A 72,089-nucleotide genomic window follows, 5' to 3' on the forward strand; every position below is an offset into this window, starting at 1 on the left:
TTCTAGTTTGCTACTCTAGAAGCTTTAAGGGGTTTTCCCTTGGGTGAGATCCAGAATCCTCTCTCTTGGTTGAGCTGAGTTATCTCACTCCCAATGGGAGAGCTCCTTCATTCTGTATTGCCTGGTATATGTTTTTCTATGAATACCTTCTTGATTTCTGGTTTGCTTTGATTTATATAAAAGAGTTTCTTTGTTAAAATAAAGTACATATCCCTGCTTGCTAACACTTGGTTTGCCAATTGACCATTAGTTTCAAAGATGGTCCCAAATTTATTTATAATCCAAATATAAGAACCTCTCTGAATAAGTGTCCTCACATATACCTTCAATAGTCACATTTACAAGTGGATAGGAAGAGGTGTGTGTGTGTGTGTGTGTGTGTGTGTGTGTGTGTGTTTGTGGGTCTGTGTGTGTTACTATTCAAGAGTTTAGATGTGTGGGAAGAGGCAGGACTCCCTTTCCTCTGTCATTTGTTGTGACCATATCAACTTCATTTCTTTTCCTTCTTCACACCTTCAGAAACAAGATCAGTAAACCCTTTTATCTTCTCAGGGACTGTATTTTAACTATCTCTCTCAGCACCTATCAGAGGGCTATGGAAATAGTAAATACTTAATAATCATGTTTGTGTGCATGTATATGTGTGTATGTGTGTGTTTATCTTGTATAGTATTTTGGTTTTCACTGTCTTGTTTTGTTCACAGAGCAAACAAAACCAAATAACATTTTAAAAATCCTTTAAAATTATTCTTACTGTACTGAAGCTATTGCTTCCAAGTGTGAGATAGTTCTTTTTCTCTATTTTGTCTCCACCATATACCAGTCCCTTCCCTTTTCTTACCTTCCTTTCTCTTCCCTTTCCTTCCCTGCACTGCCCTGCCCTTCCCTTCCCTTTTTTTTCTAGAAAAGAGTTGAGTTTTATTTGGTAATCCTTAGAGAGTCATTGAAAACATTTGTAAATAACATAACCAGCTCTATTTTCAAGGAAGATTGTAGCACAGTATAGTACAGTAGTATACAAAAGCAGCACATATCAATAAATGTTCATGGAGAGTGATGTTTGAGGCTTGAGGTGTTCCTGTCAATTGAACATATTATTGAAGTGATAAGACTTGAACTTGTATTTTGCTGTGCTCCCCTACTAACTCAGAATTTAAAGCTTCTACTCCAGGCAAAATAGGTTGAGTCCGAATTTATAGATATACACTCATAGTTTGTTAATAAAAATTTTGATTTTTAAAAAATTGTCATAGATTCCTCAAAGAACTGGTCATGTCCACAAAATTGCCTTAAAAAGGTAAATTTTGACTAGAGCTCTTGTGTTAGCCAGTGCTTTAGGATAGGCAGGTGTCACAGTACAGGCTAATTCTTTTCAGTGGAAAAGGATTACTTCAGAAAGGAAAAGATACCCCAGATCTTTGTTGGAATATCAGTGAAGTCTGGCCATACCATATTAGGTTCAAAGTTCTTTAGGAAGCTATTTTCCAGTGAAAGAAGGGTAGAGGTAGGAGGAAACTTGAAGAAGGATACTCTATGGGAAAGTCAGCAGTCTCTTCCCTTCTCTGCCCTGCCCTGCCCTTCCCCATCAAGACACAAAAGAACTACTCCCAGGCTTTGACTAATTGAACTCCCTCTATGATTTCTGATGATGGTAGAACTCAATGATGACACATGAGTCATCCCCCCATATTTAAATTTAAGCAACTTATCCTTGTTTAGCCCTTTACCTTTGTTCATTCATTCTTTCTCTTTACTCCTATGTTTGTGGAAACTTTAAAGTTTCCTTGAATGTTTGGTCTTTTCATGAGGAATGCTTGAAAGTCCTCTATTTTGTTAGTTTCATATTTTCCTCCTGTAGCATTATATTCAGTTTTGCTGGGTAAATGATTCTTGGATGCAAGCCCATATATTTTACCTCTTGAAATATCATGTTCCAAATTATCTGCTCCTTTACAATGTGGCTAATAAATTGTATGTGATCCAGACTTTGGTTCCACAGTATTCAATTTTTTTCTGATTCCTTGCATTATGTTTTTATTTTACCTATGAGCTCTGGATTTTGGCTGTTGTATTCTCTTCAATATGTTTTCCAAGCCAGTTATTTTTTGCTATAACATATTTTCTTTATATCTCTGTCTATTGACTTTTTAAATATATATGTATGTGTATGTATGTGTATATACATATATGTACACACACACACACACACACACACACATATATATATGTGTGTGTATATGTATTTCTTGTTACCTTATGGAGCCATCGGTTTCTATTTGGTCCATTCTAATTTTTAGAAAATGTGTTGCCTGGGCAAAATTTTGTACCTCTTATGCCAAAGTATTGATTCCCTTTCCAATTTTCTTTCATAGCTCTCATTTCCTTTCCAATTTTCTCCCTAAGCTTTCTTATTCCATTTATAAAAATATTTTACCTCTTTTAAACTCTTCCATCTATTCTAGGAACCTTAGTTGAGTTTATGCTCAAGCTGCATTTTAATCTTAGGCATTTGCTGGTAGATACTTCAGAGTCATTCTCTTCCATGTTTGTGTCTTGAGCATCCTTGCCACCAACATTTTGCTGCTCATTTTTCCAGCCTACTTCCAAACTTTGGATTTAATGTTAGGGCTGGGCTAAGTGGCATTTGTGAAGGAAATGTCTGTGCTGGTCCTACTGCTGTTTTCCTTAGGTATTGTGGGTTGTGTTCTTTCAGAATCTCAAGGACTGGCTGGGGCCCTGCAAGCTTTTAATACTTTTAATGTGGTCTGACCTATGGCAAAGTCTGATTGCTGCTTCATCTAATCCCATTGAAGTTATGCAAGTTCCTAACTTGAATTTGAGTCTGAGCAATATCTCTCAGTCAACTGGAAAGCTCTTTTGTCTCAAGAATGGCAGAATTGTAATTACTCATTTGGTTTGGGGTCTCTGCTCTGGTTATTAATTTGTAGGCTGGGCTCGACATTCAAAATGAGACCCTGCATTGCATCTGAGGTCTGAGCCACAACACTGCTGCTACTGTTGGTTGCTAAATGTCCTGCTTTTTCTGTATATCACCTAGGGCCTCCCTATCCAGAACACCACTGCTGTGTGCAGGTTCTTTACTCCACACTGGATTTGCAACCAGGGACTGGGTAATTATCAACAAACCTTCCAGTTAACATATGTTCCCCTGGCACTGTACTGGTGTGGGTCTGGGAGTGCCCTGTATGTTTCTGAGGTCTCCTCTTGCTCTGGTATGTGGGCTCTCCTTAGATACTGGACTACTCCAGATGCAGCAGGCTCTTCACCCTACCCCATCACCAATGTCTGCAGACTTCCCTATCTCTCTATGTTGAATTGACCTGGACAGAGGACTCGTTGTTACTTTGTTACCTTTCTTTATCAAGATTCAATTTGGTTCAATTTCTAGATCTGCTAGAAGGAGTTTATAGACAGAAGCTCCCTGAATTACTTACTATCACTTGGTAATGTTGGTTCCAACTCCCGTCATAGCCTTTCTATATTAATATTAGTATCTTATTTACTCTTCCTAGAACAAGCCTTGCAAAGTAGCAGTGGAGAAAGTGTTTATGCAGTATATGCCAAGTAAATGATGAGACCAATTCACTGGGTATTTCTAGGTAGAGGACTGAATGGTTAGTGAAGCATGACCTGAGGCCAGTTAGACACAATAACTGTTTTTAAATATTTGAAAAGCTGCCAACTAAATGGATGAATTAGACAATATTTTGGCCCTACCCCCAGAATATATAATGAGGAATGATGGATATGAGCCGTGAAAAACCACGTTTAACCTTAATGTCAGATAAAAAAATGAAAAGAGAACTATCTGAAAGTAGAGTAGGCTATGTTAATAAGTTAATAGATTATCCATCACTGAAGATGTATAAGCAAAAGTTGGGATGATCAGGTTTGGGGTAAACAGAAAGGATTCTTATTCATGTGTTTGTTGGAAGAGATGGTCTCTGAGATATTTTTCAACTCTGATATTGCATGATTCTTTGAAAATCCCAGCAGGAAGTAATAGTGAATTCCGAAGTTGAAAGAGGCCTAAGGTTATTGAGTTTAATTCTTATCAGAAGAAGGGAACTCTTTTTACATCATTTCTGAAAAGTGTTTATTCAGCCACTGCTTGAAAATCTCCAGTTGTGTAGAACTCACTACCCCATGAGACAGTGAAGGAATCTTACTTGGATTTCACAAGGCATAAAGCTTTAAGGCAAAGAGTGAATCCCTGATTTGAGACATTAGCAAACTGTTTTAGTATGGAGCTCTCCCTGGGTATTTATGAAATGATATAAAATATGCCTCTAAGTAAAGCTGGCCCTGTGCGTAACATTAATATATGAAAAGGACAATAATCCTGTTATATAACATAATCTTCTGTTGTTTCCTGCACTGTCTGAGAGATAAAGTTTCCATTCTAAGGAATGTAGTGATTAACACTACTATTCCAGGAGACTAAAATGGAGTGGTAGAGGTCATAATGCCCTCATTTCACAGACTGAGAAACTGAAGCTCAGAAAGAGGAAGAGACTTATATAATTTCATATAGTTAGTACCAAAACTGCAATTGACACATAGCTTTGTTGAATCACAGTCCAACATTCTTTCCAACATACAACATGGCCTCTACATGTATACGCCAATCATGCATTACCAGATTACCTGTTATCATGAGGCACAATTGATTAGGCTTGAATTCAAATTCATTACAGAAAAAGTAATTTGTCACAATATTCAGCCCTAAGTTTAGTTCAGCTGAGGAAGGAGTAGAGAATCAAATCAAATCAATTTTTTTCAAGTTATATTTGAAAAGGTTTAAAAAGTGCTAAATCACTTTATAATGTTAATCATGGAAATGACTTCAAAATAAACAAAATTTTTAAAGTAAATATAATGAATCACCCTAATGCTTTTAAGTTAAGAACTGGAATTGGGGAATCAGTGGTAATTTTTAACCCCTGCTTCAATCTCTATGGTGCATCTGTTCTCATTCTCCCCAAATAACTATTAAATAAATTATCCTCAATTAAATTAATTTCAAAACTCCATAACACAATAATTAATGAAAATACATTTCTGTATTCAATGAAAACAAAATCCATCTTGTTAATATTGAACATGACTGATAGTTTAAAAATAGCTTAAAATGCTCCTAGAAAAACCCATTCTTGTCAAGATGATTTAATTTTTAAATAACACAACACATGTCTAATTAGCTAATGAATCTAGGTTAAATGAAGGAAAACAATTTAACCGCTGCCTTTTAGACCATGAAAATGACCTATGTTTGCACAAATGTAATATTTAATAACAGTGATTTGCATTGACCATTAGATCATATGACTGTTGAAGTAAGGTCAGTATTTGTGAACATTCAAGAGAATATTAGTTAGAACCTCTATTATTTTCCACTTTATTTTCTCAATGTGACAGATGGAAAGGTCAAGTCTCAAGAATTCCTCTTTTTAAAAATATTACTCCTCCTTTGTTTTATTTGGATAATTGAGAAATCACCATTGGTAACAGAAAGAAGAGACACTTCCATTCCTATAATATCAAGGCCTCTCCTTTTAGATCCTAGGAACTGAGCATGGGACATTTAGTTTTTCTCCTACAATTGTATTTCCTACATAGCAAGGCCCTTTACCTTTGTCTATATAAGCTCTTTTTATTCCTAGAGATGTAATGTAGCATAATAGAAAGAGTATAAGACCTCGGATAAGTGGGGGAGGGGCAACTTAGAATCTCCATTAACACTTATTGCTTATGGGACCATGGTCAAATCACTTTAAATTCTCTGAGCCTCAGTTTCCTCATTATAACAAGGAAATCACAATACTAGCACTACCTGCTTCCCAGGCTGAGGTGATGAAATGTAAGCCTCAAAGTACTTTAGAAATATGAACTATTAATGACTACAATACCGTAAATGCAAAGAACAACAACAAGAAAAATGAAATTGAATACTGTGTAATTATGGCCAAATCTGTCCTGGAAGAAGAGATGAGAAAATGGATCTTCCTCCCTTTTTCAAAGGAGTGGGAGACTTTGAGTAACATTGCATGTAAAACATTTGCCATTTTTAATTAACTTATTTGGTTTTGTCTTTCATTTTATTCTTTGTTACAAGGATTTCTTGCTCAGAAGAAACAAGGAAGGATATATAAAGAGAAATAAAGGTGAAGCAAAAACCAGAAAACTATTATCCATAAAATTATTTTAAATAGAAATGTGAATTATTGTAAATTATCCCTTTGCTCCTTTCTCCTTATACCTTCCAGAATGCCCTTTATCCTCTCTCTCTATCTAAATCCTATCCATCCTATCAGGGCCTAGCTCAAACTCAATCGTTTACATTGCTTTCATAGAATCCCAGACAACTAAAGTAGGAAGAGCTTTATTGGTAATCTAATCCAACTCATCTATGAAAGAAATCTTCATATAATATTCCCAACAATTCATTGTTCAGCTTCTGCTTAAAGATTTCCAAAGGGGGAGAGTTACCACCTTTCCTAGCAACTCATTCCATATTAAACAGCTCTGATTGGCAGCAAGCTCCTCCTGAAATTAAGCCTAATTTTGCAACTTTTAGCCATAACTCATGCTGCTATCTTCTGGTACCAAATATAACAAATCTATTCTCTCTTCTACATAATATTGTTTCAAATACTTTAAGGGCAAGTCATGTTTCTTCCCTCAACCCCCCAACAATTCTCTACTTTAGACCAAACATTTCTAATTCCTTCAACCACTCCCCAGGTGGGATAGACTTAAAGTCTGTCAACATTCTATTTGCTTTCCTTTCAATACTCTGGTTTGCCAGTGCTCTTCTTAACCTGTGGTGCTTAGAATTGAACGCAGTACTCCAGATGAGGTTTGGTGAGGACAGAGAATGCTGAGAAGCTGTATGACTATGAAGTCCAAGACAACGCTAGCTTTTTTGATTGACATATCAAAGAGCTGAAATATTGGCTTTGTACTTCACTAAAACCCCCAGATCTTTTTTCAGAACAACTGCTATATTGCCATGCTGCCTTCCCCAACACTAACAGACTTATGGATTTTAGTTTTAAATCACTGTGTGAGACTGTATTTGTCACTATTGAATTCTATCTTGTTACTTCAGTGTAATAACTCTAATCTGTTGGGGTTGTTTTGAATTCCTACTCTGCTGTCCATGTGTTAGTTGTCCCACACAGACTTGTGTCATTTGTAAACTTGATGAATATGTCACCTGCACCTTTATAAAAGTAACTGATAAAAAAAATAAACAGGAAAAGGCCAAGTGCAAATCCAAGAGAAGCTCCACTCAACATCTTGACCACATTAAAAATAAACCATTGGCAAATACTTTTTTTGATTTACTTCAGGATACCTCTATGACTACTTTGGTCCACACTAATCTCTTAGTTCTCTGAATCTGAACTGCATTTACTGTCATTATCATAAAATTTTATAATTAATGTTTTTTTAATCAGTCCACATGAATTAGTCTAGCTTTTACGTCTAGAATGTAAGGCTTTTGAGGACCCTCTAACAATAATGCTACTTGCCACTACTGTGGCTGTGTAAGGCCAATAACACCAGCACACAGGAGGGCTACTAGCACAAGTTCTTTGATCTGCCTTTCTAAGGAAAGCAACTTTAATGGGTTAACAATCTTACTTTAATTAAACATACATTTATTATTTACTTAGTTCAGGGGAAAAAGTCAGCACCCTGAACTTCAGAGAAAATACAAACATAAATTACAAGCAGAAATTATATAAACAGAGCAAAATAACACAAATCAACAGACAGGCTTCTGGGCATCTGACCAAGACATTACGTACACAGTTCCCCGAGAGGGAAGCACCAACACCTGGGTTTTTCAAAGTCAGGGGACTCTCTAATAGCTACCCAGAAACTCATCTGATCGAATCACACAACACTCTTCCAGTGAGTGAGCCCCAAAGCAAAATGCTAACCTCTAAGTATATATACCCTTCCTCAGGATCGGAGGGCATCACAACCATGTGACTCAAACCCATATGATACAGGCTTTCCCATGACTTAAGCAGGTGATCAAAGACTCTGGAATTCAATCAACGATTCTTGATTCAAACAAAGGGACTTGATTCCCTTAGTGTTCCATAACAAAAGACAACAAAAAGTCTCACTTTATTTGCCATTACACACCCATGAGTAATTTCATTACCTCTCTCCTTCTCACACTAAGGATTGGAAGTTTTGTACACAGAACAGGTTTACCCTACATTGATTTATTGACTATTTCTCAAGGGAATGTCATGACTTCTACACTTCCTTGGAATGGATGTCTCTCCTCAATTGAGTTCAGTTCAATTTAATCCTGTTCAGTTCAATTAAGTAAATATTCTCTACTCTTTTTCCCCCCTCTGGATCTCATTCCTCACATTTACTCTTTTATTTATACATTTACTTCTTTCATGTCATGGAAGCTTACAGATTGGCCAGGCTAAGATAGGGAGAAGATTAAGAAGAAGGGTGGATTTTGTGGGAAAAAAACATGACTTATCTTTGTATGTATTTAGTTTGATAGGCTAACCAGAAATCAGATTGGAAATATGTAACTGAGCTGATTAATTTAAGCCTAAGCCTTGAGGTACTAAAGTGACCTTTTAATCAGTTAAGAGTATGGCTCAGCTATCTATAGATAATAATAATCATAACTATAATAATAAAAGTTGATATAGAATACCTATTATATTGTGTTGGGTGGACAGCCTATGGAACTAGGAACCCATATAGAACTATCATCCCATATACTTTGAATGGGCACTGTGTATTTGCAATTAATTTTCCCAGTAACAAATAGGAGGACAGCAGGTTTTTCAAGGAAATTGTACAGCACCTTAATGATCCAAACTTTCCCTGAAACAAAAGCATGTGTTCTTAATAACAACTTTCGTCTGGCTATGTTGTGTGGTTGGAAGTTATGAAATAGATCATTTTCCAAAGAATCAAAATTGAGAGTCATTCAAACATCAAAGGAGAAATGTATAATACATTTTGAAGTGAAACGACAAAATTAAATTCAGGAGTACAGATGCCATAGGGCCATCCAATGGTTCAAGTTCATTATTAAATAAATTTTCTCATAGTAGAAAGGAAAGGATACCTTAAAAGGATGTAACATAGGGTCAAGTTCATTGCCGCACCTCCATACATACATATGTGCATGCATACTCACATACATATACACATGTGTGCTCACATACGTACATACATGCATGCATGCATACATACATACATACATACATACATACATACATACATAATGTCCTCATGGACTGGCCTTTTTGTAAGTTAGGTGACCAAGAATTTACATCTTGAAAATTAATTCCTTGGAATAAATCAAGCCTTAGCATCAACTTCTCCGTCTTTTAGTGAGAAAACCAATCCAGTTTATGTAGCTCCATCTAGGGCCTTAGGAAAAATTAATTCAGCTTATTTTTCTAGGTCTTAATAATTATTGTTCCTATCACAACAAATATTTGTATGGCTTAATTCTTTTTTTGACAGATCAGGTCATTTGTTTTCGGATGGCAGTTTTTTTTTTTCTTCTTCCCCATCATCTCAAACTTTTTTTTAAACATCTGTAACACGGACTACATGATTTCTAAGCTTTCCTCTACCTCTAACATGTTATTTTAATCCTTGCATAAGACACTTCTATGTGATACAATGAATATAGACTTGCCTTAGGAGATTTCTCACTTTTATGATTTGTTTTTCTACCCAGAAAATTTGGAAACCTCATTAAATGACATTATCCAGGATATGGTCACCAACTCCCCTTGCAAGTACACGATTCACAAAGGTCAAAGAAGTAAATTCCCCCACCCCCACCCCCCCAGGTCAAGGAAAACAAAGGGAAACTCATAACAAAACTCACTGGAAATAATAACATCCAACAAGAAGTAATTATTTTCCAGAGACTTACATAGTACCAATTATTTACAGTCTGGTCTCAGAGTTTTTTGACTCTTACATTTCTTCCTGCAGATTTTCACAGCTCTAAGTAGCCCTCTTCAAGAGAAAATATTTGTTTGTCAAAGATACTATCCTGACAAAGGGGAGAAAAAACTTCCAGAATTTCTCTGACATAGTAAGAGACTCAGTTCTCTCTGTGTGCATTTGAAATTCAGTACCAGAGAAAGGACCATCTCATTTTGACTCTTTCTCTTTCACTTCCGTTTCCATTGCTATCTACCTCAGTCCTTCAACTCTCTCACTTCCTTTTGTCAGGAACAGACCTAATTTCAGTTGATCTCTGAACCATCTTCAAACCATTTTCTTTTTTTTGTTGTTTGTTTTTTAATTTATTGTTTTATTTTTAGTTTATAACACTCAATTCCACCAGTTTTTGAGTTCCAAATTTTCTCCCCCTTCTCCTCCCCACTTCCTCCCAAGACAGCATGTAATCTGATATAGGTTCTACATATACCTTCACATTAAACTTGTTTTCAAAATAGTCAGATTGTAAAGAAGAATTATAACTAATATAATGAGCCATGAGAAAGAAGAAACAAAACCAGAAAAGAAAAAAAAAGAAAATAAAAAAGGGGAGAGCAAATAGTTTGCCTCAATCTGCATTCAGACTCCATCATTCTTTCTCTGGAGGTGGACAGCTCTTTCCATCATGAGTTCTTTGGAACTCTCTTAGAACTTGGCATTGCTGAAAAGAGCCAAGTCAATCAAAGCTATTTTTCACAAATACCGTGTGTCTGTAATTGTGCATAATGTTCTCCTGTTCAAACCATTTTCTGTCATCAGCTCTAGGCATGAACATAGTATCTCCAAAACGTGACAAAAATATCCTGGTCTTTTCTAAATTGTCCTGCAAAACCCTGAGAGCCCCTCTAGACTCAATTGAGTAGAATTAGTCAAACTACCTGGGGTCACTTGCTGAAATTCATAGAGGGGGATTTGCATGGGAAAATACATACTCTTTAGGAATTATTGCCTAGCTGGAGAATGGAGGAAAGAGAAAATAGCTAAGTCTCCACTACCCAAATGTTTCCTTTTGCCTCCTACTCTCCCCACTTACAACATCCTTACCACATACTTAGTGGCATTTCGTGCACATTGAAAAAAATATACATTTCATGCATCTCACTATATCCACGAGCACCTGTGACTAAAGGCAAGAATTTGGGTTTATTTTTAAATACACCTGCAGATTTTTCTTTATCTTGACCCGTCTCACCTTCAGTTGACAAAATCTAACTGTGATAATTTGCTCTATTTGGGTATCCCTAAGCATTTGCCCTTTTTACTTCCTGCTGATTGACTCTTTTCTATTTTGTCTTTAACGTCCCATTTTGCATTGTGTTTTAATTCTGAATCTTCCTTAAGTCCTTCTGGAAGCTAGAGGAATGCAAATCTTAAGCAAAGAAATCATAAAAATCCGTGAGAACACATAAGAATTTGAGCTCTGTCATAAAATACTAGTCTCTAAAGACCACATTCCAAAATCCCAAAATGCTAGTCTAAAGATGGCATTCCAAAATCACAAAATAGCAGAACTGAAAGAGACTTTAGAAATCATACCATCACAGATTTTGATCTGAAATTTACCTTGTTCCAATCTGCTCATTTTATAGATGAGGAAACTGAGGAGGGCCAAAGTTCTAGGGAGCTTGCCCAAAGTTACAGTTAGTAAGAGGGAGAGCTGCCCTCCCGAACTCAGGGGCAATGACTTTACTTTGGCATTTTAACCTCAGCCTTTTTGTAATATATGACTCTTTTTGCAGATAATAAAACTAGCCTAAAGAGGTTAAATGATGCACCTAATGTCACACTACTAATAAGTGGCAAAGTCTACATTTGAATTCAGGTCATCTGACTCCAACTCTAGCACCATTTTTACTTTCACCAAATTACCTAAACTTACCAATTATGAAAGTTCATACTCTTCCCATGTAGCTTCTGGGAATGCAAAGGAAAAGAGGATGCACTGGATTGGGTGATCATTCCTCCTTCTCAGCCAAATTAGTTGTCTGTTGCCTTTGGGCTTCTGGGGAATAGCAAAGGCAGTAGCTTGGACAGTGTAGGAAGGAGAATTAACAAGAAATTCCAGGGTGATTAGAGAGATTCTGGCTAATTCTGAACACCTAATTTCACTTCTGAATCCATGCCAAGAGTCAGGGTATTTTGTCTGCACAGGGCAAGGTTTATTTCAAGAGAAGACATACAAGCTCATTCTTGATGAGCTATACTTTAGCTCATCTTTCTTAAGCACAGAGAAAAAGGGAAGAGAAGGCTGACCCAATATACATAAGATAAAACTTCCTGACACTTAGAGCTATGCCAATATGGAATGAGAATCTGCAAGGTATAGTTAGCTTCCCATCACTGAAGTCTTCAAGAAGAGGCTAGATGAAAACTTGGGATCAATATTATAGATGGGATTGACTTTTAGTTATGGATTGAACTGGATGACCCCTGAGATTCCCTCTAAATTTGAGGTCCTAGGTTTATATTGACTTATGGATAAAGATGAGATGCAAGATGGCATGATAGCTAGAAGGCTAGCCTTAAAAGTCAGGAAAACTTAGTTCAAAGTCCTGTCTCTGACAAATACAAGTTGTACAAATGTAGGCAAGTCACATAATTCCACATTGCTACCTGGAATTGGTTCAATTGCTGGTTACTGCCAGTGCAAGTTGGATGGGGGAGGAGGGAGAACGAACAAAGGAAGGGAGATAATGAGGAGAAAAGGAGACAGAGAGAGAGAGAGAGAGAGAGAGAGAGAGAGAGAGAGAGAGAGAGTGAGAGAGAGAGATGTAGCAATGGTTGTAAGCCAAAATTTCCTTAGTTTTACATTGAAGATAAACTGAGTAGTTTAGGTGAATTTCTAGCTTGCTTAGAGTGAGATGTATCTCTGGTAAGTTCTCAATTCAACTTTTCTATAGAACTTTATCATATCTTCCATCTCTCTCCCTAGGGCTCCTCCCCCCTTTTCATTCTGGACTTGATTTGATTGTCATCCTACCTCCTGCTCTTACTCCTCCATCTCCATGACAACAAATTTTCAGTGTCTTCCACCTAGGGCTAAGCTCCAGTTCACATTTCTAGTGCTTCACTTTGTGCCCTCTATGAATGTGTGCCCCGTGGAGGATAATCAGGAAGACAAAACTGGTGAGGAGTATTGAAATGGAGACATTCTCCCACCTCACTGAGTTTGAGATAATAGTATTGCAAATTGCAAAAGAAAGGAAATGAAAATATCCCTCTACTTGTTAATTTTACCTAGAGTCAGCTTTGATTCAGGTATATGTTCTGTGGCTTGCACAACTTAAATGATTTTATTTTTTGGCCAAAAGGATTTTAAATTTGGATACTTTATCCATTAGCACTTTGTTGAAAGCCCTATCCCCCACCAACCCTACCAGTGCCTCATCATCCTGTAGAAGTAACAATAATTTTCAAAGGTTATGCTAGTGGAAGGAAATCTCTGGGAGGTATTATCCCAATGGAAAAAATTTGAAAGTGGTGCCAACAATAGACTGTCCATCATCTGAAATCTAGCCTGGTTAAGTGTAGGGAGGATCATCTCAAGACGGATGGCAAGTTGATACTGTATTATTTTACTCAAAGCAACTCACGTATCAATCAATCCATTAATTAACTGACTAGTATGTGTCAGACACTGTGTTAGGAAACAGGTGTACAAAGAAAAAAAAAGTGAAACAGTCCTTGCCCTCTACTAGAAATGCTGTAGGGGGAGATAGCATGTACATCTATATAAATATACATAATGGAGCAATTTGGGGAACAAGGCACTATGGGCTGTGGGGTTTGGGTTAGAGGAGTAGAAGGAAGTGCTAAAGCTAAGTCTTGTTGGAAACTAGTAATTCCAATCAACGAACAAGCTTATGTTAAGTGCCTACCTTGCAGTAGGCACTAGAACTATAGATACAAAGACTAAGTATCAATAATGGAGAAAAAAAAAAACAGTGGCATGGAAATAAAAAAAACAGTTTGACTGCTCCATTATGTCTATAAATGGGAATAATTCACAATGAGATTGTAAAAGATAGATTGGAGTCAGGTCGTGAAGGACTTTAAATTGCCCAACAGAAGAGTTTGTATCTGATGTTCAAGGTAATAGGATATTACTATATTTTATTAATTAGATAAATATTATCAGATCTGAACTTTAGGAAAATGGTTTTTGTGGTTGTTTGGAGTATTATAGAAGAGTGGAAAGATTTGAGGCAGGGAGTTCAATGAGGACGTTATTGTAATAGTCCAAGTGACAGATGTGATGGCCTGAACTAAGGAGGTAGTCATATAAGTGGAGAGAAGATATAACAGATGCCGTGTAGGTAAAAACAACAAAATCTCATAACTATGCTGATATGTAGGGCAAAGGGGGGTAAGGAATGGAGGATGACACTGAAATCACGAATTTTAGTAAGTGAGGAGAAGTGATGAATGATACCCTCAACAGAAATTAGGAAGTTCAGAAGAAGATTAGATTTGAGGGGGTAAGACAATCAATTCTTTTTTGAACCTAATCTGTCTAGGAAGGTATATAAACAGTACTATCTACATAGGATGGAAGGAGTATTTGTATCAATTAAATAATTAAGCTTTTCAAATATTGAGATACTAGATTAATGTCTTGAATTTCTTAATTATATTAAGCTAGCTAGTATCAGTTAATAAGTACTTATTGAACAACTCTATGTACCCTGTATTACATTTGGTACTATGGAAAAGAATAATAGATAGCCTTTATATAATGCCTTATATGGGCAACTTTGTTTGATCTTCACCACATTGTGAGTAAGGTTCAACAGACAGTATTATAGTCACGTAAACATTTAAACAGCAGTTAAATGATTTACCATGATCACACAACTAGCAAGTGTTGGAGATAAGATTTGAACATAGGTCTTCCTAATTTGGGACCCAACCCTCTTTTCCCTATGCCATAAGGACACACAAAAGTATAGGTATTCTTGTAGAACTTACAAGTTAGGGGACAGAGACTGATATATTTAAAACAATTAGAAGACAACTGAATGCCAAATCTTCTGGTAATGACTATTACTTGCAAAGAAGTTCAGAGAAGGGGACTGAATACATTCAGTAATAATGATTAAAGATTCATGGAAGCTTCAAAAAATGGTTAGTATAATTGGAGGAGAAATGTTGCCAAATTAAAGTGAATGTGAAGTGTTTTCTAGACAACCAAAAAATAATAATAACATGCCTAAAGGGAGTAAAGAATGACTCAGTTACATATAGAAGATCATAAAGAGACCCACCTAACCGGAGCAGAGGGGACATTATAGAAGATATGTTCAGATTGGTTTTCTCACTGGTCTCCCTCCATGGATCATCTCTTTTCTCCAATTCTTCCTTCACAACACTGTCAGATTAATATTCTTAGTGCATTGGTCTTACTACGTTACTTTCCGGCTCATGGGGATATTCACTGAGTCCCAATTACCTAGAATAGCATACAAACTCCTTTAGTTTGCATTTATACCCCTTTGCAATATGATGCCAACCTGTTTCAGAGGATACTAATTTATTCCTCCTCATCCCCATAAACTCTATATTACCATTAAAGTTAATGACCCCCCTTCCTGACATCCTATCTCTCATCTCTTTGCCTTTGCATAAACTGTTGTCATAAAGATGACTGGAATGTCAACCTCCAGCCCTTAGAATCTTTCAAGTGCCACTTCCTACACTAGGCCTTCCTGATTCTTCTAGTTACTAACCAACCTACCCTTCTTTAAAATTACTTTTAATTTATTTTTATATGTGTTGCATTTTCTAATTTATGCATATCCCTCCTACTCTGAAAATGCGAACCTCTTAAAGTGCATACATTTTTTTGTCTTTGTATCCTAATACAGTGCCCGACATTACTATGTGTTTAATAAATGCTTGTCATTAATTGAAGGAAACTGAATTGATACTTACAGAAACCCTATTTACCTTTACTGATGTATTTTTTAAAAAAATCATATCTCTTAAAACTCCCTCACAGAACACATGGTGCTTTGCCCTCAAACACACTGACTCTTCTATGTTTGGCCCCAGGTTTCAGCCATGTACGCCTCCCCCAGAGGTATTTTGAAGTATTGGGCAGGTGTAGAGCACTGCCATCCTACATGATTGCTGAGTTCTTGGCAGCCAAACAAGAGAAAGAAAAAGAATGGGCTCACAAAAGATGGTGACAGAGTAATGAGCTTTAGCAGGATAATATGATTGGGGGGTTTGTGGAGAGAGTGGGCAGTAAAGAAAAGATCAGTACTTAGCAAAGAATGGTCCACTGAAGGGTTTTGGCACTTTGATGTAGGATCTAGCAACAAAAGGGCCATTGTGAAACTGAATTGACAAGGAATGTTCCAAAAGTTTGTACTGAGGGTGGACTAATATTATTATAACCTATTTGCAACCAGAAAAGACTGTTTCAATATACACATGAGAAGGCAAAATAATCTCTCAGATCCAAATTAACAACTAGCAATTGACCCATAGATTTCTAGTCAATCTTCTGACTTATTCTGCATTTATTACTGAGATTGTCTCTGCCTTAAAGAACACCTATCAATTTATATGCTAAAGAAAAGTCTAGAGTTTTATTGCCTTGGAGGCAAAGGGAAAAATAACAATAAAACTGCCTAGCCTTAGAAGGCAAGTGTATTTCTGATCTAAATAGTTTTCTATTCTAGTATTCTGTAAAAGTAAGAGAGTTTGTGGGTTTATGGATGGGAAATAGGATAAATGAGTGGATAGAGAAACAGAAGCCAAATGAGATTATGGGAGATGGTAGTTAAGAGAAAACACCAGCGAGGGTAACCACATGATACTAACTTCTACCCTAAATTTTTAAAGTTTAGGGTCCTTGAAAAGTCAACTATTCTAATCTCCTTCCAGTCAGGCAAGCGTCTCCATTCTTTATTGTCTTTTGAGCATATAATCTTCACTTCTGCCTCTCTATCTTTGCTGAATATTATAAAACAAATATCCATCTCCCCACCCCAACAACCCCCCACCATTGATTTGGATAGTGTTTCCTAAAAGGCAACAAATGTGACAGTTGATTGTCCCAAGGATGAGGCAAGGCTGTAATTGGTACTCTCTGAATGTAGCTTCTTGGTAGCATTGACCTGGTTTACTCTTTGCCTAAGGACATAAAAAACCCACTTACATGGAGTAAGTGCCCTTTAGACTTGGTACATGACCAAAGTCAATGCAGGTTAACACATCTTGCCCTACTGACTGTATGGAAATGGGAGGTTGGGAGGGGCATATCTTGTCAAGAGAAGTGCTACTGTATCCTCTTTGAATTCCTTACTATGTTAGAATAAACCTCTTTTTGCCAATTGTTCAATGACCAAGGTGTGCCTTATTTCATTCTAATGTAAAACCAGCATTAATGGAGTATTAGCCCAAGTGAAGCCTTTGCTTAATGTCATGCCATTCCTCTCTTCTGTAATTCATTTCCTCCTCAATAATCAAGTTACATACAATTCCACATCTAATTCTAAGAATATATATTTTTCAAAAAGGGGAAAGAAAAGCCTACCTCTCATTCCTACTAATAGGAATAAAAACTATAACTGCATTGTGTTTTGACCTCATCATTGTGAATCATAAATCATTTAGTCATTCTGGAATTTTTAATGTTCTTTCTAATAACACATCTGTCAATCATAAATTCACTCCTCAGAGCAATCTTCCTTTTAAATGCTCTTATTTTGACTCAGTAGCTCATGCTGTGATCCTACGAATCACAGGTAACCTTGGCATTGAGGTTGTTCCCACTACAACTGTAGTTTGTTTCACAAATTATTGGGATAATCAGTGGGAGGATCTGTAGGTTGAGAAGATGATTTTGAGTTCTATGGACACTTATCTATGATTCTATGAAAAGTTTATAGGCAGTTAGGTGTGCACAGTGGATAAAGCACTGGGCTTGGAATCAAAAAGACCTTAGTTCAGATCCAGATTCAGATACTTGCCAACCTTGTGACCCTGGGCAATTTATTTAACCTCTGTCTGCCTTATTTTCCTCACTTGTAAATTGGGGATAATAATAGTGCCCAACTCCAATGATTTTTGTGAGAATTAAATGAGGTAATATTTTTGAAACACCTAGCATAATACATGACACATAGTAGGTGTTTAATAAATGCTTATTTCCATCTTTACTCGTGATTTTTGTTTTTACTTCACAGTTATTTTTGGATCCTCTACTCCCAACTCTCCCCCTCACCAACACACACAAATCTTCCTTTATAACAAAGAAAAAAAATGAACAGAAACAAAACAGTGAGGATACTTGGTAATGTAGGAAATATCCTAGTCAATAGTATTCTGTCTGAGGAGCTAGGTATATTGTATTATCTCTTATCTGAGAACATTATAAGGTTCTCAGTTACTCAGAGTTCAGCTTCCCTTTACTGATTACTTCATTTATTTAGACTGAAATTGGGCCTCCCTGGATGCAACCAGACATGGTTACATGTTAAATGCTACTAAATATTTGCTACAAGAAACTACAGACTGGTTCAAATGTTATATTACAAAGTTCCTTTACATAAGTTTATTTGGGGCCTCACTACAACAAGGAAATGCTTTTCTATCTCACTAGTCAATTTGTCATCCCACTCACTAATATTAATTATTCCAAATCTTTTTACTCTCAAGTCTCTCAGTACCTCCTCCCTTCACACCCTCTCAGTTGAGTACCTTGCCTTGTATTTCATCCCAAAATTGAGAATGCTCACTGAGAATTAATTCTTCTCACCTTCTTCTTATCTCACAACTTTGGCATCTTTCCCCTCTATCTTCTCTTATACCCATGTCTCAGATGAAAAGGTGACTCTTCCTCTTGCCAAAGCAAATTCCTCTATATTCACTCTTGTTTCTTCAGCAGATTACCATGTCTATCATCGCCATTGTCACCCTACTCTTTTTTGTCTCCATTACAAACATGATCACGTGCCCCTCTCTTAAAGAAAATTCTCACTCTAGCCAATTACCTCCCATAGATGTTCTAATAGCTCTCATCATTGCCTCAGTTAAACTCCTTGAGATAGCCAAGTCCCCCCAATTCCCTTTGTATTATTTGCTTCCAAATCCTCTGCAGTGTGATTTCTAACTTCATCGTTCAATTGAAAATGCTCTTTCCAAAGTTGCCAATGATATTATAACATACAAATTGAATTGCCCTTTCTCAGTCCTCATCCTTTTTTTGATTTCTCCATAGCTTTTGACACTGTTTACTGTCATCTACTACTAGATATTCTCTCCTGTCTAGGTTTTCCTGACACAGCTCATTCTCACCTCTCTAAAGCAATTCATTTAAATCTTATTTGTTGGATCTTTATTCAGGTCATATCTAATAATCATTGGCGTCCACTATGGGTCTATCCTTGGCCCTCCTTTCTTATCCTTCTGTATCTTACTTGATGATCCCATTAGCTCTCATAAGCTTAATTATGATCTCTATATAGACTATTCTTTTATACATACAAACATGCATACATACATATACATATATATGTATATTTCTAAGTTTTCACTTAAGCCTCCTGCATCACTAATTCCTTTTGGAAATATTGAAGTGGATGTCTTATAGGCATCACACTCAACATGTTCAAAACATAAATTATCCTCTTTCCCCCAAAACTCTTCCCTCTTGGCATCTAGGTGACACAGTGGATAGAGCTCTGGTCCTGATGTTAGGAGGACCTGAGTTCGAAGCTGGCCTCAGACACTTAGTAGCTATGTGACCCTAGCAAGTCAACCCTGATTGCCTCAAAAAAATTCTTCCCTCTTCTCCATTTTCCTATTACTGTTGAGGTCAGACCATGATCCATTCACTCAGAGTTATAATTTGTGTCATCTTTGACTCCTTAACTGTATTGCCCTTCTCCCCCCACATACCTGGTTTGTTGTCAAATATTTCCTTTTCTACCTTCACAACATTTTAGTATAAGATGTCATAATCTCTCACATGGGTGGTTACAATAGCCTTTAATCAATACACTTGCCCAAATTTCTCTCTTCTCCAGTCTGTCCTCCTCTTAGCTGCCAAAGTGATTTTTCTAAAGTGAAGATCAGAGCACATTACTCCCTACCTCTACTCAATAAACTCCAATGTCCCCTTGTTACCTCCTGGATCAAATATAAACTGTCTAGTAGTTAATACCCTTTATAGCCTGGCTTCTTCATAACCATTCCAGTCCTCTTACATTCTAAGAGGACTCTCTACAATCCAGCTATACTGTCTATTTTCTGCTCCTCATATACAACCCTTGACTTCCCAGTTCCATGCCTTTGTCCTTTCTGTTCCCTATGCCTCAAGTACTTTTCTTCCTCTCTTACATCTCCTAACTTCCCTGGTTTCTATCAAGACTCAGTTCAAATCCTATGTTCTGTAGGATCCCTTCCTCAACACCTCCCCTTTGTCCTTTCCCCCACAAATGTTGCCCTGAGATTACCTTTCTTTGCACTGGCTACATAATAATTGACATAATGTCCCTGATGTGAACTCCATGATGTCCCTGATGTGAACTCCATGAAGTTAAGGTCTATAATTCTTTCCATTCTTGGCATCCTCAGAACTAAGCACAGTGATTGGCACATGGTAGGCACTTAATAAATGAGTCTTATTTGATGTGTATATTAATTTTTGTTCTGCTTATCATCAGTTCAAATGAATCTATCTTTTCCTCAATTCCTCATAGGCATCATTTCTCTAATCAGTTTCCATTTTTGTAATGCACACAAATATGTTGTTAAATTTATATAGCACAATTTGTTTAATCATCTCCCAATTGATGGGCAACAACTGTGTTCCTGGTTCTTTACTGTCACAGAGATAACAAACTATGCCTTTGGATGTCACTTAAATTAGAGGCTCAGTTTATTTTTTCTGTAAAATGGGATAACATTTGCTCTGATTTTATCAGTATAGGCAGCTCTTGGTAAAATACTTCCTTGTCAATGAAGACTACTACCTTCTCTAAAATGGATAGCTTTAAAGAATTGCTACAGGAACTGAAAGGTTAAATGTTTTACCCAGTGATCCACAGACAGTAAGTGTAAGCAGTAGAACTTCAGGGGCAGCTAGGTGGTGCAGTGAGTAGAGCACTGACCCTGGAGTCCGGAGGACCTGAGTTCAAATCTGACCTCAGACACTTGACACATGTACTAGCTGTGTGACCAAGCTGTGTCACTTAACCCCAATTGCCCTGCCAAAAAACAAAACAAAAAAAGAAGTAGAACTTGACTCTTACTCTTCCTGATTTGAGGCTAGCCTTTTTATTCACTATGACACACCACCTCTATTTGTTTATTTATTTTAGAGAGTGATGAAGATGTGCTTTGTAAAACAATAACCAGAAATAAGTAAAAAAGTATTTATTGAAAACATACTGTGCCTAACCGTTTTCTTTGTTCATTTGTGGACATTGGAGGAGGGGGAAAGACACAGAAATGACAGTGAAGTAAAATCTATGAGCTATTATTAGTGGGAGACTCATACAGCACTTAAAGAAACAGAGTTGCTGATCATGGAGCCAGGATTTGAACTTTGCAAAGACAGGGCAGACCTAATCAGCTTTGATTGTCAAATCTCACCTCAGATTACAGATCTGGAGCTGGAAGAGGCCACCTCGGAGACTATCTCATCCAATTCCCTAATTTTACAGATGAATAAACTGGGGCCCAAAGAGGTTAATTGACTTGCCTAAGTTTCCACAAGTTGTTAGCACTAGAAGGATGATTTGAGCCGGTTCCTTGCACATCACAGTCAGTGCTATTTCCAATTGTCCCATTTTGCTTCTCATCCATCAACTGAAGAATTGGCCAAATAAACTAAGAAGAATATTTGAGGGTGGGGCAAAAAACAAACAGACAAACAAAAACATAAGATGGTATGTATTCTGAGTGTTTAACAGTAGAGAAAAAAGTCTGGTAGCAAAATTATGGCCCATAGAATTTGTAAGACCCTTGGAACTTGGTTCAGTTAATCATATACTGGAGTGTTTGGGTTTGAAAAATAATGATCTTTTGCTGTGATCACAACGGGATTATGAGAAAAGTCTTCAGAGATGGTAACTGACAATCAAAGAATGGAGATAGGGAAATGTCTGCCAAAATCCACTTTAATGCATGGTTGCATGCCCCAGCATATGCCCCAAATGTCATATACCTCAGAAGAAGAGTGTATGAGGGTATTCAGGGTGGACTAGTACCTCTGATGTGAGGGCTTACTGGGTCCTTTTCAAGTCTACTCATCCATTTTTGGTGCCTACCTGTCACCCAACTCTCACCTGTGGTTCAAAGAAGCTGTAGGATGCACAATGGCCACACACTCATAAAATCATCTCGACAGATGGGCAAAACCAGATTGACAATAAACAATGGGCCTCAAACATTTTGGTAAGTTGGGAAAGGTGTCTACTCCAAACGTGAGAAGACTTCCCCTGGTAGAATGGGCACATGAGAACAATTTATTCCAGTAGCCATAAAGGTGGCTAAAGTAGCCACTATGGGGCACTTAGAGATTGGTCAGACATTAAAGATATCAAGGTCATCCACTGAATCCCAGTCGATCTTTAGTCATCCTGACTTTTGTCTTGCCAATGGACTTCTGTGACTCCGGAAGAGAGAGTGAGGCTGGCAACTTTGTGTCACTCTGCCTCACTCACAGGAACCAAGTTGTTACCCTGTGATATCATGGGTCCTTTTTGAAAATGAAAGACAAAGAGCAACAACCTTAGGGGAAATGAGCTTCAGATATACATAGACATTCAGATTTTTGAGAGAAATATTGGACAGGATAGAAACAGATTTGAGCAAGTGGCTTTCCAAAAAATAGAAGTTTGAAAGTGTGGCTATTTAGCATAGGTATAAGAAAATGAAAGCCCTTATATAAAACCATCCTGAGAAGATCTGCTCCCCAGGTGATAAACAATTGGCTTTGAAATGAATCATAAAAGTGGGAGATAGACCAGTGTTCTGTACCCAGAAGGCACTGACAAACTGTGAGTATTGTGGCTGAAAAAAACTATCATTTAGAATTTTTAAAACAGTCTAGGATAAAGTTATTCAGGATATATATAAAAAAAACTGACCAGCAGGTAGTAGGAGGTGGCAGTGACCTGACCTGAATATAATGAGGTACCATATGTAGTCTAGGAAATGTTTAATTATGACCAAGAATATATTAGAAGAAATAGTCGGCCTTCCATAAAACACTCTAGAGAGCACCTCTGCAGAAGCTGTGGCACAACTAATCAATCCAATAAAGGACTTGCTGTGAGAGGTTGAGGCCAAAACCCAAGAGAAGCTGGAGGATTTGGTTATTCTGGGCCAGGCCCTTGCTCAGGTCCCAGAAGACTTTTTATGGATTAGTACAGAGAATAGGGCACAAAACCACAAAGGAAGCACGAGGAGAGCTCTGAGGGACTGATCTTCCTATGCCATATCATGTTGTTGTTGCTTGTCTTTCATTCTTGAGGACCATGATATTACTATATTACTCTCTCCTCTGGAGCCATCTTGGTCCAGTGGCAATATGTGTGTGTGCGTGTGTGTGTGTGTGTGTGTGTACACACATACTCACACATACACACACACATATATACATACATATATTATATAGATAGATATATATAGATATACATATAGATATCAGCCACAGCATGAAAGACATTTTAGAGCATTGGATTCTGGTATGACGTCCACTGTCAACACTTAAGGATATCTGACCCCAAGTTGAGGGAAAATCTAAGAACCAAGGTATGTCCATGAGGGAGAGTCTCATGGATATATTTTAACCATGAAAAGACCAGTATCCCCTCCGATAAATCTCTTGGAGATTGATGAAGATGAAGGTGAATGACAAGGTAACATTCTTTCAATCCACTTCCACAAAGAGTTATTAAGCACCTGATATGCACAAGGGACTAGAGATACAAAGGTGAAGCATGTCATCCCCTTCACTAAAAGAGCTGCCAGTTGAATAGGATATGGTGAGAACAAAGAAAAGATCTGGGCCCAGTGTGCTAAAGAAATTTTCAGGATTGAGGAGATAAAAGTGGTGAGGGAGAAATCCCCCGAAAAATCTTTATCAAAGGTGAAAAAACTTAGAATCTGACTTGGCTCTTGAAAGAAGAAAAGGATTTCAACAAATAAAGATGTGGTGGAATGCATTCTAATCAAGGGATGTGGCCTCTGGAAATGAGGATGGTGAGATACATTCAAGGGGCAGTCTGTGGTCTGGATTGTCCAGAAGGAAGAACCAATCAACGGGCATTTATAAAGGACCTATTTGTTTTGGTCAGGCCATGTATTAGGTATTAGGGGTACAAATATAAAAATGAGTTAATTGCTGAAATCAAGGAGTTTTCATTCTTCTTCGGGGCTATATCATATTCACAGATAAGTAAATAAACATAAGATATATAAAAAATATAAAATGATTTTCTTTATTTTTGTGAAGGATAGTAGACACTAACAACTTGGAAGGATCTGAAAGGGTATCTTCAAGGAAGTACCTCTTGAACTTTGAAGGGAGCTAACTGTCCCAAGAAATAGAGGTTAGGAGCATGAAAATGCTCCTAGTAGCAGGTAGGTCCATTTAGTTAGAATATAGAGTGAGTGAGGGGGATTAACATGTAATCAGCCTGCAAGAAGAGGATGGTGCCAGATTATGAAAGACTTCAATGTCAAACACAGGATTTGGGGTTTTTAAAAATTATTTTTACAATAAATGATAAATGGTAAATTATGGGTAATGGGGAGCCATTGTTGTTTCTTGAGCAAAGTAGTAGAAACATGATCAGCAGAAATTTAGAAATATTATTTTGACAAGTAACAATGGATTAGCAAGGGGAGAGAATGAATGGAAGAAGCCCAATTATTCCAGGCAAGATATACAGATATGTTCTCTACAACTTAATTGTTGAATTCTGAAGGAATTAGCATATGGAGATATTGTTATCTGTTAATTTATGAAAGAAGAGTTTTTGATCCTGCAAACCAGGTTGTGTCTTCCTAGGTATTCATTAGGTGCTAAATTGTTGTGACCTAAAACAATGAGTTGCACAATTTTACCTTTTCCTTGTATAATATACATTTGGTATATTGGACCTGTGGTAGAGCCTTCTGAGCTCATATTAGCCTGATTAGTCATAGTCAGACCCACTGTACTTTGACCCCCACATCATGATGCTATTTTGGTCCATTTCAAGTATGAAGGTCAATTGCAATAACACTTTGTTTAATGTTTAGTACCCTTAAGTTACACTTGTATAATTTCTGATGGCAATCACCTGGTCCTGACTCGCTACTATAATCATCGTTAATAATAATGACAATAATTATATATTTCTATTAACACTTAGCTATTATAAATAATTTTGTATTATTTTCATTTGGTCCTCACAATGACCTTCTGATGTTCCACATCCTGATCATTTTAATGTTCATTTGACAGATGATAAAACTGAAATGCAAAGATATTGTAGCTTTTTCAAAAGCAAAACTAGTTAATAGAACAGATATTTAAACCAGATCATCTAATTCAAGGTCCTCTTTCTCTTATAGAATGCTGACTGACACAGGTTAAATATTTCTGAACTCTGGTGAGATTCAAAGGCAGAGGAATCTATCCTTAGAAAAAAGAGTGTGTGATTCAAACCAGGAATAGTCTGGAATCTACGTATTGTATAAAAGAATCTAGAACTCAAAAGGAGAACAAAAGGAGTAGAAACTAAAAAAAGTTGATTTAGAGATACATCTAGTTTATGGATGCTATGGAAGTGATGGTGGTTACTTAGGGTAGGCATCTGATGTCACTAAGAAGTAGTCTGGAGACCCCAAATGAAAATCTCAGGCTTCTTCAGCAAAGGACTAAAAGGAAGGACTTTTAGGACCCAGTGGAGATATCCTCAGTGCTATTCCTAAGGAGAGCACTGTCTCTCATTTGTCTGGTGCAAACTATTGATGAAGCCTCAGATGACAGACATAGGAGATGTGGTGTGATGGTATACCTCAGAAGCCAAGCTCAGTTGGAACACAAGAATTAGGAGACAGAAGAATTTAAGAAAAGCTATACACACAAAATTAGAGGATCAGCTGTCAATAGTAATGGTGATAAAAGACATCAGAATGCAGTGTTAGCAGACTTTGAGGAGCCATCTCTAACAGTTAGTGACTGACCAAAACAATTTACAAACTCTTTGGACCTGATATAGAATACAGAGGTGGAGTATTATGGTAAAAATACAAAAACAAGACAAAGAAAGAAACAAAAATCCCTGCTTTTGAAGTCCAATGACCTGAGATTAAATTTCTTTCTGACTCTTTTTAGCTATGTGTTCTTAGGGAAATTTCTTAATCTCTCTGAGCATTTGTTTTTCATTTGTAAAATGGGAGTGATAATGCTACTTCTATTGAGTTATTAATGGGAAGCTATGCCTGAAAGCTCCCAGTTAAAACTGTTAATTTATTGATTTTGCATAGAGATTGTTTAATTTTCTGTCACTTCTGTCCTCCAGGAACCTCTGTATTCCCACTGCCCTTTAGCCCAAAGCCCTATCTGTCTCTACTGGTTCCTCTCAAACCAGAGGCTACTAGTGGTTGTACCAAAATCATATACTCCCTGACAGATAACAGTGAAGCAAAACAAAAGGATGACCAAATCATTTATGCTAATTCTGGGAATTTTACCCAAACCTTAAGAGGTGACCTCTTGCACTGAGAAGGTCAAGTAGGCCAAGACTGATATTAAGACTTAATGAAAGACTCAAAATCTCTGAACCAAGTTCTTGGTCAGAGAATCTGGCTTCCAGAGGTTAAGCTCTGTAACTGACTGCCCTAATCCATCTAGCAATTATTTTTTTCAGGTGAAACTAGGAAGAAATCAGCCTGCCTATCCATGAAACAGATGTTGGGGACTACACACCAAAAAGACACCTTCATTTCATGAAGTATTTTGTCTTATAAAATAGTAAAATATAAATATCTCATGAGCTGGAACTGGGAAGATTCACCCCATTTAACTGCCTTTACAATTCTCCCTTGGTATTGGTTCTAGCTAGATGACTGTATTTAACGTGTTATGAACTAAAGGAAGTAAAATGTTGTTACCATCCTGGTACCTCGATGATGTCTGGAAAGATGTCCTACTGGAGCTAATAAGATCTGATAAGGTTACTTGGAATCTACCTCTATTTGCATTGCTTTACTCTTTGATACTCTAATCCACAGGTGGGGAACTGAATCCAAACTTCACAGAATAAATCCTTTTATTAAGGGAATTTGTTCTGTGAAGTTTTGATGCAGTCAAAAAGCAGCACTTGAGGACTAGAGGGCCACATGTGACCTTGAAGCCACAGGTTCCCCATACCTGCAAAATCCTTCCATTTAGGATTATACAGGAACATAGATCTAGAGCTGGAAATAACCTCAGATGCCATCTGATCAAACTCCTTTATTTTACAAATGAGAAAACTGAGACCCAAGACACTAAGTGACTTGCCCAAGGTCACATGGGTAGTAAATTCAGATCTTCTCACTCCAAAGTTAGTATTCTTCCCATCGTCCTACTGTTTTTCCTCTACTCTGGCTGAATCTCTTTCATGTTATCTAGGGAATATGCCAAAACTTTTCATGCCTCTTCAAAGTTGCAATCATAGACTGTCCTCTTTCTATACTTACAAAAGATAAAATAGAGATATTGGCCTACTTCACTTAACAGATTTCCCTCTGTTCTGCTACTTCTAAAAGCTCCTCAGACTCATTGACCATCCTCCCTTCCCCCCCACTCCTTTTCTTCTACCTCTGAGGAAGGGGTATTGCTACACCCTATATAATTCACTAATACCTCAAACTCAATATGTACCAGAACGAGCTTATGCTATTCCCCACCCTATATCCTCTGGCAAAAAAGTATGTGGGTGGGCTCCTTTTCCTGACTTTCTGTGTGATTTTAGGTCTTTTCTAATAGGTACCACTATTCATTGTCTAATGTGTTTGAGCCTTGGTATAATCTTTTACACTTTACATCATCCCTTCTGTCCAATAAACTGTATTATATTGGGAACACAAACCAAGTTGGGGTAGGCATACCACTTGGAGACCTAAGTACCTTCTTACTTCAGTATTTCCAACATCAAAAAGCTTATGGGGATGATCAGTCCTATAATCTCAATTTAGCCAGTTGGAATAAATAATATGGGCAGCTAAGGGACCTACTAGATAAATTGCCAGATCTGGAGTCAGGAAGACTTGAGTTCAAATTTGGCCTCAAATGTCTACTATACATATGCCTTGGGCAAGCCACGTAACCTTGGTTCACTGTAAAATAGAGATAATAACAGCCCTTTCCTCCCATGGTTGTGAAAATTTAATGAGATAATATTTGTAAGAGTTTAGAACAGTGCCTGCTACATAGTAGGCACTATATAAATGAAAGTTATTATTATTTTTATTATTACTATCAATAAGGGCTTATGTCTCTTACCCCTTTCAGTGATATTTATACTTCATGATAAATAAATCTTGAAAATCCTTGAAGATTTGAAAGAAGGAATCTTTTCAGACATTGTTATATGTGTCTTAGAATGGGATAGAGTAGTGCCTTCTAATTACCCTTCAACTTACACCATATAAGTAATAGTTTATTTAGGGGAGGAGAACTGGATTTGGAGTCAGGAGGTGAGTTTGAATGCCCTCTGTGACATATGTTACCTTTATAATCCCAGAGAGGTCACTTAAACTCTGAGTCTCGATTTCCTTACCTGAAAAATGAAGACAACCTATTACACAGGCTTGTTTTGAGTAAAGTGCTTTGTAAACTTTAAAAGTTGGGGCTAGGCCTATGAATTCACTAATCTTGTACACTGATACAATGAGAAGTTCAGCCACGTTCCCAGAGTCCCATTCTCTACCAAGTATTTGTCAGAGTCAGGGTTTGAATCCAAGACTTCCTGACTCTGAGAGTAGCCTCTAACCACTGAACCCTACTGTCCATCATTCAGTAGCTACTGCACACTTAATGGAAATTTATTGAATGAATTAATGTTGAATGAGCCCAGTTCTTTTTACTTCTTACAATTTCCACACCACACTATTCTGTCTGCACCTGCTTACCTTATGGTGGTTTTGATTAGATTAAGGAGAAAGCTTCCTGTAATTTGGTTTAAATTCATTTAAAAAAAAAAGAAAAAATATTGAGAGATATTATTGAAATTCAATGTATGTTTCACTGGTTTTTAAAATACCTATGAATACAGTTTACTGCATTCCTTCTTGTAGTGTATAAGACAGTAAGATAGAGATATTGATTAGCATGTAAATGAGGTACAGATATTCTTACTTCCACTACCCAAAGCAATCAGCCGATATAGTTTACTAACATCTTAATGCCTTTAGATTTCACAATCACCCAATACCTAAACTTCCCCGTTCTGCTAACTCAGCGTTTTCGTTTCCTCTGTGTAATCACAAATGCTGCCTAGAGAGTGTGAGAAGAATGCATGGAGACATATTGTAGGTTCAGATTGTAAACTGATAATCACCTGCTACATCCCATAATTTCCCTAAATGCAGGGAGGAGATATTTCTTAAGTAATGTAATTATGGTTTTACACGGTATCCTTCCCATTTCTATTTGTGTGCACTGCATTCCCCAACTGCCTTTCATTTGCTACTAAAATTGAAATGCAAAACTAATTGGAGGCTAATGTGGAATTACCACTGCTGCCATGTTCACTATTTAAACATACAGATTGCGTTTTTGAATTAAAACACTCCTTCATAGTATCCTAGTATTAATGGAAGTATTTCACACGGGGTGGAAAAGGCCCCTAATCTGCAGTGTTAAAATGGAATCGTAGATTCAGAGCTGGAAAGGACCATAGAGGTAATCCTACCTCACTTCCTAATTCTATAGCAGAGCAAACTGGGACCCATAGAGGTGACATGATTTGGTCAAGGTCATACAGTAGGAAGCAGCAAAGCTGAGATATGAAGTCAGATCTTTGGATTCTAAATTCTGTGATCTTTACATTATGTGGTCTCTCTTAAGTTTATCTGTGATATAATGATAATCCTTGTTTTGGGCACCCTGTGTCAATACGGATATGGCTCATGGAAGCATTATATGTTGTTACTGGTTGGTTAAGTGTCCTTACCTAGAATCCTATGGAAAAATCACCATGTTGCCCAGTTTCACCCTGGCAAGTACATCTTCCACAATATCAGAGAGAAGTATTGTGCAAATGGCCTGGGGGAAAAACAAACAAACAAACAAACAAAGAAGATCTATCCATTACTTACTATTGCTTCACAAGTAAAAGAGACACAGATTCAGAACTGGGAGTGACTTTAGCAATGTAGTCAAATCTCTTTATTTTATGGATGGAGAAACTATGCCCTAGAGACATTTATACAATCATAGTATGCTAGATCTAGGTCTGAAAGGAAGCTTAGAGGCCTTCCATTCTACCTTACTCATTTTAACAGATCAGAAAACTGAAGTCCAAGGAGATTAAGTGACTTGCCTAAGGTAATAAGAGTAGTAATATCCAAGTCCACCTAGCTCTCAAGGGAAGGCTTCCAGGAGCCATAATCTCAACAACATTAGTCTGCTTTTAGCATTTATTTCTCTTTGTGTAAAATTAAACTTATTCTGCTCTATTTAGACAGGCTTCCCTATATTGTTCCTGTGACAGTCCCTGGCCTGCAAGTGTTTTCTTCTCTACACTTCTGTTTACTTCTCTCCAAATAGGTAAGTTCCTTTGAAAATAGAATGGGGGAGGGGGGCAGAGCCAAGATGGTGGAGTGAAAGCAGGGCCTTCCTTGAGTTCTCCCCAAAACCCTTCCAAATACCTGTAAAAATGACTCTAAACAAATTTTAGAGCAGCACAACCTACAAAATGACAGAGTAAAACAAATTTCTAGCCCAAGACAACCTGGAAGATCAACAGGAAAGGTCTGTTGCACCAGTCTGAGAGAAGAGTGCAGTCCAGTGTGGGCTGTGCTGGCACAGACCTGGCCCCAGCAAACTGGGAATAGGCCTCAGGGGACTGAATCATTGGCAACTGTGGTGGTTTCCATACTTCTCAGCCCACAAACACAAAAGACAACCTAGAAGGTCAGTATAAAAGATTTGTGGGACCTGGTGAGAGAGTAGCATAGTCTGGCCCCAACCCCAGGGCAGTGGCAGCAGAGTGGCAGCTACTTCCAGAGCTCTCGGCCCACAGATGGTGGGGGGATTCAGTGGCTGATAGGAGGAGGATTGAAGGAATCTCTTTGCTGGCACTGAGGCAGGTTTCTCTTGTTTTGCCCTTACTTGGATCTGGGTCATAGTCTTGGGTGGAGGTCCTGGGGCAAGGAGGAGCACTGGCCTGGCAGAGCTTGTGGTTGTATTGGAAAGGGAATCCTCCTCACAGTTCCAAGGCAGAAAAGAGGCCTTGTGGTCACTCACAGACCAGAACACAAACCAGAAGAGGAATAAACACCTCTCCTTTGATCATCCAACCTTGGAGGAGCTAAAACTGTACAACTCACTAGAAATATCTCTGAAAGTACTTGCACAAGACCCCTGAAGCTTCAGACAGTGCTCTCTCCACTCTGGAAGCAGAGTCCTATCTTAACAAAGAGATAAAAAGTCAAGTTATTGGCTGGGAAAATTAGCCAATAACAGGAAAAAATCAGACTACAGAAATATCAAAACATACAACCAGAAGAGAACAACAAGGTCAGGGTTCCTACATCTAAAGCCTCTAAGAAGGGTATGAATTTGTTGCAGGCCATAGAAGAGCTCCAAAAGAATTTTGAAAATCAAGTGAGAAAAGTGGAGGAAAAATTGGGTGGAAAGATAAGAGTGATACAAGAAAATAATGAAAAAGAAGTCAACAGCTTGCTAAAGGAGACCCAAGAAAATGCTGAATAAAATAACACCTTAAAAAATAGACCAACCCAAATGCCAAAGGAGGTCCAGGAGGCCAGTGAGGAGAAGGATGCTTTAAAAAGCAGAATTGGCCAAATGGAAAAGGAGGTCCAAAAGCTCACTGAAGAAAATTATACCTGAAAAATTAGAATGGAGCAAACGGAAGCTAATGACTCTGAGAAATCAAAAAAGAGGAAAAAGTGGAAGACAATGTGGGGTATCTCATTGGAAAAGCAGCTAGCCTGGAGGGTAGATCCAGGAGAGATAATTTAGAGGTTATTGAACTACTTAAAGCGACGATCAAAAAAAGAGCCTAGACATCATCTTTCAAGAAACTATCAAGGAAAACTTCTGTGATATTCTAGAACCAGAGGGTAAAATAGAGGCTGAATGAATCCATCAATCACCTCCTGAAAGAGATCCCTTGGGGAGGACTCCTAGGAATACTGTAGCCAGGTTTCAGAGCTCCTAAGTTGAGAAAATATTACAAGCAGCCAGAAAGAAAAACTGCAAGTATTATGGAACTGCAATCAGGATAACTCAAGATTTAACAGCTTCTACATTAAGGGATTGAAGGACTTGAAATATGATATTCTGGCAAAGGATCTAGGATTAAAACCAAGAATCACCTCCCCAGCAAGATTGAGTATAATACTTCAAGAAAAGGGATGGTCATTCAATGAAAAAGAGGTGAAAAGACCAGAGGTGAATAGAAAATTCGACTTTCAAATATAAGATTCAAGAGAAGCATGATAGAGTAGATAGGAAAGAAAAATCATAAAGACTTATTAAAGTTGAACTGTTTACATTCCTACATGGAAAGATAATATTTGTAACTCATGAGACCTTTCTAAGTTTTAGGGTAGTTGAAGGGAATATGCACATATATATATACACAGAGGACACAATTTGAGTTGAATATGAAGGGATGATATCTAAAAAATAAAATTAAGTGGTAAGGGAGAAATGTACTGTGAGGAGAAACAAAGAGGTAGAATGTAGTAAATTATCACACATAAAAGAGGCAAGAAAAAGCTTTTACAATGGAGGGGAAAAGGAAGGAGGTGAAAGGGAATGAGTGAACCTTACTCCCGTCTGATTTGGCTGAAAGAGGGAATAACATACACACTCGATTGGGTATGGAAATCTATCTTACCCTACAGGAAAGTAAGGGGGAAGGGGATAAGAGAGGGGGGACAATAGAAAAGAAAGCAAGTGGGGGCAGGGATAATCAGAAGTAAGTATTTTTGAGGTGGGACAGGTTCAAAGAAGAGAATAGAATAAATAGTGGGGCAGGATAGGATGGAGGGAAATGCAGTTAGTCTTTCACAACATGACTTTCGTGGAAGTGTTTTGCATCACTACACATGTATAACCTATGTCAAATTGCTTGCCTTCTCAATGACGGTGGATGGGGAGGCAGGAACTGAAAGAAAGTGGAACTCAAAGTTTTAAAAACAAATGTTAAAAATTGTTTTTACATACAACTGGGAAATAAGATATACAGATAATGGGGTATAGAAATCAATCTTACACTTCAGGAAAATAGAATGAAAAGGGATGTAATGGGAGTGATAGCAAGGAGGGCAGATTCAGGGAAGGGGCAATCAGAATACATGCTGTCTTGAGGTGGGGGGAGAGGAGAGATAGGGAGAAAATTTGGAACTCAAAATCTTTTGGACATGAATATTGAAAACTATAAATTAATTAATTAAACCAAAAGGGAATAAAGAAAGTAGAAAAGAAATTGAGTTTATTTTGCTTGAATATATTTATTGCAAGAATTTTTACTTTCTCAGTAAGGGGAGCAGCAGTGAGGAAAAATGTTAACTAAAAAGTATAATTCAAAATATAGAAAGATTGGTGTAGTGCACCTGGTTCAAATGAGGATCTGATAATTACTGCTTGTGTGCCCTTTCATGAGCTATTTAATGTCAGGAACTTATTAGTTTTTTACTACAGACAAGGCACTATATTAAAAGCTAAGAATAACTATATTTAAAAGGGGTGGGAGGAGACCTACCAACAAGGAGTTTACATTTTCCCTAGTTGCATGACCTAGGGAAAACCTCCCTCTCTTTCGGCCTCAGTTTTCTCATATAGAAAGTAAAGCAGCTGAACTAGTTAAAATTTTAAAACTTTTCAGTCTCTAAATTCTATAATACTATAAGGATTCTATGCATGTCAGTATACACGTTCTCAAAGGAATCTGCCACCAAGTTCCATGAGAAAATGCTTATTTCCTATAAATTCAAGGTCAACTTTCAGAAGTCCCTTTGGAGTCATGGTGTCACCCTAGCCAGCTAACGATATACTTAGGTAGTCCCCCGCGCCTATCCCCTTTTACCCGACTCTGCTTCTGAAAGCATTTGTATATACACTATTTTAATCAGTCTCACAACAACCTCATGGGATATAGAATACCATTATTCTCATTTGATGTAGGAGGAAACAGAGGTCAGGAAAAATTAAGAGACTTGCCTGAAGCCATGCAACTAGGGAATAGATAGATAGGATGAGAAGTAAAGCCTTTGATTGTTGTTGCAGAGCTTTTCCCTCCTTTGCCATGCAGTGCAGGAGAGATTGTTCTCTCTCACAAAGCTTCCTACTCCCTCATATTTTATTTTTATTATCCCACAATTCCACCATGGCCCATGATGATGAGGAATGTAGAAGTACTTAGTACATGATAACAGTTTTTAATGTTGACCCTCTCCCTTTCCATTTAAATGCTAGCTGCAATTACAACCTACATCACTGCAATTAGTACTACTTAACATTTATGCTGTGCTTAATATTTTCAAAGCACTTCAGAGCTATCTAGTTAATCCATATAACATCCCTGTGAGTGATGGCAGTATTATTATCTACTTGTTCCACATATAAAGTGAGCGCCGAAATTAATGAACTTGCCAGAGGCAGTTGGCTCATTTATAAGTGATAATAATTTGTTAGAATCCTCTCATACTGCCGGGTAATGTTGCATCAGAGAGAACCATTTCTTTATTCATTCGACAAACATTTATTAAGTGTCTCCTACACCCTAGGCATTATGTTAGTTGCTGGAAAAACAATGGAGGTTAGGGGGCCATCAGAGTGGAGAAAAGGTAATGACTCACTTGAGCTCTCCCCAAAATGCCTCCAAACACCTTTACATAATGTTATAAAACAATTCCTGGAGTAGCAAAATCCACAAAAGGATGGAGTGAAACAATATTCTAGCCAAAAATGACTTAGAAGGTCAGCAGGAAAGGTGAGTGCCACTGGGGGAGAGTATAGTGCAGTCCAGCGCAGGCCATGCCAGAACAGACAGGCCCTAGCAAACCAAGAGCATTGAATCAGCAAAGGCAGCAGCAGTGGCAGTGGCTTTCAGCCCCCAGAAAAAAGGGTGGAACAATTTATCAGAATGAGATTAAATGAGTGTGTGTGGTCACTCACAGACCAGAGCACAGGCAGGAGAGTAGTAAACATACCTCCCCTTAGCTCATACCACCTTGGAAGAACTGAAAACTTTCAGGTCCCTAGAAGTATTTCTGAAAACAGCTAAACAAAACCCCTGAAACTTGGGACAATGCATTCTCCATTCTGGAAGCAGAACACCACTCAGCAGAGTTAAAAGTCAAGAAATAGACTGCAAAAATGAGCAAGCAACAGAAAGAGATTCTGAGCATAGAAAGTTACTGTACAGACAAGACCAAAACAAACACTCAGAAGAACACAACCAAGTCAAAGCTCCTACATCCAAAGAGTCCAAGAAAATATGAATTAGTCACAGGCCATAGAACAGCTCAAAAAGGATTTCGAAAATCAAGTAAGACAGGTAGAAGAAAAATTGGCAAGAGAAATGGGGATGATGCGAGAAAAAGAGTCAACATCTTGGTAAAAGAGACACACAAAAAATACTGAAGAAAATAATGCCTTAAAAAACAGAAAAGACCAAAAGGTTAAAAAATGTACAAACATCCAATGAGGAGAAGAATGCCTTGAAAAGCTGAACTGGACAAATGGAAACAAAGGCACGAAAATTCACTGAAGGAAAAAAATAATTCTTTAAAAAGTAGAATTGGCCAAATAGAAAAGGAGATAGAAAAACTCATTAAAGAAAATAATTCCTTCAAAATTGGAATAAAGCAAATAGAAGCTAATGAGTTCATGAAAACAAAAGAAATAACACAAAACCGAAAGAATGAAAAAACAGAAGACAATGTGAAATAGCTCATTGGAAAGATAACTGACCTGGAAAATACATCCAGGAGAGATCATTTTAATATTAATGGACTTCATGACAGCCATAATCAAAAAAAGAGGCTTTCATCTTTCAATAAATTATTAAGGAAAATTAAGGAAAAAGAGGCTTTTCATCTTTCAATAAATTATTAAGGAAAACTATCCTGATATTCTAGAACCTGAGGGCAAAATAGAAATTGAAAGCATCCACTGATCACCTCCTCAAAGAGATCCCCAAATTAAAACTATAAGGAATTATAGCCCAATTCTGGCTTACTATGGCTCACTTTCTCCAAGACAACTACAGAAGCCCCAAGAACTCTCCTTCTCCACGTATTTCTTAACAAATAACTACTTTTTACTTTTCTGGGAAGACTGAAGTAATCTGTCACGAGCTTTCCCTATCTTCAAATAATTACACCTTTATATTTCTCTCTAGTGGGCAGGTAGGTGGTACAGTGGATGGAGGGCCAGGCCCTTAGTGAGGAAAACTCATCTTCATGAGTTCACATCTGGCCTCGGATACTTACTAGCCTATGTGACCCTGGGCAAGTCACTCAATCCTTTTTCACTCAGTTTGCTCAACTGTACGATGAACTGGGAAAGGAAATAACCACCCCAACTGGATTTTTTTAAAGAATTAGACATGACTGAAAATGACTGAACAGAAACAATAATTTCACTATAATCTTTTCTATTCTCTCCTTTTTTGCTCTAGTTTCCCAAGTCTCTCTTTGTTGCCTGATTTCTCTTCAGTAAAATGTAAGCCCTTAAGCTTAGAACTATTTGTCTTTCATCTTTGCATCCTTAGTACCTGAGCATAGTGTAATGCACATAGTGGACGTTTAGATGCTTATGGAATTGAATTGAATCCCATTCCCCTTTTATCTACTCCCTATGCTTATTTTCTCTTTTCTCTTTACTCATTCCCCTTCTAGGCCTCATTTGTTGTTGCCAAAGCATATTCAGATCTTCCTAGCATTGTCCTATGTCTTTCCTCTCCTTTACTACTAAATTTCCAGGAAGTCATCTTCCTCTATTTTTCAGCTTCTTGAAGTCTGCCTTCTGTCCTAACAGCTGTACTGAAATTTCTCTTTACATTGTTGTCAATGGTCTTATAATTGTATTTTCTAAGACTTCTTCACCTTTCTGCATTAAGTGGCACTGTTGGCTACATCTTTTGAGCATTAACTTCTTGCTAGGCTTCCATCAAATGTCTCTCTCCGGGTTACCCTTCTAACCATCTGGCCACTCCTTCTTGACGTCCTCCACTGGCTCATCTTGCTCTCCACCTTCTAAATGTGAGTGCCTTGCAAGGCTACATTCTCCATCCCTTCTCTACTCTATATATTCTCTCCTTGCATAATTTTATGGATTTATATGGCTTCAATCAGCATCACTAGACATCTCATTATTGAGAAAGAAGCTCACAAATGAAAATCATCACTTATCCTTAACCCCTTGCTAGACATTTACCTCTGTCTATCCTACTATTACATGTATTTGAGGAATACCCCAGGTTCATCTAACTCACTGTGCCCCTTCATAAATCAGCCTAGGTGCCACTTCATTATTTATCATGTCTCTTCAAAGACCACATCATATGCTAACTCCTCTATTACTTGTTACATGATCTTCTCCCTCTTCAGTTGAGAGTGATCATTTCCACTTCAAATTTTCCTATACAACTATATCTGAATATCTCTTTTGTCCAGTCACATTCTATCTTGTACCAAATTTATGAATATGCCATATGCCACTTTAATCATGAGCTCCTTTAGGAAAACGGTTATGCTTTTTAATCCCCAGAATGTGGTCAATAGCAGGCACTTAATAAATATTAAAAGTCAATTGAATTAAGAGAATACTGTGAAAGTGGCATCATGAAATGCTGGTTAGATTGCTGGACTTTGAATTAAATAATAATAATAATAGCAAAAACTAGCATTTATACTGCATCTACTAGGTGCCAGGCACTATGCTAAGTGCTTTATAAATATCATCTCATTTCATCTTCACAATGACTCTGAGAGATAGGGGCTATTAATTTACAATTCTCAAATTATAATTGGGAAAACTGAGGCAAAAAAGTGAAACGAGTTGACTAATTTCACAAAGCTAGTAAATATTGAAGCCAGATTTGAACTCCGATCTTCTTTTCTGCCTCTTCCTGATGGGTTTTGTTGGTAAAATATAGAAAGGCTCATGATCGATGTGAGTTTTTCAACTAGTTTTTTAGTTGATTCTTTAAGTTTCTCTAAGTACACCATCATATCATTTACAAAGAGTGATGGTTTTATCTGATCATTGCTTAGTTTTATTCCTAGTTTTCTTGTCTTATTGCTACACCTAGAATTTCTAATACAATATTGAATAATAGTGGTGCTAATGGACATCATTATTTCACCACTGATTTTACTGGGAAGGCTTCAAGATTTTCACTGTCACAGATAAGGCTTGCTCTTGGTTTCAAATAGATATTAGTTATCATTTTAAGAAAAGTTTCATTGAGTCCTATGTTTTCTAGTATTTTTAGCAGGAGTGGGTGTTGTGTTTTGTAAAAATAAATCTTTTTCTACATCTATTGATAAAGTCATATGACTTTTGCTATATTGATATGGTCAATTGTGCTGATGGTTTTTCATAATATTGAACTGCTCTACATTCCTGGTATAAATAACATCTAATCATATTGGATGATTTTTCTGATATGTTGTTATAATTTCCTTGTTAATATTTTAGTCAAAATTTTTGCATCTATATTTATTAAGGAAATTGGTTCAGAGTTTTCCCTGTCTGTTTTTGCTTTCCCTGGTTTATGTATCAGCAAAATATTTGAATCATCAAAGGAATTTGGTAGGTTGTTTTCTTTGCCAATTTTTTTCAAATAGTTTATATGGTATTGTGTCTAATTATTTCTTAAATATTTCATAGAATTCCCTTTTAAATCCATCTGTTCTTCGGGATATTTTCTAAGTTAGCTTATTGATGCCTTGTTCAATTTCTCTACCTTTGAACTACGATCCAGAAGTGAATATAGGTTATGGAATTGCCAAATAACTTTCAGTCCTGCAACCCACCTTAGCATAGGGGAATCCTATAATCTCTTTCTGATCAGTTGCCAGGTTACCTTACTGTTTCTGCTTGAAAACTCTGAAAGCTGTTGCTGCTTCTGTCCTCACCACCTAGTCCTACCACTGGTGTTGTATTCATGCAGTCTCTGGACCAGCTTCCGCTTCCATGTCACAAATCTCTCTTTCCGACCTCCCAAATTGTCTTGGGCTATGATAATGTCTCACTCAGACCTTTTCTTGGCTCTGCCGGTCCAGATTTTGATGTGAAGTATATTTTAAAGTTCTTTGGAGGGGAATGGCTGAGTGCTTCCTCTATTTTGTCATCTTAGCTCCACCCCCAGAAGTTACCTTAATCTCTCATTTTCCTCATTTATAAAGTGATGAGGTGAGATTTCAAGGATCCCTCCCATTTCTTAAACAATTATTCTAAGTCTCCATATCTGAACAAAATAGACTCTATCACTTCTAATTACCCAGGATACAGAAATCCACCAAATACACATACAAACACACACACATACGTGTGTGTATATGTATGTATATGTACATAATATATAAACATATGTATATATACATATTTTAAAAAGGAATTTCCATATTGAATTATTGAGTGAGAAAAGAAATTGTTTCTTTCATATTTAGTTATAGCCAAAACAAATGAAAAATCAAAAAATTCCAGTTTTAGCATCCCCTGGAGATGAAAAATTGATAAGTAAGGAGATGTCGTGATTGAGATGTCAAACCCTAGCAGCAATGAGGAAAAGCTCTTATTCCAAATATATGAGGAAAGAACCTCAATCCCTGTAATATGAACTTACTAGAAAAGCTACTTTTAGTTTATAGAGGTCCTAGGGTAATCCCATGTTTTTGGTTAAACTCTATTTGGTAAATCTCTATTTAACTTTCTGTATCTCAGCATGTCAATGAAAACCTCAGAGGATTAACTGGTAATGTATATCTGCCATGTCCATTTATTGACAGCCTATAAACAGACTAATAGACAAGTCAGCTGACTTTAAAATGATAGATTTTCACAAGGGAGGTGTCCCAAACATTCAAATACATGTTTCCTTCTTAGCAAAACAAACAAACAAAAATTTACTTTGTTCAAGAAGGAAGCAAAGTAAAGGAGCCCTCCTATTGAGGATGAGGTAACTTAGCTCAACCAAAAGAGAGACAGTCCTAAATCTCACTCAAGTGGAGGTTATTCAACATTTCTAGGGTAGTAAGTGGCAATAAGGATATAATGGAGGCTACCAGATCCTCTCATGTTGGCTTCTTTCCAGAATCTTTTCCTCTAGCAACCTGAAATGGAATTGGCATCGTCCATCTTCTCTCAAAGCTAGAAGGCAGAAACACCTGAAGCAACTGCAGAATCTGAAGAGCCTCATAGATCCAAAGACTGAAGAACTCTCTTCTCTCACCAACTCCACTCAGCCCCCTCATGCAGTTGCAGGGCATTGATCCCCACCAGTGAGGAAAGAGTCCTATACCAATGGATTTTGAGGCTCAGGTTTCTCATATCCTCATAGATGTGATGAAAAGGATATAGTGCTGGTCTTGAATTCAGGAACGCTCATCTTCCTGTGTTCAAATCTGGCCTCAGATACCTACTAGCTACGTAATCCTGTGCAAGACAGCTAATACTGTTTACTTCAGTTTCTTCATCTGTAAAATCAGCTACAGAAGGACATGGCAACCACTTCAGTAACTTTGCCAAGAAAACACCAAATAGGGTCACAAAGAGTCAGACAGCTGAAAAATGACTGAACAAAAGATATGGAGCTAAAAGGGACTGTATAAGTTTGCTAATCCAATCCTTCATTTTGAGGATGAGGTAATTATGGCCAAAATGGTAATTTTGCTGAGCTAGGATTCAAATCTAGGTACTCTCACTCCAAATTTAGTAGCCAGCCATCCAGGAATATCCAATCTAATTGGAAGAATTTGGATTTCTGCCTTTTTCTCCACCAGAGTAAAGTATTGTACATATGTTTACACAAATAAGAGAGCATCGGAAACCAGGAGTTGAAAAAGCAAGCAGGGAATCTGGAGATTAAAAGACTTGAAAATTGAAGAGGAATGGCCCTAAAGCAATGGAAATAGTTGGAACTCGAATGCAGGAGTAGTCTCTATACCCCTTACATTGGAGCAGAAGTAAGAAACAGGAGGATAGAAGATCAAATATATCAGGAAAGCTGAGAAAATTCAAATCAAACCCAGACTAGTGCAAATAACCTAATCTTAGCTTGCAGTTGGATATACAACAAAATATACTTTTGAAATAGATTGATTCCTACCCTGTAGCTACTTAAAAGCCTGAGGAATGACTCTGAGCGACCATACAGAGAAGCAGCCAAGACCACAGCACCATTGTTTTCAGCTAAATGTTAGTCAATCATTCAACTAGTACACATTAAGTACTCGATTTGTGCCAGACACCATGCTAACCACTGGGGATACAAAAAAAAGAAAAGCAAAAATGCAGCCCATGCCCTCAAGGAGTTCACATTCTAATTGGTGTGACAACACAAAAACAATCATATAGAATCAAGATATATACAGAATAAACTGGGAGTCATTTCATAGGGAAAATAATAAAATTAAGGTGGACTGGGAAAGATAGGACTTTAACTGAAACATGAAAGAAGACATGAAAGCCAGGAGGTAGGGATAAGGAGGGGCAGCATTCTAGGCATGTGGAATAGACAGAAAAAAATGGGAATGGAGTATCTCTGAAGGAAGGCACTGTTAGTGGGGGAGACTGGGAGTGTGCAAGTGTAGGAGGGTGAGGCTGGGGTGGTGGAGCCTGAGTAGTATATATTTTCAATAAATTATTCTACCTGATTCTTACCTGAAACAAACTGGCATCACAAAAACAAAACAAAAACAATATGCTTCTCCATATTTGTTGTTCTTCTAACTCTGCTCTGTCCTGATATCCCTTTTCTTTCTTGCTTGCTACACCTGGTATAATTCAGTTTTCTGCCTTTGATCTTTGAAATGCACCACCATTTCCTCCTTTGATCCCTAGAATGGGGCATAGCAATTAGACTATGACTACCTCCTTCCTTGGACTTTGTTGATCTTCTCCCACCTGTTAGTCATCTATGATCCTTGGCATAATAGCCAACTCTATACTCTTTTTGGTGGTGATAATAATGGGGGAAGGGAATTCATAGGACACAGGACATCTATGCAACATTTGTGGGTTTGAATGAAGCCTTGAGAGCCACAGAACAATGGGAAGGGTCTTGATGAAGAGAGAAAGTACCCAGTGGCTCCAGAACCAAGTCTCTTCATATAGAATGTTTGCAAAGATGGCAATTAGGAGATTAAAAGCAAAGTATTTGAATTTCTCTCTCCTCCATCTAGAAATATTTGCTCTCTTGCCAGGCTATACAATCTCATTTCAATCTTGTTTACTATGCCACTTGCTATTCCATTATCATATTATTTACAGTAGATCGGTAACTTTGTTCACACTGTGTGTGGCTGATTTCTAAATGACACTGTCAGGGCTATTATCGCTGCAGTTTGGAGGATGTCGGAAAGCTGTCAAACCCAGCAGAGTCAAACCATTTGCAGCAAATAGAAAATGAAACCTGCTCATAAATGATTAAAGACACTTCATAAGTGATACTTACTGAGGAAATGGAAATGTTGTCAGATCTCATCTTTATCCATCTTCAACATTCGCCATCAAGCAAGGGAGACACTTGCTACCCATAACTAGGATTCCTTCCTTGACATGGAGAAGAATGGGAGAACTGTTCAAAGTGAGCATTACTTGATTTGAATATAATCTTTTCATATAGCCTCTGGATGGTAGACTTTCCACATATATACATTATTCATTTTGCCCACAAAGAGGTAAATAGACAACTAAGCTGATTTACAAATAGCAGCCTTGTCAGAAGGGAGGTGTCACCAACACTTCAACCTTTATTTCTCTTCTCAGAAAAACAACAACAACTTACTGTTGAGCAAGGGAATGAGGAGAATTTTAAGTATTTTTAGTAAGTTGTAGTTTCAATAATCCCATAGGCTAACAAGTGAATATGATCCTGTTATGACAGCAATGATGTTCATTAAGGATGATGAAGATACCTACCATTCAGCTCTTTGCTTTGACCTTTTGGTATTTTTTCTCTAATTCTGTAGGTTGCTTCTATATGTCTTGCTAAAAGAAGCATGTCTATGAGATAGAATAAAAGTAAGAATTCACATTGGGAAAAGAAGGTCAAATATTAACTTATTTCATGGAATTAACTACACATACTTCTTCCTAGCTACAAATATTGTCATGTGGGTGTGTGTAGTCCCACAAGTCTCATGTTGTCTCTCCTCTATTCTTCAGACCAGTTGTTTTTCCAATGAGATATTTCATATTCTCTTCTAATATTTAATTCTTCTGATTTTGTTTTTATTTGTTTTTAGTGACTTATATCATTCAATTCACTTTGCCCAATTGTAGTTTTTAAGGAGTTATTTTCTTCCTTGGGATTTTGGATATCTTTTTCATATTGGTTGACTTCTTTTCATAATTTTCTTGATTTTCTTGGATTGCTTTTTTCCCTTCTATTTTTTCTCAATCTCTATTATTTGATTTTTGAAATCTTTTTTAAGTTCTTCCAATAACTCTCTTATTTGATTTTTGTGGTCCTTTTTAAGTTCTTTCAAGAACTCTGTTTTTGACTTGTGATCATTTGACTTTGCTCTTGAGGGAGAAGTGGTTTTTTTTAACCTCACTATCTTCCTTTGAACATAAACTCAAATCTTCTTTTACACATTAGTACCTATCTATAGTCAGGTTCTTTCTCCTTTGCTTACTCATTTTTTAAAAAAAATTTTATTTTGTTTAATTATATTTAAGAGGTTTATTATTGTAATCAGTGTTTTATCTAAGTAATGGTGCCCCAGGCCTTAGGTCTCTCTTACTGTTATTTTCTGAATTCTGTCCAGGTTCCTCTGGCACTCGTCTCCTCTCCTAAGCCACATCTAGGGCCCCCAGCTGCACTGTCCCAAAAATGCTCTTGCTCTCTCTGGTATTGAATTCACTGGACATGTGCTTACTCCTTTTCACCTGCAGCTATAGTCTGGAATCACATCTGGTTAGCATCTCTAGGCCTGGAATAGGGAGATAGGAAAGGGGTCCTTAAATCTCCCCCTGTGTAAAACATAGGGCACAGGACTCACAGGAGTTTTTGGGCTCCAGCCTCTAGCAGGTGTTCTAGCACTAACACTCTTGATCTGGGCAGCCAGAAGGACAGCATTGGAGTCATAGAATGGGTTAAATAAGCTTCCTTTATTATAGTCTTCTGAAAGGATTGCTGACAATGGGAGCACCAACTTTTACAGCATCCCCTAATTACTGTTCTCACAGGTGTGGGTAAGAATATAGTAGGAGCTACAACTGCTACATGTCCACTGAGTCTTGATAGGGGCCATTCAAAACTAACACACATTAACAAATCCCTCTAAGCCTCGACAGGGTCCAGTTGAAGCAAACACACATGCACATTCCCCTTGTGCATTCCTATTCCCCACTGACTGACTAGTGTCCACTTGATTTATAGAGGAACAAAAAAGAAGGCAATTTACCAGTAATAGCCCCACAAGTTTACATTATCTTGCCATTATATCTCACTGTGCAGTCACAGCGGATATTTACAACTTAAAGCACAAATGTTTATGTTATTCGTCATCATATAGTGCTGCACAAGCGTGGTGACATTGTTTACAAGTCATGAGTCATAACACTAGAGATTGTTATGGCCATGGATCCTGGGAACTAGTATCTATGATCCTTGGGACTATTATCTAAAAAAAACGAATAACAAGATTCACCTTACACACACCAAAATCCACTTTACACACACCCTACTCACCTGTTTGAGCTCTACACTGTGCTTAGGTGAAAGTTTGTAAGGTGAAAGTTCATGAGGTGAAAACTCCTAAGGCTATGAGGTGAAAGTTCTTCAGACCCTGCTGCTTCCCAACCCAGCTGCTCCTGTTGATCCAGTGAAGTCAGTCTGGAGATGTTTGCACTTCACTCAGACCAAATCTCAGCCCCTGGAGGTTGTGTTTTTCCTGAAGTCCTCTCAAGTTGTCTTAGAAAGACAATTTCTTAATCCTTTTATTTTTGCTCCTATATGTGTACTTAGAGGGGATGTTCTGTAGGTGGAAGAAATTTGGAGAGCCTGGAATTTTCTGACCTGCTCTGCCATCTTCCCAGAGTTCCCCAGCTGTAGTTCTTCTCAAGTGACAGTGTTTTTCTGAGAGAAGAATGTGTTATAAGGCAATGAACCTTAAACCCTCTCCATAGAGCTTTCCATGTGGCTTAAGAATTTGGGTTTCGATTATTTTCCTTGGATTTTGTTCTTTTGCTTTAGATAAAGGTAATTGGAGCCAATGACCTTGTGATATTCATAAGGTCATAAGAGTGGGCCACTGGAGTTCCAGGAGTTTTGTGTATCCATGATTTTTCAGCCAGCCCAACTTTGAAGTCCTGAGGAGCAAAGAGAAATCTGCTGGACCCAGCCCAGAGGTAAATGAGAAAAAGGCTTGTTCAACATTGATTGAATGTGAACTTCTAGGGAGCAATACAAGGTAGAAACTATACTAAGTTTGAACCCTCTTTCACCAGGTAGAAGAAAGGTTACATCACAAAGGGTCAAGAGGTGGGTGTGTCTTTATCCTTTTCTTGCTATATCTTGCAGATAAATATCCCTTTGTAAAAGCTAATCGATATTAGTTAAATGTAACCATAGCACGAGTAAAAGGAAGTCAATAGTGGGGGAGGGGGGAAGGGAAGAAGGGAATGACACTGGCATGCAGTCTTGTGCCAAAGGTATTAGAGAGCAGATACCCCAAACCTTCAGGAGTACACCTAGAACTCTAAGATGCTGATTTACCTATGCTTATTTAGGGAAAAGGGAAGCAATAGTATTTGCTGTATTGAGATTAAATGTCACTCCTCCTGGTGAGAATTTTAGGCAAAAAGCTGTATTCCACAGTAATAACAGCAAATATTTATATAGTGCTTCCTATGTGCTAGTCACTGTACTAGGCACTTTACAGTTATCTCACGTGATCCTCACAACAAAACTTGATGTTAAGTACTATTATTATATCCATTTTACAGATGAGAAAACTGAGGCAAACAGGGGCTGTGACTTACCCATGGTCACATAGGTAGTCAATGCTTCAGGGTGGATATGAACTCAGCTCTTCTTAACTCTGGGCCCAGTGTTCTATTGTTCCACCTTATTATCACATCATTGTTTCAGATACACAGAGTATGAGATCTGATTTATTAAAATATGCATTTTATTTGGTACAGCAAAATGATCTTCCAACAAGGTGCCTCTCACTAATAGATTAAAATTATCCAAGATTCTTTGAAAGCTAAGCAAGACAGATATACTTGTTTGATAATTTTTTTAATAATTATTGTCATAATACAGGGAAACCTGTGCTTGTACAGGTGTTACCCATTGCTATAGAAGAAACTCAGCACAGAGTACATGTTAACAAGAAATTCTCTATGGGTAATGAGATTTTCTCATGTGCATACTTTTTCATTTTGTATAGTTTAAAGTGTCTTTTTATAATTCTTCTATTCTTTGATTAAGAATTCAGCCCTTTGCCATAGCTGGGAAACATATCTGATCTTGTTCTTTTTTCCCCCTTTTAATATGAACTTTTATATTTAGGTGATGTAAAGGCAACTAGGAATTGTAATGTATAGAAGACCTGAGTTCAAATCCTGATTCAAACACTAGCTATGTGAGCTTGGTCAAATCACCTAACTCTCATCTGCTTCATTTTTCTAATTTGCAAAACTGGAACCATAATAACACTTGCTTCCTGTGGATTTTATGAGACCAAAATGAAATATTTTATGTGAAATACTTTGCAAATTTTGGTAATAACCACCTATTTAGAGTATCTTTCTGTACTCTCTCTGAGCTCATTAGGTCCCATGAGTTCAATTATCATCTCTCGGTAAATATTCCAAATTTACATATTCAATCCTAATCTGTCTGTGGGGTTGTAGTCCCTCATAACCAACTGCCATCTACACTTGTTATTCTGTCTATGATAAAAATCAATATAACCAAAAGTTCAAAATGCATCTTATTATCCCCTCTCCCTAAGCCCTGCTCCGTGTGTGTGTGTGTGGGGTGGGGGGAGGATACTTTTTCCAAACTTTCCTATTTATGTTGAGGATGCCTTCATCTCATCAATAATTCAGGTTCATGATTTTAAAAATTGTGTTACTTCCAATTCTACACTTTTTCTTATCTGCCCCTCATCCCATAATTATATGCTGACTCTTTAAACTCCAAAACATCTCTCACATCCCTTCATTTTCCTTTGTTCATTAAGATGTGTGAATAAAGGGCCAGTTTAGGCTCTCCTCACTACTCATTTTGAATATTACAGTACTCTTTTAATTGTTCTCCTTGCCTCTAATCTTTCATCTTCAACCTAACCTCCACAAAGCTCCCCTAATCACCTTCATAAAACTTAGACCTGCATGTTTCTTCTTTGTTCAAAATTTTTTAACAGTTTTACCCTATTGCTTCTAAAGTAAAATATGAACTAGCAGGCTTGGAATGTAATATTCTTCACATATTGTTTCAAGCCAGCCTTTCTGGAAAATTATTCTCTTTCATGTCCTCTTCACTCTTTTTCTTATTTGATAATTAGTTTTATCCCAATGACACATAAAAACAATTTAACATTATTTTCTTTTCAAATTTTGAATTCCAAATTCTCTCCCTCCCTCCCCTCATTGAGAAGGCAAGCAATTTGACATAGCTTATACGTGTGTAGTCATGCAAAACATTTCCATGTAAGTCATTTTGTGAAAGAAAACACGGACAAAAAAGAAGAAAAGTAAAACAAAGTAAAGAAAAACTATCATTGATCTGCATTCAGTCTTTACCAGTTCTTTTTCTGGAGACAGACAGCACCTTTCATCATAAGTCCTACATAATTGCCTTGGATCACTGTATTGCTGAGAATAACTCTTATTCATACAATGATGCTTTTACTGTATACAGTGTTCTCTTGATTATGCTCATTTCACTTTGCATCAGTTCATATAACTCCTTCTATGTTTTTCTAAGAACATCCTCATCATCATTTCTAAAAGGACAATAGTATTATATCCCAATCACATGCAACAACTTGTTCAACCATTTTCAATTGGTGGACATCCCTTCAATTTCCAATTATTTGTCACCAAAAAAAAGAGCTGCTATAAATATTTTTGTACACATAGGTACTTAATATTTTTGTTTCTCATCTCTTTGGAATACAGACATAGTAGTGGTATTGCTTGGTTAAAGGGTATGCATGGTTTTATAACCCTTTGTGCATAGTTTCAAATTTCCCTCCATAACAGCTGAATCAGTCCATAACTACACCAATAGTACATTAGTGTTTTAATTTTCCTATATCCTCTCCAATATGTGCCATTTTCCTTTTCTGTCATATTAGCAAATTTGACAAGTGTGAGGTGGTAGCTCAGAGTTGTTTTAATTTGCATTTCTCTCATCAATAGGGATTTAGACCATTTTTTACATGACTATAGATCACTTTAATTACTTTGTCTGGAAACTGCCTATCACCATCCTTTGACCATTTACCAATTCAGAAGTGGTTCTTGTTTCTATAAATTTGACTCAGTTTTCTATGTTTGAGAAATGAAATCTTTATCAGAGAAATTCATTGTAAATTATTTTTTTTCTCAGTGATGATTGCCAAGTATGTATTTCCCTCCATCCTATTTCCTCCCTATTTTTTCTACCCTCTCTATCCTTTTACCCTGTCCATTTTCAAAAGTGTTTTTCTTCTGACATTTACCTCCGCCAAGCTCCCCTCCCCATTTTCTTATCCCCTTCCTTTCCTACTTCCTTGTATGGTAAGCTAGTTTCTACACCCAACTGACTGTATATATTATTCCATCTTTGAGACAATTCCAATGAGAGTAAGGTTCATGTGTTCCTTTCCTTTCTTCCCCCTTTTCCCCCTCCGTTGTAAAATCTCTTTTAGGCCATTTTTCTGTCAGAAAATCTATCCCATTCTACCTCTCCCCTTCCCCTTCTCTCAGTACATTCTTCTTTCTCATCCCTTAACTTTATTTTTTTGAGATAATCATACCATCACAATTCACATCACTGTTTTTGTCTATGTGTATTCCTTCTAACTGCTCTAATAATGAGAATGTTTTTAGGAGTTATAAGTATCATTTTTCCATGTACAAATGTAAACATTTTAACCTTACAGAATCCCTTATGATTTCTCTTTCCTGCTTACCTTTTCATGTTTCTTTTCCATATTGCATTTGAAAGTCAAATTTTATATTCAGTTCTAGTCTTTTCATCAGGAATACTTGAAAGTCCTCTATGTCATAGAACATCTATTTTCCCCCTGAAGGATTATACTCAGTTTTGCCGGATAAGTGATTCTTGGTTGTAATGCTAGCTCCTTTGCCCTCTTGAATATCAAATTCCAAGCTCTCCAATCTCTTAATGTATAAGCTGTCAAATTTTCTACTATTCTGACTGTGGTTCCACCATATTTGAATTGTTTCTTTTTGGCTGCTTGCAGTATTTCTTCTTGTTCTGAGACGTCTGCAATTTGTCTATAATATTACTGGAAGCTTTCATTTTGGGATCTTCTTCAGGAGGTGATCAGCAGATTCTTTCAATTTCTATTTTACGCTCTGGCTCTAGAATACCAGGGAAGTTTTCCTTGATAATTGTTGAAAGATGATGTCTAGACTTTTTTTTTGATCATTATTTTTGGGTAGTGCAATAATTTTTAAATTGTGTCTCCTGGATCTATTTTCCAGGTCAGTTATTTTTCCAATGAGATGTTTCACATCGTCTTCTATTTTTTCATTCTTTTGACTTTGCTTGATTGTTTCTTGATATCTCATAAAGTCATTAGCTTCCACCTTCCCAATTCTAATTTTGAAGGAATTATTTTCTTCAGTGAGCTTTTGTACCTCCTTTTCCATTTGGCAAATCTGCTTTTTAAGGAGTTCTTCTCTTCACTGAATTTTTGTATATCTTTTTTTTCATTTGCCCAATTCTTCTTTTTGAGGCATTCTTCTCTTCATTGGATTTTTGTGCCTCTTTCCCCATTTGGCCTATTCTGTTTGTTCAGGTGTTATTTTGTTCATATTTTTTGTCCCTCCTTTAACAAGCTTTTGACAATTTTTTCATGATTTTCTTGTATCATTATCATTTCTCTTCCCATTTTTTTCTTATACCTGTCTTACTTGATTTTCAAAATCTTTTTTGAGCTCTTCCATGGCCTGTGACCAGATAATGTTTTTTCTTGGAGCCTTTGGATACAGGAATTTTTACTTTATCATTTTCTTCTGAATTTGTGTTTTGACCTTCTGTGTCAGCATAGTAACTTTCTCTAGTCAGAATATTTTCTGTTGTTTTCTGTTGTTTCTGTTTTCCAGCCTGTTTCTTCCCTTTTAACTTTATGCTAAAGTGGGACTCTACTTCCCAAGTAGAGGGGGCACTGTCCTAAGCTTCAGGTATTTGTGAGGAAGTATTCAGAGGTAATTCTGGGGACCTGTAAAATTTTCACTCTTCCAAGGTGGTGTGATCTAAAGAGAAGTGTGCTTATTACTCTCCTGTACTCCACACTGGTGTGTGAGTGACCACAAGCACTCTTTTAAACCCTGGAACTGTGACCAAGGTTCCTGTTCCCCTATGGCAGGCTTCAAAGTCTGCTTTGCGTGTGCTCCACCTTACCCTGAGACTCTAGACTGTGACTCAGTTCCAACTATAGACAATGCAACAGAATCCTTCTTATGGTGACAGCAAAGGGACTCCTGTAAATCTACTTCTGATGCATTGTCTGGTCACCTTACCATCTGTGGACTGAAAGGTCTGGAAACTGGCACTGTGGCCACTGATTCAGTTTTTCAAAGGCTTGTTCCTGGTTTGCTGGGCCTGATTCCACGCTGGTATGACCGGCATTGGACTGTGCTCCTCACTCACCCTGGTTCAACAGACCTTTCCTGCTGACCTTCTAAGTTGTCTTGAGCCAGAAAATTGTTTCACTCTGTCTTTCTGTGGGTTCTACCACTCTAGAATTTGTTTAGAGTCATTATTTAAAGTTATTTAGAGGGGTTTGGGCAAAAGTTCAGGTAAGTCCCTGCCTTTACTCCACCATTTTGGCTCTGCCCCAATCTCTCTTTGCTCTTTTAAACAAATTTGAGAATACCAAATTTGGCATTCCATCTCCTATGCCTGTTTCTTGGCATAGTGGCCTTTTGTGCCTAGAATAATTCTGTCCTCATCCTCAGCTCTTAGAAATCTTACCTCCCTTCAAGTTGGAAGTTAGGTATCATCTCTTATAGGAAGCCTTTCCTTGGTCCCCTAATTTTAGCCCTCTATTCCCCTCAAATTATATTCTATTTATCTATTTATTTAAATGTTATTTTATGCTAGATCAGGGTTTCTTGACGTTAAGTCCTTTGGCAGTCTGTGAAACCCATGGACTTGTTGGAGTCATGTTTTAAAATGCCTAAAATAATATTGAAATGCAGTTACCAAAAATTAAAACAAAAAGCATAAATCCATATACCCTAGGTTAGGAATCTCTACGATCAATTCATATGAACTGTTATGAAGAGGGAATTTTTTTTGATCCCTTGTGTCTAGAACAGAGCTTTGCCTGTTTTAAATATTTATTAAATGGACAGATTCACAATTTGTTCTGTTTATTTCTTTTTTTCAAAATAGTTTAACTTTTATATCTTTTTCATCTTTAAGAAGGGGATAAATCTTCTGGGTCCAGTTCTTTTTACCCTGAGAGAGTTGTTTGGTCAGTGTTATCAATATCATACATGGATGTGAAGATGAAATAAGGTGTTTCATGGTCTCTAGGCTTGGGCAAATAAAATGCATGAACACCCTGAAGCTCTAGAGCAAGCTAGGTCAGGTAAGAATATGTAATGTAAGAAACAAAGATGTAAAAATAAAAGAAAAAAACACCTTCCCACCCACCCCCTCACACACAGATACACACAAAATCTAAATCTCTCAGCCCTGGAGTTTGGGGCTACCAAAACTCCAGGAGTTATACTACAGGTAATAAAATCTAGACAACAAAATAAATGTCATTTTTAACTCCTTTAAAATTTCATCAACATAAAATCCTAGAATTAAGAAAACTCACAAATTTCTTTAATAGTTTGTTCTCACCTGCATGGTTGCAAACATTTGGCTGGACTTTGAGCAAATAAGTAGTTTTTTAACCTTGCCTTCCTATCCAGTTGGTACAACTCAATGATTAATCATTTTTGTAACTTTTTGGGAAAGAAATCGCTAATGTAATCACAGAACAAGTGTTTGTGTTTTTGAGAAAATTATAGGGAACCAAAAGCAAGTCAGAAAATGGACAAATATCCCAATGTTAGAAAGGGAAAATGATTATGAGAACGACAGATGTATACGTGACATAAAAGCCCAGCAAATGTCTAGAATTGATTAATGAACAGATATTTTATGAAAACTCAGAAAAAGAAATAATGGTCCAATGCTAGTTAATGTCTAGTCCTAAGACTAAAACTATTTATCCAACTGCTTCATTCTGCTTCTTTCTAGATTTGAACCTTAGGCATGTCTAGGCATCCTTTTTTTTTTTAAAATAAGGAGTTTGAGATGACTTCTAAGATGGAATTTATAGGGTATTCAGGAGAGACTAGCACCTCTGCTGTGAGGGCTTACTGAGCCATTTTAAAGGTTAATCATCTACCTTGAATGTTTACCTTTTACCCAACTCTCACCTGTGGCTCCAAGGTACCGTAGCATGTGCAGCAGCTATGCCCTGGTAAAACTGTCTTGGCAGAGGGACTAAACTAGGTTGAGGGCACCAATAGGCCTCAAACCCTTCAGTGAGCTAGGAGGATATATACTCCAAGCATGTGAAAATGTCCTTTAGTGGAATGGGCAAATGAGAACAATTTATTCCAATAGCCATGAAAACAGCTGAAGCAGACGCTATAGAATATTTAGAGTTTGGTCAGACATTGAAAACACCAAGGTCATCCACCGTATCCCAAGCCATCACTAGTTATTGTGACTTTTGTCTTACCACTGGACTGCAATGACTGGAAGAGAGAGTGATACTGATGGCTTTGTGTAATTCAATTTCATTTCAATTCAATTCATGAGCAATTCAAGACATAACCCTGTAATGCCATTGGTCTCCTTTGAAAGGGAAGGATGAACAATAACAACAAATCTAATACTAAACATCACAGGAAACTGGATAAATTGATTATTTTTTAAAAAGCTACTAAACTATTAGATGGAGAAACTATTAGATGGAGACATAGTATATCTGTTTTTACCAAGACATTTGACACAATTTAATGATATACTTATGTTCAAGTTAGAAAATACCAAACAACATCATTGAACAAAAATAATCACAAAGTCTTGATTGAGATAAAACTCTAGGAATGCCACTGGTGGATTGCTATGACATTTTCTATTTTCCGTACTTGGGTCTTTTCTGATCAACATTTTTATCAATAAAGCTTTATGTTGAACTGAATCCAATTGTTTCACATGTTATTTTCAGCTTCCCTGATGTCTTTGGCTGGTCTATAAGCCTCTCCTTAGACATGAACCAGGAACTGGATAAAGACTTAAGCTATTGATAGGCATGCCTATACTCGGGGAGCATAGTGCTATGAGCTCAGATATAGAAATTATGGGTCAAGGGGAACCCTACATTTTTCCAGGAGGGACTCCTTTATGCAGGAGCACTATAACAAAGCATGTGTTTATACAAACATACAAATGTGTATATGCACATGTACATGTGTGTACATGCATGTGTACACACACACATCAATAGGGTGAAATCATGGAACTAAATGAATAATATGACATGTAACAAAGACAAATGTAAAGTTAATTCATTTCTATTTGACAAACATCCTTTAAGTGCTTCCTATGTGGCAAAAACTGAGCTAGGTGCCAGGGATATAAAGAAAAAAAACCCTGTTTCTAAGGCCCTTAAATTCTAGTGAAGGAAGTCCAAGATATTAAACTACGAAGTTCTAGGCTACACAACTACAAAGGCACAAAATTAGGGGTAGAGTGGGGCTTCGGGCTTTATAGGACTTCCTTTTTTTAAAAGACATAGTTTCTGAGTAACTAATAATTTTATTAATAATGCTAGTATGTACTTAATAAAAAGGATCAGTGACACTCTTGAATGCCAAAGACTCCTCATGAAATCCACTCAACGCTTATATGCTCTTGGAAGAGTGGATGTTCCTGAGGGTAGCAATCAACTCTGTTTAGTTGACAAGTAATGAGAGAATGAATGTTATGAGAGGTGGAGCTATTTTAATGATGGGCTGGGGATGTGACTTTCATTGTGTCATTTACTTCCAAACCATTCTCAGCCTTGGACAATATAATCAAATAGTTTATCCCTATCCAAATCTGAGTAGAACACAAAGAGATTCCCCTCCTCTGTGGGGTCTGAACAAGGAGGAAAAAGTTAATCCAATTTCATTATCAGTAACGTCTTTCAGATACTAGCTTGGCCTAATAGAGAATAAGATTTCACAAAGGAATAGATCCTGTGTCTCCCTAATATTAGCAATCAGTTGTTTAATAATCATGTCTCTCAAATTTTAGTTAATTGAAAAAGTCGATTTTTGCCAATAATGTAATTGGGTGCCTAAAAAGCTATAACAACTTTAACCTATATTAATAGATTCAAATGTATATATTAAAGAAGATGATAATTCTACATTGCATTGTGTAAGTCAGTCCATTTAAATGAGTACTGTATTATTTCTGGGTATCAAGTTTTAAGAATGGTTATCACAATGACAAAGTGGAATGCAAGAAGAGGAGGGTGACTTTTCACCAGTATTGTAAAGAGTCTGGAAACCATACAATACGAAAAATAAGCTGAAGTATTTATCTTAAGAGAAGATACAGATTTAGGATGATGAAATTATAAAAAGTATATATATATATATATATATATATATATATATATATATATATATATATATATATGCACATACATAAAGCTGAATCATGGAAGTCTTTATTTTTAATGTAGCTTTTGAAGGTATATAGTATTCAGGGAAGACTAGTACTTCTGGTGTGAAGGCTGCTTAAGCCCTTTTCAGAGATGCTTTCCACTTTTGGTATTTACCTGACATACCCAACTCTCACTGGTGCCTCTAAGAAACTGTAGCACGTGCAATGATTACACCTGGCTAACCCGTTTTAGCAGATAGGCAAAAAAAACAGGTTGAGGGTAACTGAGGGGTCTCAAATCCACTGGTGAGTTGGGGGGTGGAGTGTCTAATCCAAGCAGGTGAAGACTTTCCCCAGAAGAATGAGCAGGTAAGAACAATTCGTTCCAATATCCAGGAAGGAAAGTGAAGCAGGCACGGTGGAGCACTTAGAGCTTGATTAGACATTGAAGGCACTAAGGTCATCCACTGCATGCCAGGCCATATCCAGTCATGTCGATGCTTACCTTGCCACTGGATTTCAATGACTCCAGAAGAGAGAGTGATAAGGTGTTTAGTTTGAACCTTTATATTAAATCTTTTAGATTAATAATACTTGAGGAAATGTATATGTATATGTGTATGTATGCATATACACATGTATGTATATACACATACATAGATATATATTTCAGTGTGTGCATATATGTGCATATATATGATGCAATATGTTTCAGGGACAGCCATGTTATAGTACTTTCATAGTATATTTATATTAATTTTATTATTTTAATGCTTTGAATTTTCAAATCAGAATATTTTAATTAGCTTTGTATGAGGGATAGATATTTTCATGCCAGATCTATTTCACTCCTGCTTTGTTATTATATTTTTATTATTTTTATTATTATTGTATATATATATGCTGTATGTTATATGCAATTAAATAAGAATAATAATTTATTATATTCTCATTTTTGATACATCAATAAGAAATATTTCTACAGCAAATCACTATCCTGTGATTATTATTTAATGCTAAATGATTTGCAGGCTACTGTAGAACATCATCCTTTACAGGTAGATAATACAACTACTTTTTGTAACTGAATGAAATGAGTGGGATATAAGTTTATCATCTGTAGACTCACTGAAAGCACTTCTAGGATAATTCCAGTAGAAAGCTAGGATTCATGATGTTCTCTCAGGATTTAGCTTTCTTCTGTCATGATATTTCAAAATCTTTATTTTCCAACTGTGTGCTTACACTGTGCTGAGCACTTTGCAAAAGTTATCTCACTTGATCCTCCTAACAACTCTCAGGTAGGTGATGTTAATTATCTTCATTTTGTAGCTGAAGAAACAGGTGTACAAAAGTTAGGTGACTTAGTCATGGTAATTCCCTGAAGTATGATTTGAACTCAGTCTTCCAGACTCTACACCCAGCTTTCTATCCACTGCATGCTGCTGCCTAGGAGCAAATGCATGATACTTACTCACGTGCTACCCCTAATCAATGTATTTATTTTTAAAATTTTCACTTCTCTTCCAATTAATACAAATTTTCAACTTTCCCAGTAAAAATGTAACAAATATTCAAGCAAAAAAAAATTTGCATTGTCCACATCAAAAGAAAGTCTCATTTTACACCCTGAGTCCATAAACTCCCTGTCAAAACATTTGCAGCATGTTACATCATTGGTTCTCTAGAAATGTGCATGGTCATTGCAATGAACAGGACTCTATCTTTCAAAGCTGTTTCTCTTTACAATGTTTTTGTTGTATAAACTATTTTCTTAGTTCCCTTTACTCCACATCACATCATTAAAAATTATCTAAAACTGTCCCTTACCTTGTAACAAAATAATATTCCATCTCATTAACATTCTATAATTTGTTTAGGTATTCCAGAAATCAGTTAGCATTTCCGGGTTCCTTATGGGTCTTCACGGATAATACAGTAATCTGAGGACTTTCAAAGGGTCCCATTCATATCATTCTAGCTGGTACGTTCTGCCACTGCTCCTTTTCCCCTGTATATAGACAATGAGTTGAGGAGTTTATATCATCATCACCATCATCATGTCATTCTTCTTATGCTTATTTTTTCCCAATGGATCTAATATAAAAACCATAATGGAATAAATTGTTACCCTGTCATTCTATTCATATATAAAGTTCTATGGATTGTTGCACAGGTAGATAAAAAGAATTACTGTTTGTGATTTAGTAAAAATAGGAGACTGTAAGGCCACCCCTTGCAGTTGCACTGAAAGGACCCTGGGTTCAAATATGGAGGAATGATATATACTTAATCTTATTTCTACTTTGCAGTTCTTATCATTATTGCTATTCTTATTCTTAGACTGTTCAGTAATTCAATCTGTTCCAACCTGAATTTGAGGCCTGGGATATTTTACATGCCTAGTCTAATTTGTCATATTCTGGGGTGAGGGTAGCTAGATAATCTATGGCCTTACCTCTTGACTAGGGGAGGAGTAAAGGAAAAAAAAAAGTTTAAAACTCTTAAGTATAACTCAATAAAACTGCCTCTGTTTTGAAGCACAGCTGCTAATGAGAACTCCCATGACTCCCTGGAGAAGCATCATGTACAAGTGGAAATCTCTAAGGATTTGTGTATTTGAACGGTACTTAATATGCTCCAATGAGGCATGGAACAGATGCTGCTATCCAAGGGAATCTAAGGGGATTCCTTGTTGAAGATGGCCATATTGTGTTTTTTTTTTTCCAAGAACCTTTCAGGGACTAGAAAACTGTTCACTTGGGCCGAGCTTATCATTCTAGTTGGGAAATATTACATGCTGTGAAAATAATACTGCTCAATGACACTTACATACCATAAAGTTCTAGTAGCTGAGGGGCGTCTTTAGGGTTTACTCTATGTTAAACAACAAAGTGAAGAGGTTCATTTTCAGTGACCCTCCATCATTCTTTAAGTTCTGTTGTCTTTATTTCACAATCCCTGATCTGAGCTTGCAGCATCTTCATGCCAAATTCTAGTTGCCAAGAATCCTTGATACAGTGTTTCACCAGAACATGCCCCAGAATGAGTACCTTTTTCCTCCTCACTTGCTCATCAACACATTTGAAACTGTGTCCCCTTCCACTCAGCCTCATTCCTTTCATGCCCCACCCCAGTTTTCAATGATTTTTATGCCTGAAGCTAATGTAATGAATTGAGTTGTGTTGAGCTGTTAGTAGATAATAACAGTCTATTATAGTGGTTACCAATCTTGTCAATTGTGAGGACACAGTGATTAAAATAAAAATCTTCCAGGTAAATGGGGTGTTCATGGAGGACTAGTGTCTCTGGTGTGAGGGAGGGCTTGCCAAGCCCTTTTCAAGAATGCTCGTCCACATTTGGTGTTCACCTGTCACTCACATCTCACCTGTGGATAGTCCCAAGAAGCTGTAGCATGCACAACAGCCACACACTGGTAAAACCATCTCAGCAGATGTGCTAAACCAGGTTGAGAGTAACTTCCTGGCCTCAAAGCTCTCCATGAATTAGGAAAATGTCAACCCCAAACATGTGAAGACTTCCCCCTGTAGAACAGATGGTTGAGAACAATTTGTTCCAAAGGGCATGAAGGTGGGTAAAGTAGATGCTACGGAGCACTTAGAACAGGGGTGGGGAACTTGCAGCCTTGAGGCCACATCCTTTTATTAAGGGGATTGATTCTGTGAAGTTTAGATTCAGTCAAGGTGCCACACTTGAGGACCTAGAGGGCCACATGTGGGCTCCAGGCTACAGGTTGCCCACCCCTAAGATCTTGTTCAGACATAGGAGAGGCCAAGGTCACCCACTGTATGGTGTGCTTTCCCCAGTAATCTTGACATTTGAACTTGCAATTGAACTTCACTGACCCCAAAAGAAAGAGTGAGGCTGACAACTTAGTGCAACTTCGCCTCACTTATATCCAATTCACAGCAGTGAAGACACCACTCACCATGCACAATTTTACTATTTTATTACTTTACTATGTTATTATTTTACCTACCTAGAAGTCCTGTGGCAACAGGCAAGTGATTAAACATCAGGTACTGACACACTGAGAGCTGTAGTCATAACCCTGCAAACAGGAGGCCCATGGCATAGGGTTGTCTTCTTTCTGGACTAAATCAGGAGTGAGATTTGACAGCCCCCTGGGTATCCTTGTTTTTAAGGACCACACTGCCCACCTCCTGGCATAAAGAAGCAACTAGAAGAGGTGCCCTAAAAATTGTCTACTTCACCCACCCCTAACCTGTTTACCATGGCAGGCAGAAATTTCACCCTGTATTTTGAAACACAAATAAGTACAATTTTTTTTGCAAAGATTCCATTCACCATTGGAACATGAAATGTGTGCATGCTTACGGATGACATGAAATCCAGTAGATCTGAAAGATGAACAGTTCTTGTTGTAAGAGAGTTCAGGAGATACTACATCCAAATAGCAGGCCTGAGGAAACAAGGATGGCAAATTAAGGCCAGATGACTGAAATTGGAGCTGGGTACACATGAAGCTGACCTAGGTTTTGCAATCAGATTTAATCTAGTCCACAAGTCTGTATTCCTCCCAAAAGGAGCAAACAACAGGCTCATGACAGTGAGAGTGCCACTGTCATGAAAATGCCACTTCACCATCATCATTTGTCAGTCCAATCAAAGCCTTTGATGCAGTCAGTCATGAAGCCTTGTGGAAGATCATGGTGAAATTTTTGCCCCGGGAATGTCATCAGTGTTGCATGCCAGTTTTATGATGGCATGCTTATATGGATTCTGGATAAAGCTCTGATGCTTTCACAGTCACCAATAAAGTGAAGCAGGGCTGTGAATCTCACCTGCTTCACTGGCTTCTCACCCTCTCCGGTGGTGCTACTACTGGCTTCAGTACTCTATATTACTGACTCTGGGTGTGAGGGGATCTCTGATCATACTTTAAACATTTCAAAGCAGAAAGGTCAATTCTCTCAATTAAAACACATTCTAATTTCAGGAAAGAATAAATAAAAAGGAGGGAAAAGTGAGGTACAACATGTTTCCATTATGTTCTGGTTGAGAGATAAGAGAGATGGTGCCCCTCTTCCACTCTTGTATCAGTTCACGTGTAGTGTTTAATACCTATGGACCTTCCACTTCCATCAAGGGGTAGGTTGGTCTGACTTTTCATTTCACTTCATTCAAGACCCTCTTGACCTTTATAATTTTATTATAATTAGGTTTCTTGGTGTATCATTCTTTTCATTTATATTTTTGTAATTACTATGTATAATGTTTCATTGGCTCTGTTTACTTCACTCTTCATCCCTTTATACAGAACTTCTCTGTATTTATTACACACATCATTATGTCTTAAATATTTATTACTTAACATCTAGCCTCCATAGACCTCAGAGTATAGCCTGTTTCAGACTTCCATCTTGTCTTGTGTTTACTCTATATGCCTTCTATTTAAATGTACTTACCTTTCTACTTATATTATGTAGCTTTGGGCCAGAGTAATTTAGCCCACTAAGGCTCAATTTCCTATTCTCTAAAATGAAAGAAATATTACATTCCACTACATGCTTTACAATGACATAGGGGTCATCAAATATGATAACGTATATAAGTGCTTTGTAAACAACAGATCACTTTATTACTGTAGGAAGATGATGATGATGATGATGATGATGTCGATATACTTGACTGTTTCCAGATTATCACCATTCTGAGGCATATTGGAATCTTCAAAGTAGAGTAATATCTTTGTTGCTAGTGAAGGATACACAGGCATACAGAGAAACTCACCTGACATTTGAGAGATTTCTCATCTTACTCCATGAGTTGAATTTCCCTTATCCTGAGGATGTTCTTTTAATTTATACAACAAAACAGGTTGCCTCATGGAGCTATAGGAAGCGAAGGCGAAACTTGAAGTGAAAAAAGAATTGCCCCCACCTCGACCATTTCCCCAAAGTAGCTTCTGAGTGTTTATGAGCGCCAGCCAAAGTAAGTGATGCACCTGTGTGTAGGAGAGTCATGTTAGCTTTGTGTGTCCCACAACATTCTGCAGCCATCTGGAGAACACATTAAGTGCCAAAGATTTAGTGAATTTGGATATGGATCAATTCAAGAAACTAATGGAAAGAAGTTGTATCTTTTCTTTCAATGTCCTTCTCCTTCTTTTTCATATTTTGTCCCCTTTATCTGATTCCTTCTGCAATTTTTTTAAATCTAATTTCACCCAGTTAGGATGACCAAAGCATAATTTGATTTAGGTAAAATATTTGCTCTTTTATACTGTTCTTTTTCTATCAACTTATCAAGTGGATGCTGCCTAGATCTCTTCACACTGAGACTCAATGAATGATTGACTTTTTTGGTCAACACCTATTGCTTCAGATCCTCCCTCCACCAGTACTCAAATCATCTTGTCAGTATTTTGAATGCCTATAATAAATAATACTCACCCAATGAATATTAGTTCAAAGAACTAAATGAGGATGTTTAAATTGAAAATAAGAAGAATTGAGTGGACATAACTACATTTAACTATTTGAAGATTCTTCATAGGCAAGAAGGGTGGTACTAGTTCTGCTTTGCTTCAGAAGATAAAAATAGGAAATTAGAGAGAGGTAGATTTAGACTCGACAGAATAAAAGATTTCTACCAATTAGAATTGTCAGAAAATGGAAAAGGCGACTTTAGAAAGTAGAATAGGATCATAATTACCAAAGGTCTTCAAGTGGAGGCTTTATATTGTTAACAATGTTGAAGATGAAATTTCCTTTCTAATATGAGTTGTATTATATGACCTCTGAAGTATCTTCTAACTGATAGCCTGTAATTACAGCCTTCTCTCCTTCAATTCCCTCTAGGCATAATCAGATTGATATGCTTATATATTACATGTTGTAATAGAATACCAATTTATGTTCAGGTATTAATAGTTGAAAGTACATTTAGGTCTGGGCCTGACTGCAGGTTGCCTTCTTAGTTATGTTTGGTTGTGCAACATACTCTATTTAAACACTCCTTGTTCCCCATACCACTTTACAATTTTTGCTTGTTTGATTAGGTTTCCTTGCATACCTGTAATTTCAGTTGTGAGGGAAAATCTTAGTAGTAAAACTCTTTCTACCACTATTCTACTGAAACTTTGATCTGAAAGAGTTGCCTAAAAACAAGTTATGTACTTATGGGCACAGCTAGCTTATGATAGAGACAGTACTTGAATCCAGATCTTCCTGATCTGAAAAATGACAATCTATCCAACATCCTGTACTGCCTCCCATCCATAACATAGACTTCTTAAATGAAAGACTACCAAGGACCTAATTTTTTGTTTTTATTTTCAATGTCCAAAGTGCCAAAATGCCCAAAGAAGAAAGTGTGACCAGAAGCAATGTCATATACCAACGCTCCTTATTAAAAATCACTTTCCCCTCGATATTTTAAGGCATCTACACTGTATTTATTACTCCTTTGAAGAGCACAGGATGCTAGTAAGAACGCTAAGTGGTTAGTGCTGTGATTGCGTTAATAAAATGTTATTACTTCTACATTTTGAGGATTTATAGTTTCGTCCATTATGATCTATTCACATCCAGGTGTAAGATCCAACCTGAAGGCATTCTTAAAATCCAAGAATAAGTGATAGTTATCCAAGCAATGAGCTTATAAAAGAAGTTTCTCCCTGTTACCTTGCATATTTTGGAAAAAGTAATTCAGCTTCTCAAGGGGGCATTGACCAAGCAATAAGTTTTCTGTCAATCTAGGTTAACTTACTTAAATTCAATAATCATTTATTAAGCACTAATTACATTTAAAGCATTAGGTTAGTTGCTACAGATATAAAAAAATGGTCATTATCATAAAGAAAATTACAATGTACTACTATTCCTCAGAAATGGTGAAAAGAGGCTTCTGGAAAGGATTCTGAGAGGATTCTAAGAAGATGGAGGAGTAGGTCAGAAAATTCCAAGTTCTCAAGATTTTCCACCACAAAAGAGTTAAAATGACACCTTAGGGGGAACAAAGTATGGGTGGAGACAAAGAAGAATGGGGGCACAACCGGGATCTTCCTGGGACAATTTGGGAAGATCTGAAGAAAAATCCCAGGACTAGGTTTGGTCCCACAAACAGTAAACACCTCCAGGCTAGGTTCCATTTTAGCAACAAGCTGCAAGCTGCTTAAACAACAAGCAGCAAGTCCTGGGGTTAGTGGGTTTGAGAGCTGTGTCAGCCCCAGCCACAAGAAGATTTTACCCTGGATAGTGAGGGGAGTTGGGCGTTTGAGCCCAGGAAGATTGAGGGAACCTCTGCTGATGAGGAACACCAGATTCAGCTGTGCTGCAAAGAGTGGTGGGAGTGAGAAGGAGCCGCCACAGGCTGGGTGAGTGCAGAAGCAGTGGGGCAGAAAGCCCCTGGCTGAGGGCACATACAAGAGGTTAAAGGTTTGGCTTTGGTTCCAGGCTAGAGGGGAGAACTGAAGATCTGAGGCGAGAGGCACCATTTTTCACAGCCCAGGGCTGGAGGTGATTACAAAAATCAAGCTATTACCACAAAAATTGCACAGGCAAAGGAGAAAGAATCCAACCATACAAACCTATTATGGGAATAGAGGTGACTGGGGTTCATCTTCAGAGGAGGATATTGAAGTAAAGAAACCCCCAAAGAGTAATGTCAAGTGGTCACATACCCAAAAAGAATTTACAGAAGAGCTTTAAAAAGACTTTAAAAATCACATGATAGAGATGGAGGAGAAACTAAAACAAAAAAAGAATAATCCAAGAAAAACAAGAAGCTTACGAAAGGAAAGTCAACCAATTAGAAAAAAGAGATTCAGAATCTTAAGGAGGAAAATGAGACCTTCAAAACTAGAATTGGGCAAAGTGAAGCCATTGAAATTACAAGAGATTAAGAAATAAACAAAACATGAATAATGAAAAAATAGAAGAGATAGATCAGGAGGAGAAAATATAAAAATAATAAGAGTAACTGAAAGTTATGATAAAAAAGAATCTTGATACAATAATACAAGAAATAATTCAAGAAAATAGTCCTGAAGCATTAGAACAAAGGGGGGGGTGGAAGTAGAAATAGAAAAAATCCATTGATCACCACTTAAAAGAGATCCCATGAGAAAACTCATAGGAATATCATAGTCAAATGCCGAAAACCCTAGCTCAAGAACAAAATATTAAATGCATCAAGATGAAAACAATTTAAATATGAGGGTGCCACAGTCAGAATTAAACAATACCTAGCAGCAGAGACATTAAAGGACCGCAGTTATATCAAAGAGCAAAAGACCTGGGACGCTGGCTGAAAATATCATACCCTGCAAAGTTAAGTATTGTTTTGAATAAAAAACGAATATTTGATACACTCTCAGACTTTCAAGACTTCGTAAAAAAAATCCTGAACTTAATTGAAGATCTGACGTACAAGAACCAAGAGAAATGTAAGGTATAAACCAAAGACTAATTATAAGAGATTCATGAGGACAGACTGTTTACCTTTTATACAATGTAAAATGTATGTCTAAGATTCTTATTAATCTCTGGTGACTTCTTAAGAAAGATTGGGTAAACCTGACTATGATATGAATTTTAAAAAGTAAACTATTCAGGAAAAGCTAGAAAGAGTAACTATTTTATACCATTAGGTGCAAGAGGAAGAAAGAATACAGAGGAATTACATGGGGAAGGAGGACTAGTAGTTCTGGTAACTTATTTTCATCAGGAATGAGTTTGAGAGGAAATCATACATATATATATAAAAGTATAAAAGGCCTCTAATTTTAGAAGAAATAAAATGGTAGGGTGTGTTGATAAGCAAAATGGGCTCTTAGCACTCAGTTCAACCAAGTGCCCTTGAAGAGTTTGGCTTTTGTTTCCTTTGATTAATTCAGTGTATTTCATTGAGTCTTACTAGGTGCTAAGCCCGAGGCCCAAACCCCTATTAGGTGCTAAGCCTATGTGGGTGTGAAGCTCCCAGGGTACTAAGGGGAAGTACTAACTCAAGAGTTAATCATAGGGAGACTTCCGGGGGGCGGAGCCAAGATGCCAGCTGGCAAGCAGGGACTAGTGTGAGCTCCCTGCCGAGTCCCTCCAAAAACCTATAAAAAATGGCTCTGAACCAATTCTAGAACTGCAGAACCCACAAAACAGCAGAGGGAAGCAGGGCTCCAGCCCAGGCCAGCCTGGATGGTCTCTGGGTGAGTTTCATCCCACATGGAGCTGGGAGCTGGGAATGGAACAGAGCAGAGCCCAGCGTGAGCGGCTCGGACCAACTAGAGCAGGAGCCGGGTGAAGCGGGTCCTAGCGCCCTGAATTGGTGAGCTGCAGCAGTTACCAGACTTCTCAACCCACAAACACCAAAGACAGCAGAGAAGGTTAGTGGGAAAAGCTGTGGGAGTGGAAGGAGCTTCGCAGTTTGGCCAACACCCCTGGGGCAGTGGAGGTGGGGTAGCTACAGCTGCTGTTGCTTCCGGCCCCAGGCCTGCCTCGTGGGAGGAATTAAGTGGTGGATCAGAGCAGGATTTCACAGCCTGCTGAAGATCTAGGCCCAGTCCCAGGGTTGGGGGTTCTTGAGGAAGCAGAAGTGCTGGTGCGGCAGAGCCGGCACATCCCCCCCAAACGTGGAACATAGAACTCTTTAGTCTACAAGCAGTCATACCCTGCTGAAGAACTGAAGGGTCAAGTTAGTTGGTTGAGAATATGGCCAGGCAGTGAAAACACACCCAGATTCAGTCTCAGACTTTGGATTCTTTCTTTGGTGACAAAGAAGACTAAAACATACAGCCTAAAAAAGTCAACAAAGTGCAAGAGCCTACACCAAAAGCCTCCAAGAAAAACATCAACTGGTCCCAGGCCATGGAAGAGCTCAAAAAGGAGTTGGAAAAGCAAGTTAGAGAAGTAGAGGAAAAATTGGGAAGAGAAATGAGAAGGATGAGAGAAAACCATGAAAAACAAGTCAATGACTTGCTAAAGGAGACCCCAAAAAATGCTGAAAAATACACTGAAGAAAACAACACCTTAAAAAATAGACTAACTTAAATGGCAAAAGAGCTCCAGAAAGCCAATGAGGAGAAGAATGCCTTGAAAGGCAGAATTAGCCAAATGGAAAAGGAAGTCCAAAAGACCACTGAAGAAAATACTACCTTCAAAATGAGATTGGAGCAAGTGGAAGCTAGTGACTTTATGAGAAATCAAGATATTATAAAACAGAACCAAAGGAATGAAAAAATGGAAGACTAATGTGAAATATCTCCTTGGAAAAACCACTGACCTGGAAAATAGATTCAGGACAGACAATTTAAAAATTATTGGGCTACCTGAAAGCCATGATCAAAAAAAGAGCCTAGATATCATCTTTCAAGAAATTATCAAGGAGAACTGCCCTGATATTGTAGAGCCACAGGGCAAAATAGAAATTGAAAAAATCCACAGATCGCCTCCTCAAATAGATCCCAAAAAGAAAACTCCTAGGAATATTGTTGCCAAATTCCAGAGCTCCCAGATCAAGGAGAAAATACTGCAAGCAGCCAGAAAAAAAATAATTTGAGTATTGTGGAAACACAATCAGAATAACACAAAATCTAGCAGCTTTTACATTAACAGATTGAAGGGCTTGGAATAAGATATTCCAGAGGTCAGTGGAGCTAGGATGAAAACCAAGAATCACCTACCCAGCAAAACTGAGTATCATGCTCCAAGGCAAAATATAGATTTTCAATAAAATAGAGGATTTTCAAGCTTTCTCAGTGAAAAGACCAGAGCTGAATAGAAAATTTGACTTTCAAACACAAGATTCAAGAGAAGCATGAAAAGGTAAGGAAGAAAAAGAATAAGAAAAAGAAATGACAAGGGACTTACCAAGGTTGAACTGTTTTTTGTACATCCCTACATGGAAAGATGATGTGTATGATTCATGAGACCTCAGTATTAGGGTAGCTGAAGGGAATATGCATATATGTATGTTTATGTATATATATAAGTGAATGTGTATGTATGTATGTATCTACGTGTATATGTATGCATGTGTATGTATGTATATGTATATATATGTGTGTTTTTATATATATATGTACATATATATATATATATGTAAAAGAGAGAGAGCAGACACAGGGTGAGTTGAAGATGAAGGGAAGATATCTAAAAGAAATAAAATCAAATTAAGGGATGAAAGAGGAACATACTGAGAGAGGGATATAAGGAGAGATAGAATGGGGTGGATTATCTCGCGTAAAGGAGGCAAGAGCAAGCATTTCTGTGGGAGGAGGGGAGAGGGCGGATGAGGGAGGGAGTGAGTGAACATTGCTCTCATCAGATTTGGCCTAAGGTGGGAATACCATACATACCCAATTGGGAATCTTACCCCACAGGAAAGAAAAGGGAAGAAGATAAAAATAAATGGGGGGGATGATGGAGGGGATGGTTGATGGGGATGGAGGTAGCCAAAAACAAATACCTTTGAAAGGAGACAGGGTCAAGGGAGAAAATTCAAAAAGGGGGGATGGGTTGGGAAGGAGCAAAAATTTGTAATTCAAACTATTGTGAAAATCAATGCTGAAAACTAAATATGTTAAATAAATTTAAAAAAATAAAATAAAGAGTTTAAAAAATTAAAAAAATAAAAAATAAAATAGAAGACTTTCAAGCTTTCTCAGTGAAAAGACCAGAGCTGAATAGCAAATTTGACTTTCAAACACAAGAATCAAGAGAAGCATGAAAAGGTAAACAAGAAAGAGAAATCATAAGGGACTTACTAAAATTGAACTGTTTTGTTTACATTCCTGCATAGAAAGATGATGTGTACGATTCATGAGACCTCAATATCATAGTAGTTGAAAGGAATATACATATGTATATGTTTATGTATATATATATATATATATATATATATATGTGAATGTGCATGTATGTATATATGTATGTGTGTGTGTGTGTGTGTGTGTGTGTGTGTGTGTGTGTATATATATATATATATATATATATACAGAGAGAGAGAGAGAAAGAAAGAGAGAGAGAGAGGACACAGGGTGAGTTGAAGATGAAGGGAAGATATCTAAAAGAAATAAAATCAAATTAAGGGATGAGAGAGGAATATATTGAGAGAAGGAGATAGGGAGAGATAGAATGGGGTGGATTATCTCACATAAAGGTGGCAAGAGGAAGCAGTTCTATGGGAGGAGGGGAGAGGGCAGGTGAGGGGGGAATGAGTGAATCTTGCTCTCATCAAATTTGGCCTGAGGAGGGAATACCATACATACTCAATTGGGTATCTTACCCCACAGGAAAGAAGAGGGAAGAAGATAAAAGAAAAGGGGTGGGATGATGGAGGGGAGGGCAGATGGGGGTGGAGGTAATCAAAAACAAATACTTTGGGAAGGGGACAGGGTCAAGGGAGAAAATTCAATAAAGGGGGATGGGTTGGGAAGGAGTAAAATATAGTTAGTCTTTCACAACATGAGTATTGTGGAAGGGTTATACATAATGATACACATGTGGCCTATGTTGAATTGCTTGACTTCTTAGGGAGGGAGGGTGGGTGGGAAGGGAAGAGGGGAGAGAATTTGGAACTCAAAGTTTTAAAAACAGATGTTCAAAAACAAGAAAAAAAGTTTTTGCATGCAACTATAAAATAAGATACACAGGCAATGGGTGTAGAAATTTATCTTGCCCTACAAGAAAGGAAGGGAAAAGGGGATGGATGGGAGGGGAGTGGGGTGACAGAAGGGAGGGCTGAATGGGGAACAGGGCAACCAGAACATGCGTCATCTTGGAGTGGGGGGAGGGTATAAATGGGGAGAAAATTTGTAATTCAAACTCTTGTGAAAATCAATGCTGAAAACTAAATATGTTAAATAAATAAATTTTAAAAAATAAATAAATTAGTACTGAAAAAAAAGAAAAAGCAAAAAACAAAACAAAACAAAAACAAACAAACAAAAAAAAGAGTTAATCATAGAAGCCTAAGTTCTGGTCATTCAGATGACATTTGATGGTGTCTGAAATGGCATAAGAAGAGAAGACAGAGCCATTTGCACAGGGCTCTCACTCTTGGTGGCGCTGGCTGATGAGGAGACTCCGAGTGGCTGTAGCTAAGAGCCCTCCAACTTGTAACCTGGATGTTGGGACTTTGTTAAAGTCTGGTAACTATGAATTGTGATTTGAGTCAGACAAGGTCTGTCTGTTGATGTTTGTAATTTGTTTGTATTTTGCTCTGAAGTTCAGGGTGCTGTCTTTTTCCCCTGAACTAAGTGAATGATGTCTGTGTGCTGGATTAAAGTAAACTTGTCAACCCCTTAACGTTGCCTTCCTTAGTGAAGCAGATAAAAATAACCTGGGCTTTTGCAGTGTGGTGGTAGCATGCTTGTTGTTGGGCTTGTGTTGGTCTTTCACCCCCACAACAGCAGCTAGCCAGATTGTTGAAACATAGGGGCCTAGAGAGGGGTGAGAGGATAAAAGAGGGATCTTTAGAGGGGAATATGAGGGAATAGGTAAAAGGTGAGTATAGAAGGGTGTTTAGATCAATGGGAATGGGAGGATAGGGGAGGGATCCTTGGAGCGGGAAGGCAAGTAATAGGACAGCAAAGTAGCTGGTGAAAGTAAAGGAGAGGAGGCAGAAGGGATAGGAAACGAGAGATATGCACAAACATAAAATCAAAGATCAGGAGTAGAGTATGTTTCAGAAAGTATATGTCTATATATGCATGTATATATGTCTGTGTGTATATACATATCTAAAGCTGTTGAGAAACATATATAAACTATATTATAGCCTTTGGGGGGGTGGGGGGAGAGGAAAAAAGAATAAAGTTAAAAGTGCACAGCAGAGAACAAAAGAAAGCAAGGAAGCAAAGAAAAGATGGACAATTCTCAACATAAAATATATTATTTATCACATGGGCTTTCTTGAACTGAATATTTATTGTTCCATATTTTTAATCCTCTCTTATGTTCTGTTATGCACATGACATGCTTATTTTCTTTCTTTGTATTTAAGTTTCAGTATTTAAGTTTATGATATATTTTTATTTCTTTTCGGTGTTCTGTATTTGTGTTCTGGTTCTTGAATCTAAAATAAAATTAAAAAAAAAGAAATGGTGAAAAGGAAAAAAATGTGTAATGAAGGGTATTATGGGAGTAAACCATCACTGAGGCCCTACACGTATGTAGGGTAATTGTCAGGATGGGGAGGGGAGAGTGAAGGGAGCACAACAAACAGTATAAAGCCTGGTTCTTGCCTTATGGAGCTTATAAAATGTTCATATACATATATGATCAATTACACTATTTTTGAGGGGTTTTTTGGTAATCTTTTCCTCCTTTTAACTTACTTGTTCACTATCAGCAATTTTTTTTACAAAAACACTGAACTTCAGGAATCTTGACTTAATTAAAATCCACAAAGTCATCTGTACTATCTGAAATGGCATGGGATCGTAAATTTAAAACTGGACGATTCCTTGCTTGCGACCTAGTCTAATTGTCTCTCATTTCACAAATATGGAAACTGAGGTCCTGGAAGGTTAGGTAATTTGTCAAAAATCATACAAGGAGTGTATGCAGAGCCAAGAAGTCAAAACCAGGTCCTTCGATTGTAAAAGCAATGTTGTTTGCCTTATCTATATCCTATTGCCTCTTTAAGTCAGTTGTGCTATTAGTTCTTTGTAAATGGTTGTTTCTTAAACATCATAAAAAGCACCAAGGCAGGCCTATAACAATCTACCCCTCAAAAACAAAGTTAAGTAGGGCATCACAGAAAAAAACATTTCATCTGCCAAATTTCAAAATTCGATGAGGTAATTTGGGTGTCACTGTGCCAACACACAACTTTTTCAAGAGCATGCAGTAAAATTTGTTGGCAATGTTTCTAAAAAGGCAAAGGCACTCATATGGTGACTGTGATCACATGTGAAAATTATTTTTGACTGAAACTGATTTCATGAAAAAAATGGGTTTTGTCACAAAAATTTTTATAAAAACTTTTTTGGAAAAAATTGAGTTTTTAGCCAAAATTCTTTGTGTAGAAACAGAGTTTATATTTCCTTTAGGAAATAGGGAGTAGAAGACTACTTTATATTCATTCTGTTGAGTTCTGATTTTGGTTCATGTAAAATTCAATGAGCTACTTGGACTAAGGGATAATGGGTGTCATAAAATTACATTGACAGGTAATTTACCCTTGATGAATTTATCCTCATGAAATTTTGTAACAAGAAAAAAATCAAACTCGGGCTGGGCTTGCCAAAGCTAATATGTACAGTATCTGAATAATTTAGGTAATCAAAAAGGCTCAGAGCCAATTGGAATGGAACTTTTAGAAAGATGATATGAAAATAATTTGCTTCATTTAAACAGTGTGTTAATATTTACCTTATGGATTTTTTAAGACAAAACCATTGTCATTTGAAAGGTAATTCACTTTTCCACCTACTGATTCTTCACTAAGGATGGCAGGAGTGAGATGTCTAATAGTGGTAGAGCACCTTGATAGCAGTTGTTGTTCTTAGACTATTCAGGTATCAGTGTATGATCCTCCAAAGAACTCCATCTTGTTCTGAATAAATATTACCCAGTTAACCTGGAAAGGAGATGTGAATTTTCTCTCAAAGACACATTTTGAAAGGGTTGCAATTTCTATTTTATTTTAATTTCACAAATTCTTTAAACTGCATTTATACTATAGAACTATGATAAACATATTAGCCAGTGAGAAGCTCTCTATACGCATACCTGCATAGGTTAAAATTTAGAATCATAA

The sequence above is a fragment of the Trichosurus vulpecula genome, chromosome 2 (genome assembly GCF_011100635.1).
Source record: "Trichosurus vulpecula isolate mTriVul1 chromosome 2, mTriVul1.pri, whole genome shotgun sequence".
Classification (NCBI taxonomy): domain Eukaryota; kingdom Metazoa; phylum Chordata; class Mammalia; order Diprotodontia; family Phalangeridae; genus Trichosurus; species Trichosurus vulpecula.